Below are 72,089 nucleotides of genomic sequence, written 5' to 3' on the forward strand. Positions count from 1 at the left end.
CTAACAAACCTTATGTGCTGGAGCAACATTTGTTGCATACTTTGCCAGCAACATTGTTGGATATCTTGTCAGCGTCATTGTTGCACATCTTGTCAGCAACATTGTTGCATATCTTGTCAGCGACCCCATTTTTATCCTACTTGTAGAGAACAATTTGTGTTTGGGTTTTAGCATCTGAAATAAATATTAAAACTGAAAATAATGCTCCGAACTATTTTACTCAACGAAGAGAGCTTGTTTAGGAAATTGTAGCTCAGATTTTTTAAATTTTGGCAATTTCATAGACACGAATCATTGCCTGTTATACTAACTTAAATGTAGAAACGCAAAATTAGCCACATTATTTTTAAAACTACATTTGTTTCTAGGTTCCCATTTCTTTTCCCAAATTAACCAAGATCTTCTTGGGTTTAGCTTAAGATCGAGCTAAAGAAAAATGAAAGCAAAACATAAATTGTATGAAACGACAGTCCAACCACTTGCAGGCTGCATTAGACAGAATAGACAAATTTGATGAAGACGAGCCACCGACCAACCGACCATTCAATTCATTATCACATTTAACATGACACGAATATTAATCATATTTTTCTCACAGCGAGCATCTACATCACATCTTTGTCCACAAGGCTTCTTCAATGTTAAATCTTTGTGTTTTTATTTCGTTTTTTTTTTCTATATTTCCGCAAGGCACCTGACAGAAGAGTTATAGCCAAACTTCTTTGAGGGTAATTGGACCATTCTAACAGCCAACTAAACAACAATGGGCATTTCAAATGACGACGGCTAAAACTCTGTCAATTCCTTCCAGACATTCTTCGGTACTCATTTTTTGCTTTTCTTTTAAACGCCAAGTACACAACCAGCAGCCATCATTATTTACCTGCAACGCATGTCAGAAATCAAAAGTAATTCCATTGTCCGCCTAAATAGGCTGACTGATGGTCAATAAAAGAAAAAGCCTGGAGGAAAGCTTTTCATTTTCAGGTTGGAGGAAAAACACAAAGGGCTGTTGGTTTTTCGATGTTCTATTGTTGTTTCTATGAATCTGCAATTACAACAAGTGTCTTCTGTAAATGTTTCATTTTTTTGTGCTTCGAATCATTTATTATGGTGAAGAAGAGGGGTGGGACAGAACTCAAATTGAAAGTGAGGTTTTTTCTTTTTGATATTCACTCAATTCATTTATAACGATTATTACATTGTTGTAATGTCTGTCTGTATAAATGTCTGTTGAAGATGTTTGTTTGTCTGGCTAGCTTTGAAAGAATTTCAATTAGATTCGTTGTAGAAACTGAAAGGTAGTAGAATCGTGGAGGTCTAACCTCTTTCATTGTATAAGTTCTTATTCATGAATTATAAGATGAGGAAAAAAGTAGCTATGGAATGCAGAAAGAATTTGAGAATTTTTGTAGTTTCCTGTGTACGAGACAGTTCTGTGGGAATTGTGAATGAAATTTTTATCAGAAAATTCACATGATTGGTGTAAATGTTGTATTGAAATAATTATTCATTATAGAACAATTTTTTAAATATTCCTTTAAATCTCCACTGGTGCTGATCCACGATTCAACATTTGGTAGCTGATTTGATAATTCAGACACTAGTTTTCAAAATTTTAAATCCATACATTTAAAAAACGATAATATTGGGATTCTTGGCCTAATAGACGAAATTAGTTACTAGATATATGTACAATGAACGTCTGAAGTAAATATTTTGATCAGGCTACTGAAAATAATACTCGAAACTATTGCGGCAGACTTTTCGGCGTCCTGGAAAGCCATATTTTTTATGCATGCAAAGAATATTACGTTTAGTTTTCTAACATTATCGCTGGATAAAATTAAAGGCCCTACGCAAATTATCATACGAATTTTTTCTTTAAAATTCTACATCAACTGAATACCTAAATATGCAATTTTCTATACAAGTAGGGCAAAAATGGGGTTTTTGACAATATATGCAACAATGTTGCTCACATCGGATAGGCATGCAAAATTGATGCACATCTCATTAGCAACAATGTAGCAAGCGTATAACCAGTGAAGCAACATTGTTGCATATTTTGTTAACAATCCCATCTTTACACTACTTGTACAGGGAAGTTTATAAATTATTATGAAGTTTAGAAAAGGTTGGCTGATTTCTAAAACTAAAAAAAAAAAAAATAAATAATTAAATAAAAATAAATAAAATAAAAATTAATTTCTCTTTACAGTTTGACTGTAACATAACCTACACAGATGAGATATATCTCCTCTAAAAGTAAAGTTGTCGTTGGAAATTTGAAGTTTTTTTATTTTTACATTTAAAACCGTTTCGAATCGAAAAGTCATGTCTCTTTTCATATTATATAAAGTATCAATGTCTCCAAAATAACTTCAAAAAAACTCCGCTTTAGTAGTAAGATTTAGAATTAGAGCCAGAAAAAGGCTAGATTTGGCTTTCGTATAGATTGCGTATTGTTCTCAACAACATATGCCCAGGCAGGGTATTGCTCGGGACCGGGTCATATGTCAAATTGTAGTTAAAATACCCATAGCAGGACTAATTCATGGTCTCAGCCTATGAGAATCTATTTATTTTTAATTTTTCTAAGAAATAATAAATAATAGCCTACAAATTAAGGTGATATTGTATCGTATGGGCTTTAGATTAAACTATGGACTATACAGAAACCCATTTGCTAAAGGAGACCATTTCTACAGAAACTCTATATGAAAAATAAGAGCTAATTTGGTTGGAAACTGTGGCTGGAATCTTCAAAATGCCAAAATTCAGGAGGTTTCGTTAGCATAAAATTCTATGGCGATTGAGCGATGTCCCTCCGACTGTCGAAATCTAGCTTCTGAAAAAATTGAAGTTGGTTGATAAAATTTTACTCAGATGTATGTTTGATCTGCAGAACTTTTGGTATTGAAAATGGGCTATATAGGTTCTCGTTTTGGTATATCCCCCATATATCTGTACCTCAAGATATTCAGTATTTTGATAATTCGTGGCATACTTTTTATCGGAAATGTTTCAAATTAGGGACATTATTCTCCGGAATTGTTTCCAATTTCGTATTGTGAGTTCGTAATGGGTACTACATCCTGTGACCGAAAATTGGCTATGCAGGTCCATGTCTTCGTATAGCCCCCATATAATGATACCTCCGTATATTCGATATTTTGATGTTTCTTTTTTCACATTATTTACCGGAGTTGTTTCATGCTTTGTATTTGAATTTTGTATTGGCCTAAGTGAAATATTGCTATACTCGGAATTTTTATCATTTCTACAGTATTTTTTTATTTTATATTTTATTTATTTATTTATTATTTTATTTTATTTATTTATTTATTATTTATTTATTTATTTATTATTTTTTTTTTTTTTGAAAATTTGCGAGCAGTGCTCAGAGTTGCTAGATTTTACTCACGAGGGGGAACGTTGGAGAGTATGGGTTCTACACGAAGCTTTCTCTCCACTCTTTTGTATACTTTGGAGTACTAGAGACAAAAAGTGAAAACAGCACTCAGCAAGAGAAAAATGTGCTCGAATTAGAGAGAATTTTAATCTTACTCAACAAAGAGCGAAGCCTAGTCGTAAATTATCAGTTTTTTTACTAGCAGGAGTATTCCCACTCGAATTCAAGCTAGTTTCATTAACTACTCTGATTGTGGCGAGTATTTCGGAGCCATGGATGATCGAACTCTCCTTATGCGAGTTCCTCAACCAAACTCGCCTCATTCCTGCTTGACATCTCTTAGAGAAAAAAATGACATAATATACTTTGCCTATACACCTAACGCGATTTAACGCCCTTCAGAAAGAATTTTGAAATTGTTGATGAGGGTCGCTCTGGGCCCAAGGACGGTTCTTGGGAAATTCATGCTAGAACGGTGTTAAAAGTACTGAAAGGTACTAATATGATACCCAGTAGAGCTAGAACTCTTAAATTTGGAATAAAGGTCACTGATGGAATGTAGGGCTTATGGAAGTTTGCGAAAAGTACCAAAACGTACTATATTTGGTACTATTTTGCATCATGTGAACGGTTAGATCTAAAAACTTGGAATTTAGAATGGAAATCAAGGTTGAGGAGTAGGGTCGATGTAAGGAAGTAGTTTTGAAAGTATATACTCATGAAAATGTTCAAGTTCCATCCAAATGGTGCAGGGTATTAAAAGTTTGGCCCAGCCGAACTTAGCAGCTTTTTTACATGTTTCTGTTTCATTCGATTTGACATCTAAGCCCAACCAAGTTGTAATATGCACTCTACTATAATACTACTTGGTACAAGATATCGGAAACACTTTAGAAATGACTTTGGCAAATTTATTCGAGATCGGTTCAGATTGAAATATAGCTTTCTTGTATTTTTATCTCTAATTGATCCGTTTGTCCTGAATTTCGTATCATATTATCACCTTTTGATTGGAATTAAGTCTGCCAAATTTTAATGAAATCGGTTCAGATATACCTTAAATTCCGATGTATATGTTTTACCACAAAGTTATATCTGACCTAGTCAATGCGATTGGGTACGTTAGGTCCCATACCCATCGTACCCTTCCGGCTTTAGCCTTTTCCTTGCAGGTTTCTCTGAGGGAATTCTCCAAGTATATTTTTTGTTCACAAGGAAAAATAAGGCTCACCCAAATGCTCCTATATAAAAACATGTAGCATCAATGTTCGACATTTTTAAATTCCAAACCTGCATTTTAATATATATTTTTGTAATTATATTTGAGCATTTAATTAATTCCTTTTATGTTATTTTTCTCTTTTTTTTTCAGGTGAGTACACTCAATATTGGAGTATATATGTAGCAACAGACCGCAAGTATTACATATCTATAACGAATTTTAAAATGATTTTATTTATTAAAAAACATCAAAGATACTTGTCGGATGATTACGTACAATGTCAATGCTCCCTCTCTAAAAAATAGAACTTTCAGCAAAGACAATTTTGAGAATGTACACTGAAATGGCGATTTATCGATTTATGCTTTTCTAAACAGACCTGGAAGTTAACTTTAACTTGGAATTTCTATAACAAAAGTATCTATGCTTCCGTATTTATTTATAATCCTTCCTTTTTACACCCAAATAGTTTGCTGGGTTCATTTCCACCATGTTCTCTATTTCTGTGCAATAGAAAGAATTTCTTGGAATTTAATTAACATACCAAGACATATTCTAATGGGCCTCCATAACTATAATTTCTCTTGTCATGATTTCGCTTTTATTATCTTCCGGAGAAGAAGGCGAAAGGATCGGATCATAAAAATCATCACTGCCACAAAAAATTTACGTCTGGGGTTTACCAGACAGAGGCTGCCATCAGATGATCCTCTTTCAAGTTGAGGCAGTCAATAAACCCATATTCCCTACGCCATCAAAAAAGGCGACGATGGTCAATAATTACAAGATGCTAACATGGTCAAAAGAAATTTAAAGGGAGAATAAACGTAACAACAACAAAAATACCCACAAACCCTAAAACTCCAAACTACAGATTTTTATGACCGACTTCTATTAGATGATGGCCATAAATGAGGAGAAGTAAACAAAAAATCCCCCTCCGCCAATGCAGCCAAGGAGAAGCAATTCGTTTTGCGTTTTTTTTTTTTTCTTTTTTTGTTGTATTTTCTTCATCATCATCTGTGTGTAATGAGAGACTCGAGGCATTTTATTTTTCATAACTTTTATGTTGGGCTAAGCTCGTGCTTAGCTTCAATTTGAAAGCTTTTTATGAGGTGCTTAAAATATCATTATTGTTGTTCATATGGTTTGGTGTTTTGTTTTCTGCGTTTTGTGTGCATTTAACAATCGTCGTTGCCCCAACAGACAAAAGAAATAGCTTCAAACCCCCATTTGTTAAGGCGCGTTGAGAGATACGCCTCTCAGCTGGTTGTTATTCGATTATGCTGGGCAGAGATCGCTGTCGCAAACGCAACCATGAAAGAGTTTTATATAAATGCAGCGCCAAAATGAGCTTAACGATATAACGAGGACAGTATTTTTGGATGCAAAACAAATAAATGAATACATGAAAATTGGGCTAGGTCTGGACCTGAGCTGAATATCTTTGTAAAATGGAACCAGGAACGGAAAAATGGAGGTTTTAGAGAAAGTGCTGAATAGAACTCGCGATTACAAAACCAACGGTTATGAGTTCGATTCTCAGCGTCAGGAAAATCAAACCGTAATAAAATACGATCAACTTATTTGTAGACTTAGTATTAAAAAATCTACGCTTTCAAGATTGCACCACAAACTAACCAAAATAAAGGCGACAAGTTGGGCAAGCTTGGGGTTAGGGAAATTTTTCCCTTTTCCAACTACTTTTTATAATCTGTGGGAGTTTTACTGAAATTATGTTTGTACCCTCAGTCTTATGACAAACTGAGGATATATATCATTTGATACTGTAAAGCCCAACTCTTTATCTTAACCATACCCAACAGAGAAATCTCAATATCAAATTTGAGCATTCCAGCCCTATATCTCTACCCAATGTCAAATTTAGTACCATTTAGTACTTTTCGTACAATTATAGAACATATTTCCGAAACTCCCCATATGAATAGGCTACAAATGAACAGCTACCCTAATACCAAACTTCAGATTTCAAGCCAATATCAAATTGTACCAAATACTATTACTACTAGTACTATTTAGTAATTTTCGTGCATTTGTAGTACACCTTTCCGAAACCACCTCTTTATCACAAATCTACCACCACCAGGGACCCAAATCAAACATTTCCAAATTTCAGCTTCTACGGTTCTCCTTAAAGTAAACTGTTTCAAATTTAGTACCATTTAGTACAGTTCGCACACATTTTCAAAAACCACCTTCAATTTTTAGTGCGTTTTAATACTTTTCGTATTCTTTTAGTGCGAATTTCCGAAAATCCAGATTGACCCTCGTGCAAAATTTCACGATTCTAGGCTTCAGCCTAGATTCTCAATTTTCGCCGGAATTGTTTGAAATTTCGTATTCAAAGTTAATAACGGGTATCACAGCCTGTGACAAAAACAATTTTGTATGCAGTTCCACCTCTTCGTATAGCCCCCATATAACGGTACCTTCCTATATTCGGTATTTTGATGATTTTCGCGAATTTAATAACCGAAATTGTGTAAAATTTTGTATTTGAAGATCCTAAAGGGTACTTCAGTCTAGCCCCCGTATAAAGCTCAACATTTAAACGTTTTTTTTCGGAATTTGTGGACATTTTTCAAGTTCCTTCCAAATGGTAGAGGGTTCGGCCCAGCCCAGCTTAGCTGATTTTTTACTTGTTTAAGGCTTTTCTACGCCTTTTCAGCGACCCTTATTCCAACTTTTAGCTCTATCCGTTTCATGAATACAATGAATTCAATTTTTAGTCCATTTAGTACACTTATAAGGCGAATTTCCAAAAACCCAGTCTTAGCTCTCTCCAACATTGACTCCTACATGAAAAATTTAAAGATTTTAGCTGCAGCCGTTTCGCCGGCCGTTAATATATCAATCAGTCATTAAGGCTTAATTTGGTAATCAAATAGTTTGCTGGGTAGCTATATAAGATTTCCTACGGTGTATAAGATCGAAAATGTTGCCCAGGACGAACTTAAAATCGTTTAGTTTTTAATATTGATATGGCTGTAAAGCTCTCTTTTTCATCAGCACCTCTTGTATTGTAAATGACCTTGTGTTTATTTCCCAAAACCGATTATACTACCCTCCGCACACATGTGTGCACCTTAGCATATTCAGCTGCAACATACACACAACGCGAATGCTATTGACAAGATCTAGCACCAACAAAAGTAAAACTCAATTGTAGGCTAGGAAGGGGCTCTTGTTGGCAAATTCGCTCTGACTAACAGATACCACTTGTAATGAGCGCATTAAGGCTGAGAAGCTGTGCAATGCTACTACTTGAAATGAACAAACCAAGCGAACGAGCGAGCGAAGCCATTGATTGGCAGGCAAGCAAACGGATGGATGGGATAGATGGCTGCGGCTGCTGATATTTTTTCAAAGGAGAATTGAATGGCTGAATGTCTTGCTGGCTGGCTGGATGGTTGGTTAACTGCTGCGCACTCTCATTAAGTCTGGCCAGCCGCAATTGCGACGCTGACCGAGCGAGACGTTCAATTCTATAGAAACTGAAATGAAATTATAAGAGTCATAACTTTGGAACACAATCAAATTCTCTGTGTGTGCTAGAGTCTTACTGGTCTTGTTTCAGTACACCTAGGCTCCAGCAGGCAGCAGTGGATAGAAGAAACAACAAAAACGACTAGAAAACAAAAACTAAAACAGAAAAACAATAAAAACACGCTCAAATGAAATAAATGTTAGTTACTTATGGTTGGAGCTGACTGCGAAGTCGACTGAGCCCCCTAGCCTGCTATGGTTTCTCACAGATTCCAAGCGTTTAGTTGTTGTGAGTAGGTTGTAGATTTTAGCTCGTTGTCCGTGGAGCGCGCGCACCAAGATTCTAGTGGCCGGATCGAAACCCTCGGAATTGATTTTAATTGCAATTTGTGAAACAAAAAATAAAACAAAGAAAAACAAAAACAAACAGAACAGAAGTCAAACTAGCGAGAATTGCTTAACGGGCGCGGCTAGAAAATAAGTCGGTTATACTACTTTCTTAAGAAGCAGAAAAAAAATAAAAAAAAGATTTAAATAAAGAAAAAATAAACAGGAAAAATAAGTGTTCAAAAAAATTTGGAAAAAATATGGGTGCCTAAGAAATCTGTCGTTAGGCTCTTGAAATATTGAAATATTTTTAAATCACAAAGTGTTCCAATACCAGTTCCAAAAAAAAAAGATAAATACTCACCCAACACCATGAAAAAACTCTATGCCAAAACCTCCTTCTCCTCGAAGAATCGCAGTAAATCGGCTAAAAATGAAAACGATCCCCACTCGGCAGATTCTCTCATCAAATATCACGATCCAATTTTGGCATTTCAACCCTCAAAATGTAAAGATGTGAACGGAGATTCTCAGCAAAAATACAAACCTAAACATCCATTTGGTGCTAAACTCCAAAATTTGGAACATTTGCGTAATCCTCAATTTTCCAGCGGGGAAAATTCGAACGTGATTATGCCTGTCGTATCCACATCACCGTATGAAGAGTCACCTTACTATTATACCATAACGGAGTTGGAAAACCTTCAAATGCTGGATCATCGACATCCTCACTTTCATCATCATCACAATCCACAGCATCATCTGAAGATGCAACAGATGCATGCTGGCGGCAAGGTCTATCATCAGCACAGTCAATTGGTCTTACAGCTACCCAGTGTTACGTCGACATCGACAACAGAAGACAATTTTGCCTGCGACACCATAGATTCTCCCATGACCAGTTGTGGACAACAGCAACAACAACAACAACGTTTGCTATCTTCACCACCCATCTATGAAGCACCACAAATGAATTCATCATCATCGTCGTCCGGTGCATCTTCTCTATTGTCGCGCTCATCTTCGAACTTGTCCTCACCCACAGCCACCATAAAATCAACCGCCATGGGTCTAAGAAGGCAAACCTCATTGTCGGCGGCAACGGCAACAACACCACCACCGCCCCCGCACCAATACCACTATGACCCATATGATGCCAGCATTCAGCATCATCAAATGTCGTATCAAACGCAGCATCATAGCCAGCAACAGAGCCTGAGCCAGAGTCGCCAACAGCTGCAGTTATCTCCAACGTCGCCGCCGCGTGATAATTTGTCGCCTAATGGGGATTTTATGAATAACTCGATATCGCCAACATTATCTGTGTATGTTTTTTGCATTATAATTTATTCTCTCTCCATCTCTATTACTGTTCTAATTTATTTATTATTTGAGTCATTTTTTTATTATTAGAATGCCCTGGTCATGGTAATGGTCAGCTATGGAAATTTTAGGAAAAAATTGAAAATTATTAAAATTATTCAAAATCTCAAAATCTCAAAATATTTTCCCGAGACCCTAACAAAATACATTTGTTATTATTGATCATCACAAAATTCTCTGTATGGGCGATTGGGGTGAGGTTAAAAAAAGCTGCGAAAAGGTCAAACGCCACAATTTTTACATTTTTTTGTAATTTTATTCCATGAAAGCAAAAAGGTCGGAAATAGGATTAAATTTTAGAATAAGTTTAGATTTGTTCGAATTGGTAACCTTTGGCACGAATTATAGCCTTTGAACAGCCAATGAAACCGTCACACACTGCCCAAATGTTGTTCTGTGGTATTTTGGCCCATTCCCGGCGAGCGCTTGCTTGAGGTCGACATCGACACTTTGGTATTTTTTTGTGCCAACCTTGCTTTCCTAAATACTCCAGACACAATAGTCCAACGGATTGGTATACGGAGATTTTAGTGGCCATTGTGCGCTGGAAATGAAGCGAGGAACCTCATTTTCTAACCATTCTTGGGTGGCGCGTGCCGAGTGCAATGGCGTTGAGTCCTGTTGGAATGTCCAAGGTCTGCGGCCAAAATGTTTGCGTGCCCAAGGCTTTGATACACCCTCCCAAATATTTTCGCTATAATATTCGGCATTTATTCTGATGCCACGGTCAATTAATACGAGCGAAGAGCGACCATCGGCTGTTATGGCGGCCCACAGCAACACCATGGCCGGCGCTTGAGTTCTGGTGGCCAACGGAAGGTGCACATTTTCAGCTGACCTCTTTGGCATAGTAAACACGATCATTTTGTTTGTTTACAAACTGCTGGACAACGAATGTTTTCTCATCGGAGAAAACCAAATTCGACAGTTCACCACTTTCGGCCATGCGAAGCAACTCTTTAGCTCTTTTGAGTCTATTTTCTTTCAGTTGCGGTATAAGTTCTTGCACTTTTTGGAATTTTAATGGCTTTACCTCGAGCTCATTTTTCAATATTTGCCAAATGGAATATTGCGATATGTTCAGCTCACGAGCCATTTTTCGGCCACTGCGACGCGCTTTTGAGATCACGTCGCTTCTTTACTTTTCGAACCATTTCTGCTGATGTTGCTGTTTTCTTCCGTCCACTTCCTTGACGTCGGGCTATGATACCAGTATCAGTATCACGGTAACGAGCGATGGTACGACACACAAAAGATTTATTCTCATTTAAATGCTGGAGTGCTCTAACGATAGCCACTTTCGGGTTTCCAGCCAAATATAAAGAAATCATACTATCACGCTTGAATTCCATCACGAATAACTTTTTTTCTGGAAAATTCTTACCAAAATGCTTTTGTACGTTTGTAAACAATATAAACAATGATCTGTCACTGGAATAATTTTAACAGCTGTCGGACGAGAGGCTTAGAAATGACAGCAGTCTGAAGGAGCCGAGTTCCACCAAATGGAAACGTACGTCCCGAAATTCGCTCCATCTGGGCAGGTAACAGTCATTATTTCCACAATAAACCTGAATTCGGATTAAGGATATATATGGGAGCTTTATCCAAATCTGAACCGATCTTGATACAATTTGGCAGAGGTATTTCTGGGCTGTATCTGATAGCTGGTACCATATATCATTGTTGTCGAATGCATTTTACGAATGTAAGGGACTTAAACGCCAAATCGGATAAAACATATATATGAGAGCTATATCTATATCTTAACCGATTTTCACCAAATTTGATGTACTTGCTTCTAGACTGAATTCGGTCGGATGCGCCAAAATGCGAATTAATTTGACTGATTTTGGCCATTTTGTGCACAATGAACCCGAAATCGGTGGAAGATATATGGGAGCTACATTCAAATCTGAATCGATCTTTATAAATTTTGGCAGAAGTTTTTCTGGGCTGTATCTGATATGTGGTACCATATATCATTCTTATGGGGTGCATATTACGAATGTAAGGGACTCAAAGACCAAATCGGATGAAACATATATATGGGAGCTATAGCTATATTTGAACCGATTTTGAACCAAATTTGATGTACTTGTACTTCTAGTCTGAATTCGGTTTTATGTGCCAAAATACAGGGCATTTGGACTTATATTGGTCATTTGGTAGACAATTTACCCGAAATCGGTTGAAGATATATATAAGAGCTATATCCAAATCTGAAGCGATTTTGATACAATTTGACAGAGGAATTTCAGGCCTGTATGTGATATCTGGTACCAAATTTTATTGTTGTCGAATGCATATTACGAATGTGGGGGACATATTACGCATGTGAGGGAGTTAAATACCAAATCGGATGAAACACATATATGAGAGCTATAGCTATATCTTTAACCGGTTTTTTTTTTTTTTAGCAAATTTGATGTACTTGCTTCTGAGTGGAATTCAGTCAGATGTGCCAAAATGCAGGACTTTTGGAGTGATATTAGACATTTGGTGCACTGCTAACCGGAAATTGGCTAAAGATATATATGGGATCTATATCCAAATCTGAACCTCCAAGTCTGAATGGAATCGGATGTTTACTTCGCGTTTTATACGCTTCATGGATATTCAAAATATTGAATCTTTGTGTGGGGGAGGTGCCAGAAGGAGTGGTCCGATATATCCCATCTTCACAGCAGATCTTGCGTTAGTAGAAATAATGGGATATGTGTAATATGATTAGAACCGGATGCTTATTTCGGATATTATAGTCGTTTTGGTTATTGAAAACTTTGACCTCTAGTGGGGAAGCTGCCACAAGGAATGACCCGATCTCTTCCATCCTTTTAAAATATCTTATGTTGATAGAAATATTGAGATGTGTCAAGTCTGAATGGAATTGGATGTTAATTTCGGGTTTTATGAACTTCATGGTTGTTCAAATTTTTGACCCTTTGTAGGGGAGCTACCAGAAGGAGTGGACCGATATATCCCAACTTCACAGCAGATCTTGTGTTAGTAGAAATAATGGCATATGTGAAATATGAAGAGAACCGGATGCTTATTTCGGATTTTATAATCGTTTTGGTTCTTCAAAACGTTGACCCATTATGGGAAGTTACTAGAAGGATTGGACCGATATATTCCACCTTTACACCAAAGGTTTAATAATAATATTGTGATGTGTGTAATTTGAAGGTAATCGGACTCTTACATCACATTTTGAAAGAGTTATAATTAATAAAAATGTTGACCCTTTGTGGGGGAGGTATGTGATGGAGTGGACCCATATTATCCATTCTCGCCCCTGACGTAGCACTGATGCAAATATTAGGATTCGCAAAGGTGGAGCAAAATCGGATTTCTGTGTAGTAAATTATTTTCTTTGAAAATTTTGACATTTTGTGGTAAAGGTACCAGAATGAGTGGACCGATATTGCCCTTCTCCGAACTCGATCTAAGTTTGATAATAATATTACGAGTCCCAGGTTTGAACCAAATCGGATACTCCCTTCGAGAGTTATTGTGCACACCAGCCTGACAGACAGACGGACGTATGGACATTGCTAGATCGACTCCAAATGTCCTGAAACGGATTTGTTCCAAAGAGATCTAGGGTCTAAAGCCACTATTTCTATGAGGCACGTTTTGGCCGTATCAAATTATATATACCCTCTCTAGTCATATGGCTGAGGCTTTAATTATTCTAATTACTTAAAAAAGGTGAGAGAGTTCGCCTCCTGTCATTACATTCTCCTTTTAATTATCTCCCTTAAATATAGCATCATATCTAGTCGATCTTGACCGAAATTCGCCATAAGTCATGTGGTGGTGGTCACTTTGCTTGTTATTGACAGTTGGTGTCTTTTTCCATTTCTAGCCTAGAGTTCGGCGTCCACACACAAGCCAATCTAAAATCAACCATACAGTGTGGCCTATTCTACGAGTCTGGCTGGCCGGCTATCCGGCTGTCTGGTTGCCCTTTTGCATTCATTTCATTAAACAACTTGTCGAAGAGTTTTCAGTTTCTATCTAAAGTTGTTGGTGTTGTTGTTGTCTTTTTTTAATTTGTGTGGGTTACGAATGAATTGCGATGTTGTTTTCCTTTCGCTGTTTTTCTGCTGTTGTTGTTGACCAGACAACAACTTATGCTGATGATGTTATTGTTATTGTTGTTGTTGGCTTGCCATTGTCGGTTCTTCTCTCTTGTTTTGTGTCAATCGCCCCAGCAGCAGCAGCAGTATTAGGTTATTGGTATTATTGCCATTGATGCTGCGTGTTGACGCGTCCATTGTGTTTTCGCCTTGAATAATCGCCCAGATCAACGAGTGTTGCAAATTTATGTTTATTATTATTGTTGTTGTAGTTGTCGCACTCTTTGTATTATCTAAAATAGTTCAGTGACTTGTCACTTTTTTGTTCTCCAATAGCAGCGTGCGTGAAGTTTTTTTTTTGGATTGTCTTTTTCTTATCATTTCATTCGAAGTTATGGCCAGAATTTTTTCGTGTTCTTCGTTACGATTGCCCATGATTATGATCATGCAAAACAATTCGATACGAATTGTTTGTTTAGGCGTGTGGAGATTTTCATATTTTACTTTCAGATTTTTTCGAAAAAAAACAAGTGGGTATTTAATGACAGACAGAGGTCAGGCCATAAATTTCAGGGCAATAAATTCTTATTTTGGACATGAGTACAAAATTTTCTCAAATAAAAATCAAGAGGAAAGTTCAGCAACCCTTTGAGATCTCTCGAAATTCCAATGGGATTTTTTTTGGTCAAATAACCAATTATCTCCAAGTGACCTTAACATTGACCCCCGACTAATTTCGTTCATATTTGACTTAATTTAAATAAGTCTAATTACAAAAAAAGTTTACTCCCTATTATTCCTATCTCTGCGTGGGCTTATTTTGTGATTCTCACAAAGAAGATCTCATACAAATCATGTTTGCTGTTTGGAGTTGTTTTTTATGGTTCTATTTGTTTATTATTTGAGTGTGTGGCGGGTTTACTTATCTAAGGCGTTCCCAACTAAATGTTGTGGGAAAATATTGTCATTTATAACCCGGATGTGTTCCATATATACTTTTATGCTTTTAAAAAGCAAGGAAGCTGATATTTCACACACAAATTATTTTATTGCGTTCCTCTAGGTTGGCTAGTCTGTAAAATTTTATAACGGCTTAAATCTGTCTAAGAATTTCTGAGACAATAAAGTTTTATAGCAGCTCAAAATATTTATAACATTTTTTTCCTGCAAATCTCCTCAATTTTTTTTTTATTAATTTATGCACTAAAAAGTGACTGATTACTGCTTTTTGGCCGGTTTACAACTTATACAGCTACCTGGTACCAATAAATCAGAATCTTAATATGTTGACTTAATTGGTTTACTCTGATTATACTTTGTGTGGGTGTTGGCAAAAATGGTTTCAATATCATTTATCACGTTTCAATATATTTGTTTTTTTTTTTTTTTTTCAATTTAAATATTGAAAACGTAAATGGATGTACACAAAATTCACTGAACTACAAAACGAAAATTACTATGGGAAACCCCCAGAAGATTTTGAAAGCAGAGCTAAAAATAGTTTAAAAATTAAAGATCAAACAACAAACCAATTTGTTTTATTAGACCCAATTTTTAATCAAAATTTTACACATCGTACTACTTTTTAAGGTTTTAAATAATATTCAAGTTTTTTCTTTCTCGGAAAAAATGTTAGGAAAATGTTAACCTTTCACACCAAAAAGTCTTAGCAATTTTTCATTTTGAAGTTTGCCAAGCAGGATATTATAAATCCATTGCACAATGGACACACATCCAATTTTTCAGTCTAAAACAATTTCATCCTTTCCATATGTAAACCTTAAAAACCTACAGTGACCACAAAATAAAATTTCAGGATATCAGCTCTGTAAATTTCCCCCATTACCAAATTTAGTACCATTTACTACAATTATAGAACGCATATCCTAAACCAGCTGCTTCTCTCAACCACAGACACCAACGTTTTCCAGCTCTATCTCCTCACCCAATACCAAATTTAGTACTCTTTATATTTTTCGAACAATTATAGTATGAATTTTCAGAACAATTTTTATATATCAACCTCAGATACTAACAGAGACATCAATATCAATTTTGAGGATTTCAGCACCTTAAATTCCCACAATAGCTAAATTTATTATTATTTAATTTTTTTCGAACAATTCTAGTCTACATATCCTACTATTTCCATTCTTATCCACATACACCGACAGTGACATTTATATCAAATTTCAGGATTTCAGCTCTATTCCTTCGCCCAATACCAAATTTAGTACCATTTAGTACTTTTCGTACAATTATAGCACACATTTCCAAAGCCACCTCCATATCTCAGTTCCACATACTAACAGATACCTCAATACCAATTTTAAGGATTCTAGCCTTATCCTTTATTCAATAACAAATTTTGTACCATTTAGAACATTTCAAACAATTATTGTCTACATATCCAACCACCTTGACCACAGACACCAGCAGTGTCATGTATATCAAATTTCAGGCTTTTAGCTATATTCCTTCACTCATACAATACACATTTTTAAAACCACCTCCATATCGCAATTCCAGATACCAATTCCAACCCTATACCTTTACCCAATACCAAATTTAGTTCCATTTAGTACTTCTCGTATAATTATAGTATACATTTCCGTGACCAATTCCATATGGCTAGGCTATAAATGAACAGTGACACCAATGCCGAATTACAGATTTCAAGGACTATCTGCTCATCCAATACCAAATTGTACCAAATATAGTACAATTTAGTGCTTTTTGTGCACTTGTAGTACATATTGCTAAAACCGGCTTTAATTCGATATCCTACATACCTACAGTAATCCTTATATCAACATTTCAGATTTCAAGCAGTATCCGTTCAGGCAATACCAAATTTAGTACCGTTTATTACCTTTTAACGTTTGCTAAACACATTTCCAAACTAAACTCTTTATCTTAACCCTATTCACCAACATAGACCGATCGAATTTGAGTATTTCAGCCCTATACCTTCATCCTATATCAATTATAGCATCATTCAATGCTTTTCGTACAATTATAGGACATATTTTCAAAATCACCTCAGTATGCCCAGGCTACAAATGCCAAATTTCACCCAATACCAATTTATACCAAAAATAGTACCATTGAGTACGTTTTGTGAACTTATAGTACAAATTTCCAAGCCCAACTTTAATTCTCAAAATATTTTCTCTATCCTTTCACCTAAAACCAAATATAGTACCATTCAGTACTTTTCTTTCAATTATAGTGCACATTTCCGAAACCTACAACCTACGAAACCCAGGCTACAAATGAACAGCGACCCTAATACCAAATTGCAGATTTAAAGCACTATTGTACCAATACTTTTTGTGCACTTGTAGTACACATTTCCAAAAAAAAAAAAAAAACCTACTACTAACAGGGATCCCAATTGAAGTTTCAGCTCCACCTTCAACCTAAATCGTGTATCGTACAAATTTCAAGTTTTTTGCTCTATAACTTCACATAATACCAAATGGTACCATTTTAGAAATTCAGTACAATTATAGAACTGTTCGTAACTTTAAAGTTCGAATTTCCAAAAACCCTGTGGTACATCTATCCTGCACTCCATCAATGGCTCTAATTCGAAACTTCAGAATAATTTTTTAGCACATTTTAGCACTTTTCATCCCCTTTATTACGAATTTCCAAAAACCCAGCCATATCACGCGACTACGCACCAAGACTGACCCTCGTGCAAAATTTCAAGATTCTAGCTTCAGCCGGTTCGTCTGGTCATTGGTTTTCGGTCAGTCTGTCAGATATTTGACTACAAGTTAATAAAAAAGTACCATTTATATTGTCAAAACAACCTTCATATATCAAACTTACTTTCCAACATTGATTCGCATACCAAATTTCAAGATTTAGCTCTATCCATTCACTAAAATACCAAATGGTACAATTTTGCAAGTTTAGTACCATTTTAAAACATGTCCTAACCCTAAAGTTCAAATTGTCAAATACGATTTGGTACATCTAACGTGCACTCCATCAGTGATTTTAATTCCGATTTTCAGAATTCTAGCTCAATCCGTTTGTTGTATTAAATTTTAGTACATTTTAGTACTTTTCATACCATTTTAGTACGAATTTCCAAAAACCCTATCACCATGACTGACACTCGTAAAAATTTCAAGATTTCAGATTCAACTGGTTCATCTGGTCTTGACTCTTAGTCAGTCAGTTATTTTGCTACTCTTTTATGTATATAGATATCTATAATTACTCTTCTGATTACGCTCTCTCTCCCTCTAACTCTTTATTAACCCTTTCTTAACCTAAATTTAATTTAAATCAGTTGGTTTGTATCTTTGCTCTATAAATGTTAATTTCATATTAATTGGCGTTATATTATTTCTATTCTAAATTTTCGTTCCACTCAGATAGAGATACTCCACCAACAGAGAGTCAAGATTCTCTCAAAATTACTCAATACTCTCTCAATGATATCATAACTCCCTATACCCCACCATAAATCTTACCAATTACGTATAACTCCTTATTAATCATTTTGTTACAGGTGATATCCATTAATCGTTTATAACAAATTGATCATTAAATAGCAACTTATTTATAGCTTATTAATGACTCCCTTTTTGTCGACCCATTTTTTCGTAATTTTTGTTTCTCTAGCTATAAATTAGAACGCTGCTGCTGCGAAACTCAAACTCAGTGGCATACAAATCACGTTCTATATTTTCAAAGATTAGTGGCTGGCTTGGTATTTTATTTAAAGCTTGCGTTGTCTATATATATATATTGCCACCCGCTGTTGCCTGCAGTAAGCGAGCTTAATTCTGAGACCGGCTGCAAAGCTGATCGGGTTGGTTGGTGGCACATGACGAATTGTCTGTCTATCTGTGCCTCGAACCATGGCAAATTTTTGTTTTGTTGATTTTTCCCATTTGTTCCTCCTATTGTTTGCTGTTTGTTTTAAAAGTCTTGGTTGGCGAGGGTTTTGTGGTCGTTTTTTTTTTCTTTTTTCTTTTTTTCATAACGCCCCAAAATGTCAGTTGACTGGCTTTATTCTCTTGATTAAAGTGTACTTAAATTGTCGTATTGCTGTCTGTCTGTCTGTCATATGTTTCGTTTCCTTGAAAGAGTGTAAAATAAACTTTTGTGCTTTATGTGTGTGTCTTGCTAATTTATGGGGTGTGGTGGAAGAGGGGATGAGTAGTGGTTAAAGTACCTGTACATTAGGGTTTGGAAAATTGTAATGGAAAATTGCATGTAAATATTAGCAAATGTAATAATCCCTCCACTGTAAAATAAGAAAACAGCCTAGCCGACAATAATAGATTTCTCAAGTACAATTTTAGCACCTGTAACTACTTACGAATCTGCTTGTTTACACCTTATTTTAATCTGGAAATTTAATAGACAGAATCTAAAACAAAGTGTTGTTTTTCCCTTTTCTTTAGGGTATGAAAATAACCTATCAAATGTCTCATTACCAGCAAAAAATAATGGGTTTATTAAGTACATTTTAGTACATAAACTACTTACGTAACTGCTTACTTACCCCTGATTTTTATGTGGACATTTAATAGATTAAATCCAAAAAAAATAGGTTTCTTCCCTTTCTTGTAAAGTATTAAAATAACCTGGCAAAAGTCTCCTTACCAAATAATGGTTTTATTGAGTACTTACACATCTGCTCACATACCCCTTATTCCAATCTAGAAATTTGATAGATTAAATCCGAAAAAAGTATGGTTCTTTCCTCTTCGGTAAAGTATGAAAACAACCCGGCAAAAGTCTCATTACCAAATAATGGTTTCATTAAGTACTTACCAAACTGTCACCAAGATCCGATAAATAAGTCATATTTTTTGAACTCTAGATTATAACGCTCGAAATTGTTTTTTTTTTATCCCTCCACTGTAACATAAGAAAATAATCCATCAACTGTAACTACTTACAAAACTTCTTACTTACCCCTTATTTTCACCTGGAAATTTGATAGATTAAATAAAATAAATAAAAAGGTTGATTCTTCCCTCTTCAGTAAATTATGAAAATAACATGACAAAAGACTCATTACCAAATAATGGTTTTATTAAGTACTTACCAAACCGCCACCAAGAGTCAATAAATAGTTAAAAAAATCAATAGTTATATTTTCTTAACACCAGATTTGAATTTGTGATAAATTTCACCTTAAATTTTGTTTCTTATGGTGAAGGAAGCGAGATAGACCCATAGTTACTTTTGACGATCTTCATAGGTTCACTTTCTGAGACGATGTATGCATGTCAGTCCGTCTGTCCATGTATTGTTGTAAACAAAATGCAGGTCGTATTTATTAACCGATTGAGATGAAATTTTTCAAACAATATTTGTTTGACCCAAGGACGAAGCCTATTTAAATTTATTAGAAACGGTTCAAATTTAGATATAGCTCCCATGCAAATATCTTCAACCGATTTCGGGTTAATTGTGCATCACATGGCCAATATCAGTCCAAATGACCTGAATTTTGGCACATCCGACTGAATTCAGTCTAGAAGCAAGATAATTAAATTTAGAGAAAATCGGTTCGGACATAGCTATAGCTCCCACATATATGTTTCATCCGATTTGGGATTTTAAGTCTCTCACATGCGCCATATTCACTCCACAAGAATGATATTTAGTATCAGATATCAGATACAATTCAGGAATAAGTGTTTAAAAAAAGATCGGTTCAGATTTGGATATAGCTCCCACATATGTCTTTATCCGATTTCAGGTTTTTTGTGCACAAAATGGCTAATATCAGCCCAAACCGAACGAATTGTGGCACTTCTGATCGATTTCAGCCTAGAAGCATGAACTTCAAATTTGGTGAAAATCGGTTCAGATACAGCTATAGCTCCCATATATATGTTGTATCCGATTTGGTGTTAAAGCCCCTCATTTTATCGAGATCGATCTTCATCCGGTTGACATTACATGAAATACCAAATAATGAGTTCATTAAGTAAATATTAATGGAAGTAACTACTTACCTAACCCCTTATTTTAACATTCACATATCATGCGATGTAAGTACTTACCAAACTGCCACCAAGAGTCGATAATTACGACGCCAGTAAATACTGAAGATAATTTATTTGGCCTTTGAAAAGATTACAGGAAAAACTCATTACTTCTCTTTGGCTACCAGTATTGTAGATGCTATGTACCTATCATTACCTTTGACCTTCTGATAATGCAGATAGTATGTAGTTGACATTACATGGAATGCTGAGTGTGACACAAGGCATCCAAAAATCTAATTAACAAATAATGCGTTCATTAAATATATTTTGATACCAGTAACTACTTACCTAACCCCTTATTTTAACATTGACATATCATATGATGTAAGTACTGCACCAAGAGTCAATATCTACGTCGCCAGTAACTACTTACCTAACCCCTTATTTTGCCAAACTTCCACCGAGAGTCAATAAATAATTTAAAAAATCAATAGTCCTATTTGTAGTACACTTAGCTTGAGGGCAGCGAGGTAGTAATATTCCGATTGGTAGTCCGGCTATATTAAGAAATTTAATCGTTGTTAACGACGTTAGTGTTAATGCATAGGCAAACTTTTGTATTTTTTTTTTTACTTTTTTTAATTGTTAGTTTGGTTGGAGATTCGAATCAGCAACCTTAAGTTTAGTAGTCAATGTATGTGCCGCCATTACTCTTCGCTTGGTAAGATAGTCTTGAAGTCCTCTACTTTCCATTGGAGACATTGAGGTCATCTATTGTCTATTGAAGTCTTTGAGGTCCATTTTGGCTACAGGAAACCTTGTGGACTCCAATTGCATATGGAAGACCTTGAGGTCCACTATTGTTTACCGGATACCTTGATGTCACCCATTGTCTATAGGAGACCTTGAGGTACTCTGTTGGCTATGGGAGAGCTTGGGGTAACTTATTGCCTATAGAAGACTTTAAGGTCCCTTATTGTCCTTAGGAGACTTTGAGGGGTTCTATTGTCGGGATAAATGGTTATCATTATTTTTTGCCTACCTGGTAATGAAAAGGATGTTGTTGTTGTGATGTAAATGTTTGCTGTCAAAACTACATACTCTCTGCATTACTAGTAAGTGAAAAAATAATGAGTTACTCCTATAAATGTTACTAAGCAAATTAAATTTATTTGCTTTACTTGTGACATAAAAGAACATTAGTGTTTATAGGAATAACTCATTATTTTTAGCGGAGTGGTAATGCAGATGGTATGTAGTTGTCATTATTCTGGATTTTTTCCTGGAATTAGTAAGGGCCTTTTTCCTGGGAATTAGTTAGAACCTTTATATATCGAAGTTAATGAGTTATAAAAAAATTGATTTTAGATGCTCCTGAGGTTCAGAATCTTTTAAAACGTCGACGTTTCTCGACATGTTATCCAAATCGAAGATAGTTAAAAAATCTTCAATAATACTGATAAACATCATGAAAATTTCTAAATACAAGTCAAATTTAAAATCTTAAAGTTTGACTATTTGCATCGAATTTGAAACATTTTTTGAAGATCTGTATTGATCTAAATCGATTGCTTTAAAAGACCTTTTTTAATCTCTCGATTGACAATTGATTTTCCAAAAAACAGTGTTGTTTTTATAAAATGTTTATTTGTTGTAATTCTATCTCCCACCTTTTTCTTTTCATATCTGACCTAAAGTTTTTCGAAAATCTTACACAACACGCCACCCCCTAATGTAGATATCTATACATGTAAATTGACACTTATGTATATTGTCTTTATCCCATACTTCACTCGATGATTTTTTGCACTGTGTTTACTTACATTTTTAAATGCCAATACCAGCACTACGTTGAGCCATTAAAACCTTAAAGCAAAAGCAAAAAACAAAACAAAACAAAAAAAAATCCACAAAATCAGCAAAAAAAAAGTCCGCCCCTTTGAATGATGACAAACAACGAAAAAAGGTAAACTTTGTCAACAGACACACATATGTGTGTATCATGGTGCCAAAGTGGCCACAAAGCCGTTTTCTGTGTGCGATACAAGGTAGTCAAGCTGGCTGGCTGGCTGGGTCCGATCGACTCTAGGTTACTTGGATTTTTCTGGTTGCTGGTTTTAGGTGATTTGTTTGCATTGTCGGCTTTTGGTTACAAGAAAAATATTAGCATAAATCACTCAACATTGGCAAATTTTTTTTGTAGTTCTACCAGCGCCCGTCGTTCATCGACAACAAAGTCGTCGAGGTGGTGTTGGCATTGCCCCGGAACCATTGTTGTCTTTCAGGATTGACGGACGAACGGCTTAAAGTAATCAGTGACTTTTGCGAAGGAAGATAATAATTTTTGTGTGTGTGTTTAGAGTTTTTTTTTTGTTTTAAGAAGTTGGTATACAAATATTATTTTTTCGGGGGGATGCTATTTAAATGTTGGGTTCCGAAATAGCAAAGAATATTTTCGTTGGAATATATTGCGACTTGAAAAATATTACGTTATTGTCAGCCTAGGTTCATATTTAAGTAAGGCCCAATAAATCCATATCCCCAACTTGACGACTTTTTTTGTCTAGTTTCACTATGGGGCCTATGTTAAAATGTGGGGTTTATCCACTGAGAAATTTGAAGTCCGTATTGCATCTAATTCATGATGTCAGAGACTTATTAAATACATAAGACCCATATATCCGATTTTTTTTATGAGTAGTTAATCTTCCTACAAAGAACACGAAAGTACTGTTTATCTGGTTAAAATCGTGGTGAATTGAGGGGGTTCAATTTGGATTATATGTTAAGTTTGTCGTTTTCGAGGATGAAAAATCAAAAATATGGGAGACGAGTAGCCCCTTACCAAGTAATGAGTTCACGACAACTACATACGTAAGGAACTAGTAGTCTCCAGGTTCTAAATTGTATTTGCCAAAACATATAATTTGGAAGTGAGTTTTTAATGGAGGGCTGCTGTTGTGGAACTATGCAAACACTCCCTTCGTTCGCAGCAGCTAACAAGTCGATTTTCTCAAGAATGGTAATTCTTAGAGAAACCCCATCCGGACTATTTATACTTTTTATACCCTCCAGCATAGTATGGAAAGTATATTAAATTTGCCATTCCGTTTGTAACACCTCGAAATATATATGTTAGACCACAAAGTATATATATTCTTGATCAGCATAAAATTCTATGTCGATTTAGAGATTCCCGTCCTTCTGTCCGTCTATGGAAATCACTCTAGCTTTCGAACGAAATGAAGTAGATTGATAAAATTTTACTCAAATGTATATTATGTCTGCAGGACTTTTGGTATTGAAAATGAGCCATGTAGGTCCACGTTTTGGTATAGCCCCCATATAATGGTACCTCCCTATTTTCGGTATTTTGGTGATTTAAGCGACATTATCCGTCGGAATTGTTTCAAATTTGGTATTTGAAGTTCGTAATGGATACTTCATCCTTTGACAGAAAATTGTCCGTGCAGGTCCACGCCTTCGAATAGCCCCCATATAACAGCACCTCCCGATATTCGGTATTTTGATGATTTTAGCGAAATTATTCACCGGAGTAGTTTCAAATTTGGTATTTGAAATTCGTAATGCATACTACAGCTTAGGACAAAAAATTGTCTGTGCAGGTCCACGTCTTCATATAGCCCCCATGTAACAGTACCTTCCAATATTCTGTATTTTTATGGTTTTAGCGACATTATTCAACGGAATTGTTTGAAATTTGGTATTTGAAGTTTGTAATGGATACTACAGCTTGTGACAGAAAATTGCCTGGGCAGGCCCACGCTTTGGTATAGCCCGCAAATAACGGTACCTCCCTATATACGGTATTTTGATGATTTTAGCTACATTATTGACAGATTTTTTTCACGTTTCGCATTTAAATATTGTAATGGCATATGACAAAAGTTGGCTATGCAGGTCCACGTCGTCGTATAGACCCTAATACGGTATTTTTAAGATTTTAACAGAATTTTTAACGGATTTTATATATTTATTTATTTATTATTATTATTTTTTTTTTTGAATATTTTCAAATTCGTTTCAAATGGTGGATGGTATTTAAAGTTCAGCCCGGCCGAACTTACAGCTTTTTTACTTGTTTATATTCCTTTTTTAATCTTGACTGGACTATTAATTTGCCCTCATTCTTAATGATCCCAAACTTTTTTTCAGGAAATTTGCCAGATTTGCATTAACCTTTCTTCAATTGACACTTTTTTCTATAACAACAATGTTGTTTTTATAAAAATGATTAGTTGTTGTAATTCATGCATATACCTTGTACATAAATATAGCATGTTTAATGCCATGTAAAAAAAAACTCAACTCGACTAATTTTTCTCTATAAATACACGACAACAAGTTTTTCGATTTCCTTTGAATTGAAATTTATGTTCCTCATACTCTTATAAAAATTCTTTAGAAATACTTTCCCAAGGAAGCAGAACATTATTATGATGTTCTTTCAATATTTTCCAGATCTACAGTTTATTGCACGCATTCATTCTTCAACTCCAATTGGTGTATAAATATTTGCTAAACATCATTCTTACACACACACACGCACACCTAGATACATAGACGACATTCAAGTATCAAGTCATTGTTGACGTTGACATCATTGTTGTCATCTGTAAGACCGTCCGTCCGTCCATCCATCCGTTCCTACAACCATAAATGTTTTTTTGAGATATTTAATCATTTCCTTAGAAGAACTCCAAGTGCTACTCCAACAATCCAGGCAGTTAGATGACAACTCGGCTCTGTGTGTGTGTGTGAGAGAGAGAGAGTGCAGAGAAATGTACCATTTGGCAAAGGCAAACAGCCAGCCAAACGATGCCACTTGGCTGGCATATTTGCCGTTTTTTTTTTTTGTCATCTTTTGTCATCGGCGAGTAAAAATCTAAATGTTCCACAAAGAAGTGGCAGTAAAATAAAGTGAAATTGGTACTCCTCGCCAGCATTCTTAGCCATAACCAAGCTATGAATTACGGTACCAACATTTCTATCTCTTAATCTGTACGTGCTCTGTTGGGTTCTGCTGCTGTAATTCTCACCTTTATCTCGCTGGAGTTCATCTCCCTTTAGACACTGAGAAGACTGATCCGCCTTCTTGATGGGTCGGTCAGTCGTAACATTTTATGTTCCTCATGGGCCATTACATGGAGCTGTTGGCTTGTCATTGGAATGATTTGAATACCTCGCTTTTTCAGAATTTATTCTATTGTAAAAACAACAACAACACTATTCATTTTTGTTGCTGCTGTTATAATTGTTTTTCAATTAGAAATTGAGATTTTTTCAATAGATCAACTCCCGGAATGCCCGCCTCTGGTTGTTTGTCGTTATTATTCATTGGAATTGTTAGGAAATGTCTATGAATCATTTTTTGTAGCATTTGGCCAGAAAGCAGTGTCAGGTGTTCGTTCGTTCACTCGTTCGTCCGCTACTCTTTCTTTGGCTATAACTGGGAATCTTGTTGACTGAGAATTGTTGCATTTCTAATGTTTCAGTGTTGTTTTTTTTTTCAATGCTTTGTTGTTGTTGCAAGAACTTCCTGTTGCTGAGATTTATTTTCATTGGAATTGCTTAGCTGATGTTGTTCTTGTTTTTATTTGTCTGATTTAAAAGAAGAAAAAATCTGGCCATAGTTTTGATTGATTTATCTTGATGGTGTTTCGTTTTTCATGATACATTGGGTCGTTTTTAGTACTATGACCTAATTGTCATGGAATTCTTTTACAGAGCTTACTTTTTTTCATTTGGATAATTTGAATTTTTAATTTGTAGTAAAATCACCAACAGTTTGTGATTGGAACATGTTAGGTCTTTGGTATACGGCATTATATTTTTTGGACCAAGGCAAGATCTAAGAAACTAAGAAAAAAAATCTCAAAATTGCTGGAACTTAAAATTTTTCTAAAAAAAAATCCGTCGAGAAATACCGCTTAAATGAAAACCGTTATATGGGAGTTACACGAAGACGTGGACCCACACAATTAATTTTTTGTCATAGGCTGTAGTACCCATTAGGAACTTTGAATACGAAATTTGAAACAATTCTGGTGAATAATGTCGTTAATATCATCAAAATATCGAAAATAGGGAGATATCATTATATGGGGGCTGTACGAAGACGTGGAGCTGTAGGACCCATTATTCCCATTATTATTCGAATACGAAATTTGAAACAATTCCGGTGAATAATGTCGTTAATATCAAAAAATATCGAAAATAGGAAGACATCGTTTTATGAGGGCTATACAAAAACGTGGAGCTGTATTATACATTTTTGGTCATAGGCTGAAGGACCCGTTAGGAACTTTAAATACGAAATTTGAAACAAATCCGGTCTATAATGTATCTAAAATCATGAAAATAGCGAATATCGGGGATTATACAAAGACGTGGACCTGCATTTATAATTTTCCGCCATAAGCTGTAGTATCGATTGCGAACTTCAAAAATGAAATTTGAAACAATTCCGGCAAACAATGTCGCGTATTTCGAAAATTAGGTGGTCTCGTTATATGGGGTCATACGAAGATATGGATTGCATTAGCAATTTCCTTGCATAGGCTGTAATATCGATTCCGAACTTCAAATACAAAATTTGAATAATTCCGATCTATAATGACTCTAAAATCATAAAAATATCGAATATTGGGAGGCAACGTTATATGGATATACGAAAACATGGACCCACATGGCCCATTTACGAACTTAATCTGCCTACTGGCAAAATACACATGTGTGCAAAATTTTAGCCTTCTATCAGACAGACAGATAGACGAACGTCGCTAAATCGACTTAGAATTTTAAGCTGATGAAGAATATATATACTTTGCTGGGTCTGACATAAGTATTCCATTCGGCAAATATTAAAAAATGAGCTCGGGGTAAAGCTATTGAAATTTCAAAAAAAGTCCAAGAACTTACACCGCAACAGAAAGGAAATAGACTCAAAAGAGCTAAAGAGTTGCTTCGCTTGGCCGAAAGTGCTGAACTGCCGATGAGAAAACATTCGTTGTCCAGCAGTTTGTAAACAAGCAAAATGATCATGTTTACTTGCCAAAGAGATCAGCTGAAAATGTGCACCTTCGGTTGGCCACCAGAACTCAAGCGCCGGCCATGGTGATGGTGTGGCTCTCCGCTCGCATTAATCGACCGCGGCATCAGAATAAATGTCGAATATTATCGCGAAAATATTCTGGAGGGTGTATTAAAGCCTGGACACCCAAACATTTTTGCCGCAGACCTTGGACATTCCAACAGGACTCAGCACCATCGCACTCGGCACGCTCCACCCAAGAATGGTTACAAACTTCCAGCGCACAATAGCCACCAAAATCTCTCGCCTGGAATTGGCCAAAATACGAGCAACATTCGGGCAGCGTGTGACGGTTTCATTTGCCGTTTGAAGGCCATAATTCGCGCCAAAGGTGACCAATTCGAACAAATCTAAACTTATTCTAAAATTTGATGCTATTTCCAATTTTTTTTGCTTTCATTCAGTAAAATTAAAAAAATGTAGAAATTATGGCGTTTGACTTTGTTGCAGTTTTCTAATATCACCCTGTATATCGATTGACCATATGCAAAGAAACATCAATATTTTTCGATATATTCTTAGAATTTAATTTAGAGCTTTAGAAATTTATAGGGAACTTTAGATATGAATAAGGAATGGGTCATGTCGATCCCTTTTCGGTATAGTGCCTGTATATGACCATAGGTGTTAGGCCCGATTTCAAATATATTTTTTATGTTTGAGTTATATTTTCCATTTGACCCTGCAAAAATATCTTTACCACTACTACTTACCAAATAGCATATTTTCCCCTTATATAAACATGGACATGCCAGATGAAGTAAGGGTTTACCAAGTTCCACAAAACGCCAATAAAAATTTCAAAGAACAAACCTGGAGATGAGTTTGTATTCAATTTCACCACACTTGCAGTTCTTATAATGTATAAGTGCGTCGAGAATCTCTTTTATACTTTTATGTTTGTTGGCGCAGAGGTTCAAACCAGCATCCTTAAAATAATCAAAAAAGTTTTATTCAGAATTTTCGTCAAGAATTCCTTCAAAATATTCCTAGATGTCTATGATTTTTGGTCGAAAAGATCTTTGACACTTTACTTTAACAAAACCTATGTTTTATTTTGGTAAGAAACCCCTTCAGAAGGGGTTTTAATATTTTTCCTAAAAATATAAAACACGGTCCGAAAATAATCTAAGATTTGTGTTTAAAAGCTTATGATTTTTGGAGATAAGGCCCTTCATCTTTTAAAAAAATCAATTTTTAGCCAAAACGTCGTCTTACATTTTCCCCGTTTTTTAGGCAGAGGACCATTCCAAATATTTTCGTCAGAGAGTTTTCTTTAAGAGCCCCTTTGAGAGTCCTAAGGCCCTTCAAAAGCAGAGCTCAGAAGATTTCAAAAAAAAAACAAACAAACCTGGAGATGAGTTTGTATTCAATTTCACCACACTTGCAATTCCTATAATGTATAAGTGCTTCGAGAAACTCTTTTATATATTTTGTTTGTTTGCTGGTACAGGAGTTCATACCACCTTAGTTTTTGTTGACGTACGATCACAATCTGTACCGTCATTACTAATAGCTTTACAAGGAAAAAAGTAGGCGATATAATATTTTTTTAAGAATAATTCATTATTTTTTAACCTATTCGTTTAACGCTGAGGATAAGTAAAGGTCATTACTGGTAATGTGCTCAGTCAGCTGCTTGTAAGTAGTTATTGGTGACAAAATTGTACTAAATAAATCCATTATTTGGTAATGAGATATAGGTTGGATATATAACTTTTAATCATTACTTAGTAAGAAGTAATTTATATTCAGTTTTTCTTCATAAATTTGAAGACATTTTTTATTTTGGCCTAAAAGATTTAGGTTGAGGCATAAAAAGTAGATGGTTTTCATTACCTGGTAATGAATTATTCAGCACATTCCATTTCTAAGCTCGTTCCAATTTTTGGAATTTTCAGACATTGTCTAGACCATCGATTACCATAATGCTTAATGTAATCAGTTGTTACGATATGGTAATGTAACGGGTAATGACATGTGCTTACCTTCTTGTTGATGTAATTATAATTATATATTTGCTTCAGATTTTCTTTTGCTTTAAATTAGACAATTTTTTCCATTTTCAAACGATGAACGCCAGCTAATAATAGTTGTTATCATCCATCAAAAACAGCCTTAACGGCCACTTTAATATGCCGACAACAAAGTGAGAAAATTAATTTTCTTAATGTTTTGTAATTAAAAAAACAACAGAAGAAGCCAGAAAAAATCGCTAACAAAGTATGTTCGTACAAGCAAATGAAACTTTGTAATTGTGGGCAATTTTTATCAGATCGAGAAGAAACAAAAAACGAAATAAAAATAATAATTTAATGTTGATTGTTGGTGGCGCGAGGTTGTTGTTTGTTTTTATGCTGATTTCAAACGTCAACAGCCCTCCATTCGACCAAGACTTGCACGATGTTGTTGTAGATGGCGATGATGAAGATGCCACACGAAATTTCCACACAAAATTAAAATGAAACGATTTTCCTTAATTGTTTATTAATTAAATGAAATTTTTATCGGATAATTACTTTATTAAAAGAAAATAAAAATGGCTTGGAAAATAAATGAGCAATGAACTATTTGCACCTCCCTCCCCCTCAAATAATTCCTTTTTTTAATTAAATAATTTAATGTAATATTTTACTAAATTAAATTTTTTGTCTTATTTCTTCCAGTGAACAAAGTATTATTGGGGCACGTGCCTCCGTCATGGTCTACGATGATAACCAAAAGAAATGGGTGCCATCGGGCACTTCGTCGGGCCTCAGCAAGGTACAAATCTACCACCACCAACAGAACAACACATTTCGTGTTGTCGGCCGTAAACTGCAGGACCACGAGGTTGTCATCAATTGTTCCATTTTAAAAGGACTGAAATACAATCAAGCCACTGCCACATTTCATCAATGGCGCGATTCCAAATATGTCTATGGTCTCAATTTTTCGAGTCAAAATGATGCTGAAGCCTTTGCCAGGGCAATGATGCATGCGTTGGAGGTGAGTTGGGAAATATATATAAAAAAATAAATATATATAAAAAAATAAATATATATATAAAATAATAAATAAAAAAAATAAATAAGGTGCTTCAAAAATGTTTGCTAGGCATAGCTGAACCATCATTTCACCGGACATAATCTCTAGACTTTATTAATTTTTTCTGTGAAGTAAACTGAGAATATTCTTTAAAATCCATTTTTGACGGGAAGTCCTCGAAAATGTAATTGTTGGGTATACAGCAGAGTACAGATTTGCTCATTTTCACGAGAGAGTGAAACTTGCTCGCGAGCAAGATTCCTCGATGAGTGGGATTTTTTGGGGAGTTCGAGCGAGTTTTCGAAGGTCTGGTATACTGTAACCAAAAAAAAAACCGGAAAGATTGAACATTTTTTGTCAGAAAATGTTCTAAAATTTAATTTTTTTAATAAAAATCCTTAAAAGAACAACAATGTTCGACCAGAAATGTAATTTTTTGACGACGCCTCTATTAACATAAAAAATAAGGGATGTCAGGTTCAGGTTCTTTGCCATTTTGTTTTTTAAATTCGAGGTTTTCAATTAGAAGGTATTTTAAGATTTTTTTAGAAGTCCACGAAAAAATTGATTTTTGGTCAGAAGGCTCCCTAACAATTTTTCTAATAAAATCACAATTTTTTTAGAAGCCTATTCAAAAAATTTATTAAAATCCATTTTTTTGTCAGTGGGTGCTCCAATTTTTTTTCTTAAATCCCTGATTTAGGAAAATAAAAAATATTCTTAAAAAACCAAGGATTATAGTCCCTTTAACATTAAAAAAAATAAAGGATGTCAGAAGGTCAAATACTTTAAAATCCACGATTTTTACTTCTCTAACATTTTTGAAGGAAGGAAATCCTTGAATTGCGGTCCAAATGACCATCAACGCCAGCAAATATCCAACATTTTTTCAAAAGATTTTGTGTTTTTAATTAGAAGGTCCTTTCTGATTTTTCTTAGAAAAAATCGATTTTTGGTCAAAAGGCTCTCTAAGAATTTTTCTAAAAAATTTACACATTTTTTCAGGACCCTCTTCAAAATATTCTTGAAAATCCACGTTTCTTAAATCCCTGATTTTTTCCGGAAAATAAAATAAAAAAGGATTGTGATCAGAAAATCCTTTGCTCAGCAAGTCCTCTAAGTTTAGTCTTAACAAATTTTGATTTTTGATACGAATACTCTTTCAAATTGCTCTTCAAAATCCACGTTTTTTGTTGAAAAGGTATGTATGTTAGAGGACCTTTTCAACAAAAAAATGTTGGTCGGGAGACCAAATCCATAGTTGCTGGTCGGAAAACACTTCAAAATCTTCCTAAATTTCCAGGATTTCCCGTAAGTTTCCATAACATTTTTCTTACAAAATTTACAATTTTTGGATGAAGGTCATCTAAAGTTTGTCTTAGAAATGTTTGATTTTGAATCAGGAAACCCTTCCGAAGGTCGTTTTAAAATTCTCTTAAAAACGAAGGTCCTCTAAAATTTTTCTTAAAAAATCCCCAATTTTTTTATTGAAAAAAAAAATCGAGCCTTTTTGGTCTGTCCTCTAAAACTTTTCTTAAAAAATCCACGATTGTTGATCGGGAGAACCCTCAAAATATTTCTAAAAACCCACGGCTTCTATTCGTAAGTTTCCTTAAAATTTTTCACAGTATTTACAATTCTTGGTCTGAAGGTTCTCTTAACTTTTTATACCCTACAACACTATGTGTTGGGGGTATTATAAGTTTGATTGGGCCAAAAATTATGTAACACCACGAAATATTGATTTCCCACATAGGAAAGTATATATGGATCTTCCTAGCTCGCTGAGCTGAGTCGATCTAGTTATGTATGTCCGTCCGTCCGTCTGTCCGTCTGTCCATGTTAATTTGTAATCACTCTACAGGTCGCAATTATGGCCCGATCTTCACGAAATTTGGAATGGAGGTCGGGGTTGGGCCAGAATAGAACCCTATTTCTTTTTGAGATGATCGCCAAATGTTTAGGGGTTGAAATGGACCAAATACTGAAAAAATTTCGGATTTTGCAGTAGCTATACAGGTCGCAATTATAGACCAATCGACGCGGAATTTCGCATGTAGCTAGAGTTTAGGACGGGGAAGAAGCCTACCAATTTGGGTGGTCATCGGATAATATTTAGCGGGTAAAATAGGCCATATATTTTGTGTTGAAAAAATTCAACATTTTTCATTAAACCGCGAATATTTTAAATCCCGGCGAAATCACAAAGCCATGACAAGGTTACTTCTGACCTTTACATTGATGTTAACATCCAACAAATCGGATATATAGCAAAATATGTTCGATATATATGTCTATCAAAGAAGATATGCTTGAAAGATCCCTTATATGTCGAGAACGGCTGAACTGATTTCGACAGTTCTCGTTAATTCAGAATGGCCTCTTGGCAGGAAAGAAAAAACGTCTAAAAAAATCGCATAAAAATATCTCTCTAAAGATGAAAATATTGATTTTGTAAAATTTTCTCATATTTTTTCAATTTTGTCATATTTTTGGCATATTTTCATTTTGAATTAAACATTTGGTAATATTTCTACAGCTAACAAAACTAAGTAGTTATGACATCAGAAAATCATATACAGATCGCATTTATGGCCCGATCCTTACGAAATTTTGCATGGGGATAAGATGAGGGCCAAAATGAAAGCCTACTCTTTTTGGAGATGATCGCCATATATTTAGGGGTTGAAATGGACCAAAAAACTGCAAAATTGTCGGCAGGTCGTAATTATCGCCCGATCATCACGCACACGAAAGGGGGACATTGCAAAAACTAAGCAGTTTTGGATGGTCATCCAAAAATATTCAATGTGTGAAATAGTTTGCCAACTTTTGTAGACAAAATACGAAAATGTCCATTCCAGAGACTTTTTCGAGAATTCACAAATACAGGAAAGACACACTTCTGACAATTTCGTTAACGAATATAGTCAAATGTCTGTATCTCATATAGATGCGTTTCAGTCAAAAACCAATAATAAATGTTAATCTTTTGCCACTTCTAAGAAATTATAGGTTTTTGGGAAATATTGGTTCCAGATCTAGGAAGACCATTTAAGTGCAACATCTACCAATAAATTGGAAATGAGCAAATTAGTTTAAGTTGCTATTATTCGAAAATTAGAGAACGAAACCTGATGGTTTTCTTTTATAATTTGTCACAATATCTTGTGGAATTCTTTCTAGTATCTCACCTATATAAACGGTATCGTTTATTATAGTGTTGTAGGGTATTCAACGGTCGGCCCCGCTCGACTGTAGCCATTGCTTACTTGTTTTTAAAAACGTTTGATTTTAAAACGTTTGGTTTAAAAATGTTTGAAACCGAAAGTCCTTTTACGTTTCTTTTAAAAAAATTTGTCCGAAGATCCTTTAATTTTTTTCTTTCAAAATCCCCAATTTTTAAGCCTTACAATATTTTTTATTGAATAACGGCTGATTTTTTTGTAAGAAGTCCTTTCAAAATGTATTCTTCAAAATCAAGCACTTTTTATCAGGTCCTCTAGCATTTTTATTAAAAAAATCCATGATTGTTGGTCGGGAGACCCTTCAAAATATTTCTAAAAATCCATGATTTTTCTTCGAAAGTTTTCGAAACATTTTTCTTACAATTCTTGGTCAGAAGGTCCTCTCAACTTTTACTTAGAACTGTCTGAGCTTAAGAATGAACCTTTTCCGAAGTTTCACTTAAAAAATTTGTAATTTTTTTTAATCCATGATTGTTGATCGGAGACCCTTCTAAATATTTCTAAAAATCCATGGTTTTATTCGTAAAGTTTTCTAAAAAAAATTTGCAATACTGGGTCAGAAGGTCTACAATTTTTCTTAAAAATCCTTAATTTTTGGAACTCCAACATTCTTATTGAAAAAATAAATGATTTTCGGTAAGAAGTTCTTTTAAAAAATATTCTTCAAAATCAAGCATTTTTGATCAGGCTCTCTAACATTTTTCTTAAAAAAAATCCATGATAGCTGGTCGGGAGACCCTGAAAATCCACGGTTTTTATTTGAAAGTTTTCTTAAAATTTTTCCTAAAAATGTACAATTCTTGGTCAGAAGGTTCCCTACTTTTTTTAATCGTTTGATTTTAGGTCAGGAAACCCTTTCGAAGGTCCTTTAAAATTGTATAGGTCGGAAGGTATATTTTTTAACAAATCCCTAATTTGTCAACCCTCCAATATTTTTATTAAAACCCTGTATTTTTCAAAATCAAGGATCAAGATAGATTTTTGAATAATAAACTCTAATTAAAAATAGGCTACTTAAATCTAGATTAAACGCACTTTAAACATCCTATACACTTTTGTTTTATTCTGTCGATTTATGTCTTCAAAATATCTTTATTGACTTTACTTTTGTATTTAACAGGTTCTCAGTGGACGTGTTGCCAACAATCCCGGCCAGCCAACAAATGGCAATGGTTATGAAGAAGATATGGGCTATCGCACAATGACCAGTGAAGATGCTGCCATCTTGCGGCAGCAGCAACAGATAACAGGCCAAGTAACACCATCGGCACAGACACCCACTTCACAAACGAATCAAAATAATATACCCCAAAGCCCACCGACGCCACAGCAGGGACATCATCGCACCAGCAGGTTAGTAGTCCAAGTTCCTTTGACAGACATAAGTCATCTCACCCACTATCTCTCTCATACACCACCATTTCTACTAGACATTGTCAATGTTAGAACAAATGTTGTCGTCTTGGCCCCCCAAACCCTGGGGAGGACTTGGTTTTATTTACTAATTATATAATAGAAACGATATTGAATAATTGCTTGAGTCGATTTTTACTTATCTAGAATTGTATTTCTTGTCTTCTTCTTTTTTTTCGTTTTCGGTTTCATTTTTCGTTTCGATGAACTTGTTACGTTTTTGGTACATTTGTGTATTGTGTCCATTGTTGTACTTTGGTTTCTTTCTTTCGTTACGTATTCATCATGAACAACAACAACTACAACGAAAAAAACAACAACATCACCAATATCATCACCAACGTATCTCGTATCTCTCGTTTTGGACAATCATCACCTAACCATCACCACTTTTGGATGTCTTTCTATCTCTTAATGCCATCATGTCTGTCTAACGTCATTGCGATTTGTCAACATCCTTGGTGGAACATTAAATGCAATTGCTTGTTTGTATTGATTGAAACACACACACACACTCACACATTACATCTGTAATCAAATTCATCACCACGAAAATCTTTTCACCAATTCTACACCTCTTTTAATTTTTTTTTTCTAATTGGATGTTAAAAATTACATTGCCTGCACTATGTCTGTCCTGCAATACAAAAAAATATAATTTTAATACACCTCCTTCCCACAATTTCTTCCATCACCACACTCCCTATTTGCCTGCCTCTTTTGTGTTTATTCCAAATTTAAACTCAATTCCAAAAACATTATTGGTGTCTAAATTCTCACTTTTCGAAAAATGAAATCACAAAATCCCCACATGCACACACACACACGCATCCAAAATTTTTCTATGCAAAAAACATTTTGACTTCAACACTAAAGGAATTCCCTTAGTGCTCCAGCGGCACCACAGCCACCACAAATGCAACAACACCAGCAGCAGCAACAACAACAGCATTCAATCTATGGGCACACAACTGGACCAACACAAAATGGCATGCAACAGCATCCACAGCAGCAACAACAGCCGCCAATGCAGCCACAACAACAACAGATACCACCAGGACCGGGTCAGCCGCCACAGCAATCATACCACACTCCGTCACAGATGCAACAAACGCAACAACAACTCCAGCAACAGCAGCAACAACATGCGCTCTATGCCACCCAACAAATGGTCAATGCTGGCGGTTATCAGCAGCAACCAAATCAGGTTAGTACAACACACACGAACAACAACAAGAACAGATTTGCCCTCACACAGTTGTTAGTGTTTCTTTTATTCCTGAGTTTCGTTTTTTACATGATTTTCTATTATTTTTTGCTATAATTTGAATATTTGAACATTTGTTCAAACCGTTCTTTGTTCTTTTTAATTTCCTCCTTCCTCTTTGTTTGCTATTTGGCCTAAATTTATTATTTTTCTTTGTTATTATCTGGTATGGGTATTTTGTTTTCCCCCTTTTATTTTGGTGGAGGGCATGCCAAATGGTGTCTTTAAGCCATATTTTAGTTGGTCAGACACGAAACATGGGGTTTGAACGGTAGTGGAGAAGAAAATATGTATTTTTCTTTGCTTTCCTCTCGTATCTTGAAACTCAATTCAAATATTGCCTTTTAGAGTCTGACTTCTAAATAACTTTTTAATAGTGTATAATATCTCCACCAACAGTGATTCTGTATCCCAGGTGCTATATCGAATGATACACACCTCCCTATGGAATCCAACCTTTTCGTCATATTATGTCACCTGGTTGTTATGTAAATGAAGAGGTTTCAAATGAATCCTTGAGAACTAAAATCTAATTAAAACATTTTATTAGAGCCATATGAAATGTGGCTTTTTCGCATTTATCTTAAGTATTTTAAAGCATACTTTTAGGCACTCCCTCAATTTTAAACTACGTGGCTCCAAAAAGGAAGAAGCCGCAAGTTATTAAATCAAATCTCGGTGCTTAATTGCAATCACCTATTTGAGATATAACTTTTCTCGTAAAAGACATGTGTGACATGTAGCGCCGTCTTATTGGCGACGGTCCAACTCCGACTACAAGGAACATTATTTATCTCTTGATAGTGCAATTCATTTCAAAAAGGTCAAATGACTCCGTCGGATCATTATTCAACCCATAAGCAGATTTCTTTTTAATACCAATAAGGCTTGTTGGGCTTATTGACGTAGCAACCGTGGTGGAACTAGGCCTCATCTGTAAATATGATTCTTCGATGGCTTTTAGGATCATTTGTATGCAATTCTGGCACCCAATAATTAAAGAAACGGTATTGTTGATAATCGACAGATTTGAGTTCTTATGTTAACCGAACGTTATTAAGTCTAATCTATGCAAAATGCGCTGTAATCCGGAGTCCGAATTTCAAATTGTAGAATCCGAATTCCGAACAATGAGGAATAGACAAGTCTAGGATTTCTTTAACACTTTGTACTACAGCAGCAATACTTTAGCGACTTGAACGGATTTCACTCTTCAGATCGCTAAGTTGATCGGCATTGGGATCTGACAGGCAGCTTCACAACGAGCCCAAATGTTTTAGTTTTGAGAACTGTGACTGTATGATGTGGTAGATTTTAATCATTTCAATGCGTTGTTGAAGAATGCATCATTAATTTTTAAGTAATAGCTAGTTTAATTTGCTATAACTAGGTAGTATTCGTAAATTTTGCAAAAACACCCTCGAAACAAAAATCATAACTGGCGAGTAGATGTTTAATCGTTAAGGTCACGCTTGTCGAAATAGATCCTTTGAAGCTGCCGATGAAGCAGTAAGTAAATATTTTCATAGACTCCTCGTTTGGTAGATTGATAGGCCAAAAGCCACTCTTGGCTAGGTCATCAGCTGGCTCAACGGAAGAAGTTCAGAATTAAAAGTCAATTATCCCATAAAGTCCACCCCAATTATTAAGTCTACAGGGTCGCTCAAATCACTTTGATATTTTCCCCGGGATAATTTACAACCGATTTACAATTATCTATTCTTATTAGCCTTTTGGAAGAATAATTTGAAATATTTATAGGCTGGTAGATCGATCGATTAAAAGCCACACCTGGCTAGATCATCTTCTTCATCTTCACATAGTCTGCAGAAGTCCAGATCACTATCATTCCATTTGGAAATAATAAACCTGACCCTACAATAATATAATATACTAATATAATATACCTGACCCTGTATTATTTTTACCAGCCACCATAAAACAGGCGCATTAAATGCTAATAATGAAGCAGGAAATTGATAGATTGACAGAATCGTCGATTAGTATATCGAGAGACTTAAAGCCTCTTGACTAAGCTTTCAGCTGATTCAATCTTTTATATATCTTATTTATCTGATTCTTACATCACTTCAAGAAGCTCCATGGATTCTTTACATCCAGATTGCAACTAGCAGATTTGATAGAATCATCAGTTGGTAGATTTGTCGACTAAAAGTCACTTCTGGCTAGATCATTAGCTGATTTTATCGTTTATATATTTTCTTCATTCTCACATTTCCTTAAAAAGTCAACATCGCATCGCTGAAGTCTACACTTATTCCCGAATCAATTCGATAATTCCCTTGGACACTTTAAGAACGGATTACAATTTTTCGAAGTAGGCCCTTTAACGCTGTTCATTAAGTAGCTACACGACTATTTGACAAAATCATGGAATTGTAGATTGATCAACTAAAAGCTGATCCTGCACTTCATTAGCTGGTTCATTCCTTAAGATCTAACTTTGTTAACAAAATCGGGTATCTTAACTCAAGAAAGGCTCTTTTGAAGCTTTCAGATTCGCTTGACTATCACAGAATAACAGTCACAGGTCATGTGTTGCTAATTCCAAGATCCTTCATTAAATCGGCTGCCTTCTGGTGGCCAGTATTTTGGTCTGAAAAAGGCTTCTATTTCGTTAAACCTATATATCGGTTTACTTTTTCTCTGGATAAGTCAGGTGAAGTTTACCAAATCGAGGTGAATTTTGCTAAATCGTCCCTGCCTTCTATATTTACTTAGTGCTAATTTAGTACACAATGTGGAATTTGATATAATCATCCGTTAGTAGATCGGTCGACTCTTCCATAGTTCATCATGTTACTATGGCCGGGAATCCATTCTTGTTTAATAAAATTTCATATCTGCAATCATCAATGTTAATCGGTGGTATGCGGAATCCTCTAAGGGTCGCGCAATAAATAGGCAAATGTCTTCTGAAAAAGCCATTGAGCCTGTATGACTTGCTTATCGGGGTTTCATCTTCGACCAGTGTGTATATACAGCTGGACGAGGTTTACCTTTTGCAGAATTGTCCCATTTTTTATTGGCACAATTAAGAGAAATTCACTATAAATTCACCATACTGTAAGGGAGGATTGAGGAATTCCACTAACATTCTTCATCTGGGCTTACGTTGTACATAAGCAAACCCGAAATATCCCTGGCAGTATGACGTTAGGTAGAATTCATATTATTGATTTTCGCATAATTAAAATCGGTGAAATTTTAAAATATAAATTAAGGTAATTTCATAAATTTTTATGGTCGATTTTATTGTATATCGGTAACGCCTCTGACTTGGATAAAAATCTTGAGATATACAATCATTTGTATATTTTAGAACACTCCATGCACTTTGTTTCTTCGAATTCTTCATGTAAAGTGCCCCATACATAGGCTTCAAAGAAAATCCAATACCTCTCTGTATAAATTTTTATAAAATATCTTTCTGATTATCAACTTTTCACTTGAATTTTAATTCATTTTTTATTTTTCTGTAAAAATTTTCATTTTTAATTTCTTATTATTTTCGTTTTTTGGTATCTGGGCCCCGTTATCTCTAAACCCTTGTACATATTGCATGTTAAGTTCGAAACAGACTTCTTTCACACAAAAATGAAAACAAAAAACCAAAACAAATTTGATTTGTTGTTGTATTATATTTTCTTTCATTTGATTTCTTTGTTTGTATCTTTTTTATCTCATTCCATTTCATGCCTGAACGCTTCACAACTTTACAAAATAAAAAAAATTAAATAAAATAATAAAAAAATGTAAAAAACCACAAAACTACTGCTTGATCTGATCCTATCATCATAAACAATACAATTATACTCCTGCTCAATCAACCAATCCACCTACAAACGTATGAACCGACCGAACCATGATGATTGGCTCAATCACATTCCATTTGATGATTGACTTAATCATCTTACCAAAAAAATAAAAATCTGGTTGAATGTTGTTAAACGCTACAAAATTTCTCCCATAAACACACCAACATCATCCTTGTCCGTCCCCCCAAATCTCAATCTGAACTGAATCTGAATTTGAATCAATCAACCTATTGACTACCTCTACCACACCACAACATAGTATCAGCAATCCCACTATGTCTTGTCGAATTCTAATCCCAATCTTAATATGCATCAATATCCGCAACAGCAGCAAGTCGTTGGTGGAATGATACCTCAAGCACCCCAGCCTCCCATGCCACCGCCACATCAGAATGGCGGTGTTCCTCACTATGTGTCTTCGCAGCAACAAATGGGACCAGGCGGCATCTCAAATTCGCAGAGTGCCAACAATGTTTACGGCAGTCAACCGCCCCAGATGGGCGGTGGCGGTATACCAATGCCACCCCAACCGCCCCAGCCACCGGCAATGCCAAATGGCCCGCCAGCGCCACCAAATGCTTATGGACAAATGAATGGTGGTGGCCAGGTACAGCAAACCGAGAATCCCTATGGTCAGGTGCCTGGGGCTCCACCAATGATGCCAGTCAATAGTAGTGCTCCCGTTGGCAATGTACCTATGCCACCGCCACTCAATCGTATGAGTAGTAGTACCGGTGGTGGCCCAGGTGGTGCTCCCGGTGCACCAGGGGCACCAGCTCCTCCACCACCACCAGCATTTGGCGGTGCTGCTCCGCCCATGTTCAATGGTAATGCTGGCGGTGCAGGACCAGTTCCACCGCCACCCCAACCTCCAGCTCCCCCAGCACCGCCAGCAATGGGAGGTGGTGGCCCCGGAGGACCAAGTGGCGGTCCAGCAGCACCCCCGCCGCCTCCGCCACCACCCATAGGCGGAGGAGGTGCTGGTCCAGCAGCCAAAAAAGAGGATCCCCAGGCAGACCTAATGGGTTCCCTGGCTGCCCAATTGCAACAGGCCAAATTGAAAAAGAAGGTAAGTCGACAAATTATATTTTATCAGCATTTCCTAATAAAATTGCGTGTGTTTTTCTCTATCTCAGTCCACTCCAGCTCCCACAGAGAACAGCGGCAGTAGCACACCCAGCGGAGGCAGCGGCAATTATGGTACCATTGGACGTGGCGGCAGCGGCGGCGGTATGGCTTCCATGATGGACGAAATGGCCAAAACATTAGCAAGGCGACGTGCTCAGGCCGAAAAGAAAGATGTAAGTGTGGTGAATGCAGGAAAATCATTACTGTATTTTATAAATTTCTTTATATATCCTTTAGCCTGATTCGGAACCAGAAGTAAAACAACGACCTTGGGAAAAATCCAATACACTACCACACAAATTGGGCTCCTCATCATCGGCAAATTCCAATAACTCAAATGCAAATTCCTCACACAATACATCGAACAGTGGTAGTGAGTCACCACGACCCATGCGAAAACGCTTCGGTAGTGCCAGCGAAGAAACGATACTTAAGGTGAATATTAAATTTAAACATTTATGTAGTTACATATGATTTCCGACTGAGAAATTGAAAATATTGAAAACAAAGCAAATATTGCATAGTTTTAAAAGACGATGCTAATCGGGACGACGCATATTGGATCGGTACTGTACTTTATGACATTTTCTATACCCCGTAACACTATGTGTGTAATTGGCTTGCCACACAAGCTTGCGTAGAAATATTTTACCAAACTACACCTCTGATGGGTGTATTGACTTTACGTTGCAAACTTTTTCTTTGGTGTCACTCTTACCTCCAAATATACTTCCACAAAGTTTGCCCTTAATCTTAAATTAACACACCATACCCGTTTATGGTCGTTCGTTATAATTCGTAGACAGAAGGGTTCAATAAGTGTTGGTATTCATCGCATTTGTAATGAGTATCATCCTTCAGTCTTTGTTTAATGATGTACCTTAGGCTTTTCTCTTGTGAAATCGGAAAATGTTACTTCTCAAAATAGATATTTTCTTTTTACAACTCCAAATATTTGGGTGAGTCCGCAAAAAGTAAAGATGTTCATTTCATAATTAAGATGATGGAATGAATTCTACAATGAACGCCTACAAGGCAATACGCTTTTCATGACATTTTGCTTTACCAAATCACAAAGTGTCCTCGATAGCCCCATGAATTCCATCTTTGAGTTACTTTTTTAAGCTTTTGAGCGGTCCTGCATAACACGCTGGGCAGACAGTTCACGCTCAATACAAATTAAGACATTTAAAACTACCCTGGCTTGTCTAGGTAGCCGACGTTCTTCAATTGCAATGAATGGGAGTGAACTCTGAAGACGACATTTCATACTGTCAATTTAATTTGTATGGATGTCGAAGTGGGCCTCATTAATCGACATAATTTTTTCGATGAAATTATGGACAATTTTTTTCGTGCATTTCAAGGATATAATCATCAAAAGCACGACGTTGTTGTTGTTGTTGTTGTTTTTTTAGACTGATCTTTATAAGACTCAAGACCAAAATTTTTATGCAATATGGGATGTAAAGGCGTTTGTGTTACGCCAATTGCCACAGGCTACAGATGGGATAGCCCCAATTGTTTTTGAGTGACGTAGTCGCGTTTTATTTTTCGCATTTTTTCACCAGCGTGTAGCGTTTAAATATTAGTATTGATATAAGATATGTCCTACTTGTCAAATGCCTGGCTCTCAGCAATTGAAAATCTAGACACACACAATCCGAATTATTGACAATTAGTTTAAGCAGAGGGTAATAAAAGTGGGAGTGCAAAAAAGTTCTCCTTCCTGCCCAGCGTTGTTAAAGAATTTAAAAAATGATAGAAAAAATATTTATGCAGCTGTAACAGCTTGCGTTTAGAAAGATGTATGTCTATCAGATATACGCCATAGTCGTTTAGACTCTTTAAGAAGTTAACCAGAATTGTGGAATCCATGTCCGACAGTTGGGAGAAGGATTCTATGCCAACGTCGGAAACAGAAGATATGCTCATTTGACTCCTACTCTTTCTTGTCCACACATAGTCTACAGAATTCAATATCATCATTCCCCCGAGGCCTAGCCATAGTTTTTTTTTTGAAAGCTGTCAGTAATGACCCCTGTCATGGACAGAGCTCTTCGTGCAGAAATTACCAGCCATATTAATCTCGACAAATTATACATCTATTTTGGCAGCTTTACCCATTTAATGTTTGGTACAGGTTTGGTTTGTATTGTTAAATCCTATTTGAGAACAGTCACGCTGCAAAATGCAGGCAAGCCCATAAAGTGCCCATTCCCAAAGATTTGATTAAAACAGCATGTAATTCTATGCCGATTTGACTACATCCGCTGTCCATCTATTTGTATAAATCCAAATGGAGGCCAAAATATGTGTACGAAGTCTAAACCGATTGATATTTAAACATCCCATTTGAAATCGGTCCCATCGCCAATCCACAATTGTGCCTCCCTTCTCCATATGTCTATTTTAATCAAAATGGAGGCCAAAATATGGTGTTGGTAAATGGGATATGTCTGTCCCATCGCAAACCCACAATGGTGCCTTCTGATCTTCAATACCTTGATTGCTTCAATCACAAATTCCTACGTAGTTAGTTGTAAATTGGCATTGATGGTTCTCGGTATGTAGAGCCTCTTTCTGCTAAAATTTTTCAATTTTTTTTCCGAATTTGAAGTTTTTAAATGTTTTTCATCCAAATTAGTTGTTATTTGGCCTTTTAGACTCTTAGGGGATATATTTTGACAGAAAATGCTTAAGCCCACTATTTTGATTCGGCACCTCCTGGTTTAGTACCATCTGATACTCAATAAATTTACGCGTAATTAGGCATTTTGACCATTTCACATTTTGACACAAAACGGTAATAACCGATTTCGGGTGTTTTTATAGTCTTCGTCCACTTCGGCTGTAAGATGGCTTAATTCTGATATTTTGATTTGATAAATAGAAAATGGCGTAGAGTAAATAGTCAGTTATTACAGGCATAGTGAAACATCGATTATGTAAATCTGTACCCATTTTTTATTTTTTTGATTTGGAAAAAAATTCAGCACAACCGAACTTAAATCATATTTTACTCATTTAAATTATTCTGTTTTCCTTATTTAAATTCACGCGAATTTCAATTTATTTTTTTAAATGAATTTTCTATCGCTCCCGTAGGTCAATGGTGATGGATTATCTGTAGCGGGATTATCCAATAGTGATTTGGAACAATTAAAGGCTGAAATTGTTAGAGAAATGAAAACGGAAATACAAAAAGTAAAACAAGAAATAATAGAAGGTACGTTGCCCCACTTCTCAATTTCATTCGATTAAAACCCCTCTAACATTTTATTTCTCATCTAATCTCTTTTAGCTATCAAATCTGAGTTTAACCGAAGATAAAAGAATTATCTTTAGTCAAATAAATAAAAAATAAAACGTAATTTGGATCTGATAACTTATTTTTAAATAATTATAAAAGAAGAGAAGAGAAAGGAAGAAAAAACAAACGAAGGATATCTACAATTATAAGAGCATGTACTGGCTAAATATTTTTTACTTTCCAAGACATTCATTAACACACACAAATCGTCAAAGCCTCCACGCAAATAAAAAAACAGCCGCAACAACAACAACTGCAACAGCAATTGCCGTGTTAATTTTTTCACACGACGACGAGTTATTCAATTCCCCCAAAAACACACCCTGCTGCAGGATCGTTTTGAAACATGGTTTTTATAAAGCAATTTATTGGAACACACACAAACACTCATACAAAAAAGAAAACACATGAAACCCTCAAAATATACGAAAACGATTTAATGATGAGTACATATATATAGATATTTATATATATAGTAATTAAAAAATATATATTAAATTAAACAAAATGAAAAAAACAAACATATTATAAATAATAATATACATTAAAATTATAATTAATATTATAATGAATAATGGAACGAAAACGATGAAAAAAGAGAATTCCACTTCCAAACAAAACATATACCAAATTGCAAAACAAAACACAAACCTTTGGCCCAACCCCTCGTTTGCCCGTACAGCAGTATCTAACCAATCATCCACAACATTTCCACTTCCATGGTAACCGCAACAACAAGAAGAACGCGAAGAAACTCATTTCTTTTTTAGAAAAAATAAAAAAACACAAACACAAAACATCAGCGCTAAATCTCTCCATATAACTGTAGAAAACTGAACTGAACACAAAAACACATACACACACACAGCAACACAAATGTATTTTATTTTTTAATTATATTATATATATTTTTTATATGTGTTAAAAGATAAAATTTATGTTTAATTCTATATTTAATATTATTATTATTATCATTGTATTAAAAGAACAGCAACAAGAAAAAAACCAGAAACAACAGAAACAAAATTATTATTAATAAAGAGAAAAAAAATCTTATAAATTTAGCTTAATCCAAACAAAAATCGAATTGTTTTAAATTTGTACAATATTTTACGAATCGAGCATTTGACCCAAGATTTTAAAAGCCTGTTTTGGTAAAAAAAAAACAAATCTTTTGGATTCAAAATGTAGTTTTTTTTATAAAAAATGGAAACATTTAGCCTTTTTCAAAAAGATCAGCAGAATTGTGTCTGCAAGATTTTATAAAGACTTTGCCTGTAAAATGTTTCATTTAGAAGAAAGAAAGGTCATATTTTTGAGATAAAAGCTCGGTTTTAATTCCATAATAAAATGTAAGATACGCCTATACTGATAAAAACAATCTATACGAGCCTGCTTACAGAACCATAACCTTTTCATGAACTTTTGCATAAAAAAATTGTAAAAGTACCGCCCTATGTCCCGGATAGCCTTAAAAATGCCATATTTGAGGCCATGTATCGTCTTTGAGCTGTTAGCGTAGACTAACACCATATAAAGGTGGGGAACTTAGACTACGGGAATCTCGAGGATAATACTCTTACAGTTTAGTTATGCACAAATCTTGGAAATACCTATAAGTCAAAATATCCTAGGTGAAAGTAATGGAATTAGTGATTACATGTGAACCTTTTTGACTTCAATTACATTGACATGGCAATACATGAAAGGAACGCCTGGGCTGATGGTGAACCTCCTCTGGACAGTCTGTATATATTTTTACTTTTGTTATGATTATTGAAATGGTTGACCCTCTATGGAGTTGGAATGGGCCAATATTGTCCATTTCGTATCGGACTTAAATAAATATGGAATAAATATTGTGACGTGCCAGTTTAGTCATGCACAAATCCTGGACATAACTATAAGTCGAAATATCCTAGGTCGAAAGAATGGAAAAAGTGGTTATATGTCAACCTTTTCTGACGGTCTGGTCATTTACAAATTGCCACATGACCATTTCTAAGATGGATAAAGCCTCCGGTGCTGGCGTATTCTGCTTAAATCCAATCATTAAACGCTCATGAAAGCAATGACAATTGCAGATTTTTTCGGGCGGAGATTCTTGAAATCAGGAAAGCAGCAGAAATTATTAAAAAAGTTTATCACATGTATGACTATATATGTCGATAGTCGGCCCCTTAGGCTTTCCAGTCAAGTGTCAATTAATCGAGAATTATTCTTGACTGCAAGAAAGTATCCCTTCAAATGCGTGAATTCATTAATCTTAGTTTGGTTCCAGGACATATCAATATAGGGGGCTGATGGATCAGCTGAATCTTATTTCCACTCGATTGATCAGACTGTCAAACCACTAATAGCTATTATGTCAGCTGCTTGAAAAAATCTCTCATTGGGTGGAAAAAATCGGTAATCTGGAGAAGAACAAGCTAAAATCTATCAGTCGGTTTTGCCGACAGGTGTATACCCTCAGCCAATTTAAATATATTTTTACTTCTGTCTGTTTGTATGTGCGAAATTTGAAGAGAGTTGGAAGCTTATTTAGGTTCCTTGAACTCAATTTACCATCTTTATGTAAGATCTTAGATCAGACATGATAATTGATAGAAAGGAATCAATTATCATGTCTTATCTAAAAATTGCGGTAGGTAATGACAGGACACTAATGTATCATATATCTGATCTCAAAATTGGATAACTTTGTCGGTGGCTACTGTAGACTTTATGAAGATATAGAAATATAGAGACGATTGTACGCCTACTATGCAGATGTCCAGGTTATCAAACAGGAGAAATTGGCTATTTGGTAGGCGGAAGTTCCAAGTCATTATCTACAAGTTTACTAAAAACATTGCCGGGCTGGGCAAACCACCCTGTCAACTACACTTCTCTCTATAAATACCCTTTTCCCCTTATTGCTTCTATATCTCTCCTATCACCAACAACTTTATTCATCCTAGATTGGACACGATGGACCAAAGGTCTCGGAATAAGGCAGTTGCCGATTCCGTGTAGCTGGGCGTCCTTAAACCGAACTAACAATTTTCTATATTTTGGATGTTTCTGCTTTATCTCCAAACGAATCTGCGTTTAAGGTTGTCTGCGAATAGAATTAATATTCTATGCTGGTCACTTTTGGTGTAACTCCGATTCTCAGTATTTTGGTTTCGGCCTCAATCACTGACTAAAATAACTGAAACTTGAGATTTTGGTTTCTGAATCGCTAGATTCCCAAAAAAAATGTGGGTTAAATTTACCTCCCGAGTTTCGGTATTTTTTATACCCTCCATCATGGAAAGGAGGGAATATTCAATTTGTCTTTCGGCTTATATCACGCTTAAATATTCGTCGTAGACCCAATAAGTTATATATATTCATGATCAGCATGAAATTCCATTCCACGTTTTCGTATAGCGCCCATAAAACAAAACCTCCCGATATTCGATTTTAGCCACAATTTCTATCGGATTTCTTTAAAATTCTGTATTTCAGGGTTCTACAACCAATTCCAAAACATATTCCATATCTGTCTCCATATTTCACACAATGTTTTTCACTGATAATCGATCCTAGCAAATCTAATGTTTTTTACTTGTTAAACTCCTCTCAAAAATATTCCATTTTTTTAATTTTGAGTCGTCTTTTGTTTCTCGATAGAACTTTGAGTGAGAATTTGTCTGCCTTGGATTGATGACATTCGAATGAGGTACATGCATAAGTTAGTAATTTAATAATTTATCAATCGAAAGAACAAATCGTATTTCGACACGGAATTACAAACAAAGTGGTAAGTATCATTTAAGGTAGGTAAGAAGATGCGGATGCCTTAAATTTAAAAACAAAACTTCCTAATTTTTAAAATTTTCCAAAATAAAGTACATGTGGGGTGAATGTTTAATGGAACCTCTTCTGTTATTTAAGGAAAATTTCAAATATAATAGAATGATATTTTCGTACGATACATCACTCTGTATAATAAGGAAATGAAAACAATATAGGTCTATAGATACCATTGATAATCTACTAAGAATCACTTGAGACAATGTATACATGTCCTTTCGTCTATCTATTCGCATAAGGGTATATGCATGCCAGTCATACCAAATATGTCTGATGAGCAGCTCAAACAACGCCGACGTGTGTTAATTAATGGCGGGTGTCTTATACCTTTCTTCGGACTGTCTTGATTAACCTTTCCATTCTTTAAAACAGGGTAAGTGTGAACAGCGCATTAACAATTTGAAAAATGAAGCATACTTTTAGGCGCATATGTAATTTTTGCTCGGGTTAAAATAGAGTAGCCATATCTTTTTCAAAGAATGGGAGAAATACCGGATTTTACATTAAAAAATTCAATGAAATTTGATTTCGATAGGCGCATTTTGGATGAAAAAAATGGAATTTTTGACAGAAATCCAGACAGAATCCAGTTTTTTCTGCTGAAATTTTCAAATTAGACAAACCAAAATGTCTTTATATTTCCTTTATTTTTTAAATACAGAAGTCCTACTAATTATATTTTAGTAATAATATCTACACAATTGTTTCTTTTTAAATAATTTTCACAACATTTCCAACAGAGATACTTAACATTAAATCTGTATAAAAAGAACTAAATACATGAATGTGCATTTAACTATGCCTAATACTTTTATAAATATCGTACCAAATAGTTAATAACGTTCTTACCACAAAATATACAATTCTATGACATGCGAGTTTTGTATTGAGTTTCATTATTTAAAAGATGCGTAGCTATAGTTGTTGGGGGATACACAAATAATTTATTGTAAATATAATTTCAAATTGAAATAAATTATCAACGCAAATGTTTACGATAAAGACATAGGCACATTAATGAACTTAACAAAAAATCAAACTTAAAATAGATAAAAGGACAACCAATAAAATATAATGCAATTCCACACACAAAAGAGATATAGAAAAATTTTCAAATATAGAAATATAAGGAAATATATAAAATAAAGGAAAGAAACGAAAAATTAAATTGTAAAATAGTTTTCAATATTTTATATGAAATAATATGTGTTTTTGAATTGTTTAATTTAGGGATTAGTTTGTACATTTATATGCGAAAAATAATTAATACATGAATGAATAAACGAGAAAACACAACAATACAATATAGTATGTATCTAAGTTAGTGAGTGAGTTTTTTTATAAGTGTAATTTAATTTGTTTTTATAACATTTTTATATACAATACATAAAACCAATTTACAAATAATTGAAAATATGATAAATTGAAAACGTATATATCATTAAAAAAATCTAAATACTATTTTGCCTCGCCACCATGATTAGAAAGATGTATTATTTTGGTTATTTCCATCGTAAAAAATCTCATAAATTTCGGAAATATCTGTTACCTTAAATTTTCAGGGACACTTGTCTTCTGAAATTAGGAATGTTCGAATTCATTGTGTTTATTAATTGTTATAGTCATGACTTATTCCATCTCATCAATTGTCTTAGTATTTAGGGATATTCGTCTCAAAACTTCTTACAAATAGCTATGCTTATATAACAACCCTATGCTATATAGAAGAAGTATTTATTTTTTTATACATACAATCTTGATATTTTTAAAGAGATGGGTTTTTCACTGGAAATGTCTCGAAACAGGTTGTACATAAAAAGATTTTGTTTTGATATAAAATCGTCCCAAATTCAAAAGTTTCTGTCGAGTTTGGAAATATTAAGAGCGAAAACCAAAAGTCTGCGGAGTATATCTATGCCGAAATGTGTGTTCAATGAGTGTCCGAGACAACATTTTTGTTGTATTGGAAACTATTTCAAACTTTCATCCGAAAATTCGATAAGAGTTACTCCCAACCAATTAAATTGTAAAATATATTCTAGATGACTTTGTTTCTGACTTGTTGAAAGTCTTTTTAATGTTCAGGATGAGAGAAATTTAAGGGTCTAAGAACATTCAAGGAATATGGACAGCAAATATTATAAAAACATATATTTAAATAAATTTTAAGTTCGAATGGCATATAACAAATCTTAACTAAACTAACCAAATTAGAATTGAAATATTTTAAATTTTAATAGGAACTCCCAAGGTACAATGGGGAGGTAGAACAACTTCGTAAAAGTACAGAAATACAGCTCTGAGACTATGCTTGCTTCCTGTTCAAAATTATTCAAAATTTTATGCAACAAGTTGTTTTCATTTATTTCACATTTTTCCTCATTTTTAAATGGATTTAAACAAAGCGAAGGATGAATGAAGTCCCTGGATTTTCTTTCAAAAATATGAGCCAAAGTGTCCGATATTTTAGTTCCATGGCAATAGACCTGGACATACATACGCAATTTTCTGTCATAGCCTGTAGTACTCATTGCGAACTTTAAATTCCAAATTTAAAACAATCCCGGTGAATCAGTTCGCTAATATCATCAAAGTACCGAAAAAAGGGAATACCATTAATGGGGCTATACGAAAACGTGGACCGACATGGTCCATCTACGAACTTAACCTGTCTACTGGCAGAATACACATATGTGCAAAATTTTAGCCATCTATCTCTACGAGTTATAAACTGCGAAAAATAAATAAAATGACTGGATTTTCTATAAAAATTGGATCCAAACTTTTTAATAATTCCCTTTCATGGCAAAACTGGTAAATACCTCTAATGCGCGCCCCACAATGACTTGTTTTCAATTCATTGATTTAAAAAAAAGCAAAAAAAAAAAAAACAAATATTGGGAGTTATATGAAAAAATGCCAGTGGAAATTTTCGCTAAATTTATCAAAATGCCGAATACCCAAATATGAAGGTACAGTTATATGGATGCTATACCAAAACGGGGACCTATATGACCCAATTTCAATACAAATAGTTCTGCAGATCTAACATACACCTGAGAAAAATTTTATCAGACTACTTCATTTCGCTCGGAAGCTGTAGTAATTTACACATACAGTCGGACGGATATCGCTAAATCGACATATAATTGCATGCTGATCAAGAAAATATACACTTTGTGGGTCTAATATTTATATTTCGAGCAAATGCCAAATTAATTTACCCTCCACAAAATTGTCAGAAGACGCGAGCACGAATAAACAATTATAATCACCTGGTAGCTCTTCAGTACATTTTTATTGTACTATGATCAATACTACCGATGGTAGAAGTAGAAAGGTATAGTCATGCAATGGCTCTGTTTCAGAATTTGCAAACATCTACTAGTTTTGCATTTAATTTATTTATTTTTTTTATATCCTAAAATTTGAACATTTTTGCAGTTCTGGAACAGATCACATATATGTTCAATTTTTTTTTCATTTGAGAATATCTCATTTTTATAATGTATATATAGTCGATGTATATACACATATCAGAGATGGGAAACTGTTTTCTATACCGTGAAATTCGACAGGGTAAATTACATATAATGCAGAGATGGAAATGTTTAATTGAAATGAATTTTTCTCCATAATTTTATCACAACACTACAATTAAAATTAAAGTTGTTGGAAGCGCTCAAAAGTATGCGCTAAAAAATTTTGTGAAAAACTAACGATTATTTTCTTATATTGAATATTTTAGACTAACTTAATATTAAAATAAAACTGATGAGGTTCTGATAAGGCATATTATTTGCATCAATCAATATAACAATATCATTTATTATATTAATATTAAGGCGAATTCGTTAATATTATTGTTTAAAATTAACATAGCGGCATGAATTGCACCATATTGGGAATTATGGGTTTCTTTCATGGTGGAAGGTCTTAAAGATTCGGCACTGTCGAATAATTTATTCTTATTTTCCAAATACAGAAATTTAAGTTAATTCAATATTATTTTTAATCTTGAGCTGAAATAGTTCATTCAATTTACCCTCTATCACATTAAATTAAACATAACACAAAGGTACAATTTAATTATATCCTAATACTCAAATACAATTTTTTTCTTTTTCTTTAATTATAAAATCTTATAAAATAAATTGTGAAATAAATATTATCTAATCTGATATTATTTTTTTTTTAATAAAAATAACTGAACATGTGTATATTTGTTGGAATTCTTTCGTATTTATTTCCAAAGCAACCACACTTCTCTCTGTCTCTTAAATCCTCTCAATGTATTCTAAAATATTGCTAAATGTTACAAACTATTATTATTATTGAAATAAATGAGAACTTATTCAAAGTCAATAAAATAAAAAGAAAAACAAAAAATGAACAAAAAAACATAAAATCTATCAAAACCACATATTTATTGGTACACAAATGCATACACATGTACTTACATATATTAGATCGGTCGATAAAAAATCGCATTGAAAACACATTACATTGACCACATACACAAAACCAGTTACAAAGTTACACACACACACCAACATGTATGTATATTCATTCCCCTCCCCCTCTTTATTACACAATTCCATTACAGAACTGCATTTGAATTTTATAAAAGAAAATAAAAATAATGTGTACTGAAATATTATTAACAAAAAAAAAAAAAAAATAATAACGTTAAAATGCAAATCATTGTGAAAATATTTAAGTGGAATGCAAATCATTACCATTATATTTATAATAAATAATAATAATTTAGCTGTATAAGTATTCGAGTAGTTATTCGACGAGTATTCGCATAACGTAAATTAAAACTGGAAAAATGAAATGTCAAAATTGACAAGATCAAACGATATAAATAAAGATTTTGAAATGTATTTGAAAATTTGTTTTTTTTTTATGCTGGACGAATGAAGGGGAAAAAGGTAAACCAACAGACAGTTAAAATTGACTTAAAGCCGGTGTTTGCAATCTTGGGACAACTAGAAAGATAGATAAACTTCGTAAGAAATAGAGAAAATGCAACTCTGTATTTTGTGCCAATTAGACTTCTAATTTTATTCTCAAATGCGGTGAAAATGGATATTTTCTTCTTCTTCAAAATTCAATACAAAAGAAAACAAGTAAAAAAGCAGCTATATTCGGCCGGGTCGAACTTTTAATACCCTCCAACATTTCGAAGCAAACATTTCAAAAAAGTTTCGAAAACTACCACTTAAATGAAAACCGTTATATGGGGACTATACGAAGACGTGGACCTGCATACAAACAAGCATATGTCCTCGACTCGAAAGACAGGGAGAACTGCAAAGGATATGCTCACGTATCTCCATCTCTCGTTCGCCTTTATATAAGATTTGTTATTTTGTCTTTTTAATGGTAAAACTTGTAATGGTAAAACAAAATTTTTTGTCATAGACTGTAGTGTCTTTTACGAACTTCAAATACGAAATTTGTTACAATTACGGTGAATAATGACTCAAAAATCATGAAAATGTGGAGTATCGGGTGTACCGTCATTTGGCGGCTAAAAATTGCAAAAATCATGAAAATACGGAGTATCGGGAGTTACCGTCATATGGGGGCTATACGAAGACGTGAACCTGCATACGAGTTTTTTGCCATAAATTGTAGTTCCCATTTAAGATCTTTCAATACGAAATTTGAAACGATTCCGGTGAATAATGTTGCTAGAATCATGAAAATACCGAATATCGGGAGGTACTGTTATATGGTGGCTATACGAAGACGTGGACCTGCATACAAAATTTTTTTTCATAGGTTGTAGTACCCACTAGGATCTTCCAGTACGACATTTGAAACGATTCCGGTGAATAATGTAGCTGAAATCATGAAAATGCTGAATATCGGGAGGTACCATTATATGGGGGCTATACGAATACGTGGACCGACATAGCCCATTTACGAACTTAACCTGCCTACTGGCAAACTCTGCATGTATGCAAAATTTTAGCCTTCTATTTCAATTCGTTCGAAAGATAGCGTGATTACAACTGACAGACGAACAGACAGACAACCAGCCAGATATCGCTAGGACGTCTTACAATTTTACGCTGATCCAGCATGTATATACTTTGTAGGGTCTATTATGAATATTTCGAGGAGTTTCAAATGGAATGACAAGGTTAATATACCCTCCATAGAATGGTGGAGTGTATAAAAAAATATGGTCTGTTCCAGAAATGCAAAAATGTAAAAGTTTTTACTACGATAACCGGATTTCCCTTTCAAAAACTAAAAGATTCCTACAGGTTTCGGAACAGACCAATAGTTTCATCCCGAAATTCAAAAATATATTTACCATGGTCGTTGAATATATTTTTTGTCGGAACTGACTTTGAAACTATTTGAAATTGGGTACCAAGAGAAAAATAAATAATTGTATGGAAGCAGGAGGTAAGCTTAGTAGACGAAAGAATCAGAAAAAAATATTGAAACCTAAAATAACGAACGGAGGTAATTTATACCCTATACTCTCAGCCATATTATACCCTCAGCCATAAAGCTACAGAGGATATACAGGGTGAGATGGAAAAACTGCAACCAACTTCAGAATGTTGTCATTTCTAAGCCACTTGCCCGACAACTGTTTTAACGTATTCCAGTGACAGCTCGTTATATTGTATACAAGCGTACAAAAGCATTTTGGTGAGAATTTTCCAGAAAAAAAGTTATTCGTGATGGAATTCAAGCGTGATAGTGTGATTTCTTTATATTTGGCTGGAAACCCACAAGTGGCTATCGTTAGAGCACTCCAGCATTTAAATGTGAATAAATCTTTTTTTGTCGCGTACCATCGCTCGTTACCGTGATACTGGTAGCGTAGCCGGACGTCAAGGAAGTGGACGGAAGAAAACAGCAACATCAGCAGAAATGGTTCGAAAAGTAAAGAAGCGACTTGATCGAAGCTCACGTCGCAGTGGCCGAAAAATGGCTCGTGGGCTGAACATATCGCAATATTCCATTCGGCAAATATTGAAAAATGAGCTCGGGTTAAAGCCATTGAAATTCCACAAAAACGCAAGAACTTCGACCGCAACAGAAAGAAAATAGACTCAAAAGAGCTTAAGAGTTGTTTCGCTTGGCCGAATGTGGTGAACTGCCGAATTTGGTTTTCTCCGATGAGAAAACATTCGTTGTCCAGCAGTTTGTAAACAAACAAGATTGTCGTTTTTACTTGCCAAAGAGGTCAGCTGAAAATGTGCAACTTCGGTTGGCCACCAGAACTCAAGCGCCGGCCATGGTGATGGTGTGGGCCGCCATAACAGCCGATGGTCGCTCTCCTCTCGTATTAATCAACCGTGGTGGTATCAGAATAAATTCCGAATATTATCGCGAAAATATTATGGAGGGTGTATTAAAGCCTTGGGCACGCAAACATTTTGGCCGCAGACCTTGGACTCAGCACGCGCCACCCGAGAATGGTTACAAAATGAGACTTATTTCCAGCGCACAATGGCCACCAAAATCTCCGGATGCTAACCGGTTGGACTATTGTGTTTGACATGTTTTGGAAAGCAAGATTGGGACTAAAAATACCAAAGTGCTTTGACGGGAACGGGCCAAAATCCCACGAGCAGTATTTGGGCTGCGTGTGACGGTTCCATTGGCCATTTGAAGTTCATAATTCATGCCAAAGGTGACCAATTCGAACAACTCTTAACATATTCTAGTTTTTCTTTTAACTTATTCTGGTTTTCCAGCCAAATATAAAGAAATCACACTATCACGCCTGAATTCCATCACGAATAACTTTTTTGGAAAATTCTCACCAAAATGCTTTTGTACGCTTGTAAACAATATAATGAGCTGTCCTTGGATTAATTTTAACAGCTGTCGGACGAGTGGCTTTGAAATAACAGCAGTCTGAAGTTGGTTGCAGTTGTATATTACTTTATACGGCCAAAACGTGCCTCATCGAAATAACGGTTTAAGACCCTAGGTCTTTTTGGACCAAAATCCGTTTCAGGACATTTGGAGTCGATCTAGTGATGTCCGTCCCTCCGTCCGTCTGTCTGTCTAGGTGGTGCGCACGATAACTCTCGAAGGGAGCATCGGATTAGCTCCAAACTTGGTACATGGTAATATTATTATAAAACTTAGATCGGGTTCGGAAATGGGCAATATCGGCCCACTCCATCTGGTACCTCCAAAAAAATTTTCAAAATATAATTTTTAATAATTATAACTCTTATAAAATGTGATGTTATTGTCCGATTGTCTTCAAATTACACACATTACAATATTTTTACTAACCCAAGGTCTAATGTTAAGATGGAATATATCGGTCCACTTCTTCTGATACTTCCCCCACAAAATGTCGAAATTTAAAAAAAAAATATATTTTCTGCACAGAAAGAGAAACGATAATCCGATTTTCCTCCAATTTTGCAAATCGAAATATTTGCGTCAGAGCTAGTTTTGGTGCGAAAATGGACAATATCGGTCCATTTCATCAAGTATCTTCCCCACAAACGGTCAAAATTTTGAAAAATTATAAGTCTTATAAAATGTGGTGTTAGTGTCAGATTGTCTTAAAATTATACATATCACAATATTTTTATTAAGCCAAGGTATGGTGTGAAGATGAAATATAGCGGTCCACTCCTTCTGGTACCTCCCCCACAAATAGTTCAGAATTTTGAATATTCATGAAGTTCATAAAACACGAAATTAACATCCGATTCTATTCAGACTTGGTACATTTCAATAATTCTATAAACACAAGATCTTTTATAAATATAAAAGAGATCGGACCATTCCTTCTGGTAGCTCCCTTACAAAGGGTCAATAGTTTGAATAATCATAACTCAATTCTGGGGTATAAATCTGCCGGCAAACCTGACTGATACTATTTTACCTGTTAACTCCAATTTCATAATCTACAGGGTTAAAATGATTTTATTATTAAAAAAATGAAACAAAAACATAACAACATTTAAATATTTCACAACTAAGACCTAATTCTTTTTCACTTTCTTTCTTTCTCCTCCAATAAATGCAAATCTACAAATTTTCACAATTCCCCAAATCGTCATACTCAAAACTGCCAAAAATCCTCCCAATAAAACTCCAATAGTATCTATACTATGACTCTGCAGAATATTCATCCTCTGAGCTGGACTGCGTATGTGTTGGGCACCACCATATCGCAGGATATATTCGGTCCAATATATCGCCAAATCTAATGGCTTCATGGGTTTGTCATGATATCTCTGTGAAATCTCTTTGATCTTTCGGCTATAACTGCCATTATTCATCATTTCCAAAATACTCTCCTTCAATAGAGAAGGTGTTAGAGTTGCGATATCCAATTTTATGGCAAAACCTCGTTTCTGGGCATTGTTAACATTTAAATTCTGATCGAAAAATATGGGTATGCCCAACATTGGCTTGGCGTGATGAACTGCCTCGAAGGTGGACAACAGTCCACCATGGGAAATAAACAACTTCACTTTCTTCTCGGCTAAGATGTCTGCTTGCGGATACCATGGATTGATGAAGACATTCGACGGTTTTCCAGGTAACTGGGGATTTTCATATTTCCAAAGCACTGTATAGGGTAGTTGGGCAAAAACTTCATTGAAAATCTGCAGGGTCTTTGGGGGGAAATCTTTGCTTTTCACATTTGAACCCATGGAGAAATATATTATATCCTGCTCTGAGTTGTCAATAATAGCTCTTATATCTTTAGGCAGGGGATTCGGTTCGCTGGGAATTTGAAAACCTCCCACTTCGATCATGTTCGGCACATTGGGCCGGGCAAAAGAGAGAGAAAAATGTTGATTCAATAAAAATAATGAAATATTTTTTCGCAAACTGCTAACGTGCTGCTTAATATGAGGCATATAGTACTCCTTTAGTTCCTCCTGCCGTGGCAAGTGTATCCAATAATAATGCAAGAGTTGCAGTAATTGTATCACAACATTTTGCAGACGTTCCCAGTAGGTCATTTCCTCGGTAAATGCCGAACCCATTGAGGGCGTATAGGCGAACGGTGCAGGATTACCCATCAGATCATTAATAATCAGGTCGCTACCAAAACTCGAAACTCCTATAATTGGCATACCAAAGTGTGGTCCAAAGCTGTACCAAGCTTCGGCGTTAATGGCTTCGATTATGGCCAAATCGAATGACTCATTCTTGAGAAGTTCTTGTACTTCTGGACATCTCAGCACCGATCTGGTGACGTTGTAGAAAAATTCTGCAGTAAATGTTAGATCAGACCATACGTTTCGCTTTATCACTGCACCCTGCATATAATCTGGAAGTGAGAGAAAATAAAAATATGAGTAAAAAAAGCTAAAAATATCAGTCGTGACCTACGTTTGACATAAATATTCCAACATACCGAGTTTGAACTTAATCATGAATCTGTACGAGAATATTTTTTTAAATGTCGGAGCCTATCTGCTAATTTGATACCATTTGATCTATTTCTCTCCTACAAAATATATTCATTAGGGAGGCTCACCCGAGAACAAGTTCAAGGAGTTCATAATCATTTATACCGCTCGTAAACCAATTGTGACTGCTATAGGCAAATTAAACTGAATACAATAAATTAATTTGACATGATATCACTGGCCTACACGACTTTTGTTTCCTCCGACTTTTTTTGTTTGTTATCGGGCATTGACATTGTGTTATTATAATCGTGACCGCCGTACTAATCATGATTATAATAACACAATGTCCGTAGGCAATAGAGAGCTTTTGTTTTCGAAAATCTACACTTTTTTATTTTAAGCCAATATAAATATGGATGGTTTAAGACGTGGGACAAATATTTTGAAGTCTTACAATCCCTTTTGTCCAATCATACCTATAATGTACAATATAAAACGAAAATTCTTGAAAAATATTAGGCTAACGACTTTTTTGTTAGCATTTTTTAGAAATGTTTTTAAAAATTTCAAAATTTTTAGGCATGAAGACTTTGGGATTATAAATATTTTTTTAGGTGTTTATGATTCTTTATCAGAAAGCTCTTCGAAATAATCCACTATTTTTTGTGAGAAAATGATTTTCAAAAATCCACGGCATTTCTTCAGACTCGGCCGACTTGGATACCCCCTTCAAGAGTTATCATGCGAACCGAAAATTATTTCAGTGACAGCTCATTATATTGTTTACAAGCGTAAAAAAACATTTTGGTGAGAATTTTCCAGAAAAAAAGTTATTCGTGATGGAATTCAAGCGTGATAGTGTGGTTTCTTTACATTTGGCTGGAAACCCACAAGTGGCTATCGTAAGAGCACTCCAGCATTTATATGTGAATAAATATTTTGTGTCTCGTACCTTCGCTCGTTACCTTGATACTGATAGCGTAGTCCGACGTTAAGGAAGTGGACGGAAGAAAACAGCAACATCAGCGGAAATGGTTTGAAAAGTAAAGAAGGGACTAACAGAAAGAAAATAGACTCAAAAGAACTAAAGAGTTGCTTCGCTGGGTCGAAAGTAGAACTGCCGATTTTGGTTTTCTCCGATGAGAAAACATTCGTTGTCCAGTTTGTAAACAAAAAAAAAAAAAAAAATGATAGCCAAAGAGGTCAGCTGAAAATGTGCACCTTCGGTTGGCCACCAGAACTCAAACGCCGGCCATGGTGATGGTGTTGCCCTCCATAACAGCCGATGGTCGCTCTCTGCTCGTATTAATCGACGAATGTTACCGCGAAAATATTCTAAAGGAAAACGCAAACATTTTGGCCGCAGACCTTGGACATTCCAACAGGACTCAGCACCATCGCAATCATCACGCGCCACCAAAGAATGGTTACAAAATGAGGTTCCTCGCTTCATTTTCAGCGCACAATGGTCACCAAAATCTCCGGATACCAATCCGTGGGGCTATTGTGTCTGGAGTATTTTGGAAAGCAAGGTTAACACTAAAAAATACCAAAGTGTCGATCACCTCAAGCAAGTGCTTCGCCGGGAATGAGCAAAAATTCGGGCAGCGTGTAACGGTTTCATTGGCCGTTTAAAGGCAATAATTCGTGCCAATGGTGACCAACTCGTACAAATCTAAACTTATTCTAAAATTTGATGCTTTTTCCGACATTTTTATACCCTACACCACAAGGTGGTCAGGGTATTATGTCTTTGTGCATTTGTTTGTAACAGGCAAAAGGAAACGAGATAGACCCATAGTTCCTTTTGATGACCTGCATCGAATCACATTTTGAGTCGATTTATGCATGTCCGTCCGTCCGTCCGTCGGTCTGTCCGTCTGTCCATGTATTTTTGTAAACAAAGTACAGTTCGCATTTGTTGCCCTATCCAGATGAAATGTTGCACAAATCATTTGTTTGGCCCAAGGACGAACCCTATTGAAATTGGAGATAATCGGACAAAATTTAGATATAGCTCCCATATATATCTTCGTCCGATTTGCCTTATATTGTACACCAAACGTGTAATATTAGTCCGAATATTATGGAATTTTGCACGTACGATCAGATTGGACCTGAAAATAAGTATGCCAAATTTGATCGAAATCGGTTCAGATATAGTTATAGCTCCCATATATATTGTTCATCCGATTTGTTATTTTATTCCTCCGCTGACGTAATATGCACTCTGTAACAACGATATTTAGGGAAATATATCAAATACAGCTCAGAAATACATTTGCTAAATTTTATCGAGATCGGTTCAGATTTGGATATAGCTGCCATACATAACTTCGTCCGATTTACCTTGGATTGTGCACCAAACGTCTAATAATTGCCCAAATTGGATGAAATTTGGCACTTACGACCGAATTGAGTCTAGAAGCTAGTATGTCAAATTTGGTGAAGATCGGTTCAGATATAGCTATAGCTTCCATATATACTGTTCATCCAATTTGTCATATTTGTTCCCCACAGCCGTAATATGCACTCCGCAACAACGATATTTAGGGAAATATATCAAATACAGCTCAGAAATATCTTTGCCAAATTTTATCGAGATCGGTTCCGATTTGGATATAGCTCCCATATATATTTTTATCCGATTTCAAAATAATTGTACAATAAATGGGCAATACAATTCCGAATTTAAAATATACAAATGCTTCGGCATATTTAGTCCTTTGAACTTTAAATTATAATTATAATCATAGCGTGTATGATTGAATTCTTCCATAAAAACTTTTAATTGTTATGCGCAGCTCTACTAAATTAGCAAAGTGGTGTAGGGTATCATAAAGTCGGCCCCGCCCGACTTTAAGACTTTCTTTACTGGTTTGCTTTCATTCAGTAAAATTAAAATCAAATGTAAAAATTATGGCGTTTGACTTTGTTGCAGTTTTTTATCTCACCCTGTATATTTGCGAACCCCTTCAGGTATCTCACTCACAAAGGGTCAGAATTTTCCAAACCTTTATTTGTCAAAACTTGTGAAACAACAACCAGAAACCAGGGATGAATATGGAATTTATAATTTAGCATAAAATCGAACATTGCCTGAAGTTATACATCTGTCTTCAAAACCGATTGACACTTTTTAACTTGTTTCCTAAGAAGTCACTGAAAGTATGAGACCTTGACACAAACAAATACTAAAAAATCTTCCGATGGCCTTAGTGAATGAACTCAATTCTGTTTCACGTGAAAATGTTAAAAATAATCTGTGAAAATTTTACTAATTACTAGTTATTTTAAATTTTATTATATATTCTAGCATTATTTTCCGACTTTGCGTAATAATAAGAAATTCACAAAAAATATATTAACCTAGGTCAAACACCAACAAATTTCCCCGACAACATTTGTCAAATAGTTCACACTCACATTTTTGTATTTCATGTGCCTCCATAATAGGTATATCTCGATAATTATTTCCATTATCCTTGGAAGGAAAAGCATTCAGCACCGTCAACTCATGACCGCGAGCTGCTAAAGTTTTCAGATAGGGTTTCACCAAAATATATTGAGATGGTCCGGGGAAAGGAAAAATAGCTAGAATTTTAGCACTTTCACTTTGTTGCGTTAAATTTATAGCCAGATAAGCAACGATCGATATCAACGTGTTTGAACACTTCATCGTTTCGATTTTAGAATTGAACTGAAAGTGTAACAATCAATACCGGTTGTTTTCCACATTAACATCGGAAGAGAATTAATAGAACGATTGCATAGACCCCGACAATGAAAACAATGACTTTTGTACACAATTTAGGGGACTTGTAATCTTTGAGATTAACGATCCATTTGAGAGTTAGATAGGGAAATAGAGAGAGAGAGAGGGTGAGAGCGCCCATATGAAGGTGATGATGATAAGAATCGTTTTGTAAGAGAATGTAGGTTGGTGGGTTACTAAACGAATATGAATACACACGTACGTACATGTGCATATTATTAATGGTTACATTGTTATTTGAACTTGGTTCTGAAATGTTAACAGTACATTTACATTTGGCGTAAGCTTTAATTCAATATGGGAAGTAACGATACACAGTGGTTCAAATTTCATTTTCAAATTTTTCCTGGCCTAAATTCCATTTTTTGCCATTTCCAAGTCTTATTTCTTTATTGAATTTGAATTTGAAAAACCAGTCGACAGATGTATACCCTCAGCCAATGTTCGATTATTTAAATATATGTCGACTTCTATTATGATTATTCAAATTGTTGACCCTCTATGGAGTAGGTTTCAAAGGAAAAGGCCAATATTGCCCACTTCGTATCGGTCCTAAATAAATATCATATAAATATTGCAACGTTGTCCGATCCCTCCTATCTTCATAACAAATCTTGTATTGATAAAAATATTGAGATATGCCAAGTCTGTGTGGAATCGAACGTTAATTTGGCGTTTTATGAGCTTCATGGATATTCAAAATGTTGACCCTTTGTGAGGGAGGTCCCAGAAGGAGTTGACCGATATTCACAGCAGATCTTGTGTTAGTAGAAATAATGCTATGTGTGAAATGCGAAGAGAGCCGGATTATTTCGGATTTTATGATAGTTTTAGTTATTTAAAACACTGACCCATTGTGGGGGAGGTACCAGAAGGAATGGTCCGATCTCTACCGTTTTTATAATAGATCCTGTGTTGATAGAAATCTTCATATGTGCCAAGCCTAAATGGAAACGGATGTTAATTTCGCATTTTATGAGCTTAATGGATGTTTAAAATGTTGACCCTTTTGTGCGGGGAGGTACAAGAAGGATTGGACCGATAACACCAGATCTTGGGCTTATAAAAATATTGGGATGTGTGAAATCTTATGACAATCGGACACTAACATCACACTTTATAAGAGTTGTAATTATTCAAAACTTTGATCCTCTGTGGGGGAGGTACGGAGGACCGATATTTTCCATTTTCGTACATGACCTAGAACTGACGCAAATATTAGGATTTGCATAGTTGTAGCAAAATCCAATTATCTTTTCTCTTTCTGTTAAGTAATGTAACTGGTAACAACACAAGGATTATTTTGGTTGAAAACTTTAATCCTCAAGAGAGTCACCAAGGAGTTATTTTTTTTTTTTTTCCAAAAAATGTCCAAGTCAAAATATTCTATAGAATAATTTGCATTAAAATTCTATTAAAGTCTTAGAATACACCAAGAGTCTAAATCGCTAGAAATTTTTAAAGACATAATATTAGGGTTAAAGACATAATATGTACCTTGGCAAAATTAAGAAGATATAGTCATTTAAAATAATCATATCCATCTCTGCATTTTTGTAATTTACCTTGTCAATTTCACTGAATAAAAAAGGTTTCCATCTCTAAATTCTGTGCAAACAATAGAATTATAAATATAAATTTTTACAATGAGATGCTGTCAAATGAATAATTTAAAAAAATTGTAAACACGTGATTGCCTGACTTTACCTTCTTTATTCTACCATGTTGCCTAGATGAACGACCTAGTTCATCTTGGGAAACCAACGAGAAAGATCGATCCGCTCAGTGAGTTAGATTGAAAAATCTACATCTGAAAATCAACTTCTATGTATTTCAGATTTGTATAGGGAGGAAGGTCTAGAAATTGTGAGACATTTTTAAAACTTTGTCTACAAGTTTTAATTTTCTCCGAATAAGAAGAAGCAAAAAAAGTTAAAGCTTATAAACTCTGGAACAATGAACTGCCAAGCCGATTTTTGAATTGAAAATGTTGAATGAAAAATTATTGAAGTTTGTAAAACTTGTTGATCAATGTATATCATAACAACCTCCGATTTGCATTTTATAAGAGAACATATAAAATTTTCCATATTTTTGACAAAACATTTTAAACATTTTGATGTCAATGTTGTCAAGTGTTGATGCATCTACCTGTATTCTTCTACCATGATACGCAGTTTACTTATCTATTTCACAACTGAAATGTTGTCCACATATCACACGATGTACGCAACTTCCACATAGGGAAAATTAGACATTACATATGTAAAAACCTTATAGTCTGATAACAGCTTAACCAAAGCCCCTATCACATCTAATTCATAGCATATTTATACAATTCTTAGTTTCACACCCACTTTACGGTAAAGTAATAGAGCTTTTTTAAAGTTTCAATATTATGCACAAGATAAAAACTTATTAAAAGCTCTGGCCAATACTTTTACTTACATATATTTGTGTGTATAACAGTGGAACGAAATCCAAATTTCATCACATTTTAAATGGATTGATTGAATAGGTTTCTACATACGTGCTAATGTTATTTCTAATAAGTAATTCCTGCATTAGGTCTGCAGATAAATGACAGATAAAACTTTATCCTAAAATGTGAGTTTAAGTGTCACAAATATTTATTTTTTTTTTCTAAACACCGAATATAATAAATTAAGTAGTGCTAGTAAGATTTCCTTTGATAGAACACTTGCTCAGAAATAAAACCCAAAACTTGTCAAAATTAGAAAGCAATTATTAATAATGAACTTATTAGCCAATTAGTAACTGATTATCCTGTTTTTTACTCCAACAAATTTATGTAGCAAAAATAATATCTATTGAATCAACTTTTGTAAAAAATATTAAAGTAATAAGTTCTTGTTCAGGAACAGAGCTATGATTTGACGAACTTTCATATTTTATTTGACAGAAATAATTTTACGGAAGAAAACTATTCTTTCATATTATTTGAAATAACAAAACCATACGAGAACCCCCCATATTGTAAAGGTCTAAGGATTGAAATACTGAAAAATGTCGTCAATAGTTCAAAGAAGTTTGACCACCGCTTAAGATATATGTATATACACATTCCATTCAAAGTTTTGCTTCAGGACATTTGGTGTATACACCCAACAACAGTGAGGAACTAAAAAAAATAACGAAAATGAAGAACGATATACATTGGGCTGGTAACTGATGGCTAACACAGATGATTCTTTGGAAAGAGTTATTTATTTACGGCATGGAATTGATACGAAAATATCTATCAAAAAAGACTCAAAATGTAAGTAATGACATAATTTTTCAGTGTTTCCTAACAACAATAGACAAATGTATACAAAGGAGGTAAAAAAATAATTTCCGATTGTCTGATAGTTTACATACCCTTGCTCTGCTCCAGAACCAGCAAGAATCTACTTTACAATTTTTTTTATAAAGGAAAAAGCTGTTATCGTAGTAACAATTTTTACATTCTTGCAGTTCAGGAACAGGAAGTATATTTACTTCACCTTGCATATAAAAAACAAGAAGAAATTGTGCAAAGATCGGCCTTCACCATGAGGAAAACACTATAAAATTTAAAATTACATACATACATTTTGGCTGGGAAACTTTAAAACCCAGCTGATACTGTCAGATAACGTTTACTTCAAAACGTTTAGCAACGTTCAAAATTTGTTTTGCTGAGTAGAAAGTGTATAGCACACAGTGAGCTCGAATTCAATACTTGCAACAAATTACCACCAAGAGGCTAGTATACACATAATGTTAAAGTCATATGTAAAGCTACTTTTTCCGCATTTATATTAAGCACTTTTATTACATACTTTTAGGCGCTTCACACGACTGGGCACCCGAAAGAAAACGCTTTATAGCTTAGTATGTATTAATATATTTATAGTATAAATATTAGATGCATATATATGTATATTACATAGCATTGTACAGCATATGATTTTTAAAAATTGTATGGTGCACTTAAAAGTCTGCTACAAAAATATTAAGTAAAAATAGTAAAAGAACTACTTTACATGTGACTTTAACACGATTTGGAAATTGCCCTTAAGCTTGGGTAGTGTAGTTATATTTTTCAATTGAGGTACCAGAAGTAGTGGACCGATATTGCCCATCTTCGAACTCGATCTATATTTAACAATAATAATACGATGTACCAAGTTTGGACTAAATCGGATACTCCCTTCGAGAGTTATCGTGCGCACCTGCCAGCCTGACAGACAAATCGAATAGATCGACTCCAAATGTCCTAAAACGGATTTGGCCCAAAGAGACCTAGGGTCTACCAGTACCATTTGTGTAAAAATTATGATTGTACTTCTTATGTGTAACTAAATATCCTGCTGGGTATTTAACGGCCTCTCCTGATTAAAAGTATTTTGAATGAATTTACCCATTTCAAAAAAATCTCAATATATATCCACCATTTAGTGTAGCCTCATAAGAGAAAACTCGAGACTTCGTGACTTTTCTTAGTTTACGCTACCGGGACTGTCCAATGTTGATTATTTTGAGGGCCCTGGCCGCTTCTCTAGAGGAAAAGGGTGTAATTTTTACAGCCCAGTACGGTGAGTCCCACAGAGTATAAATATACTTGATCAGCATAAAATTCTATGTCGATTAAGCCATGTCCTTCTGGGAAAATCGCTCGAGCTCCGGAACAAAATGAGGTTGATAAAATTTTACTCCGAAATTTAAGTTCACGCGTTGTGGTGGTCCACGTTTTGGTATAGCACCCACTAATGGCGTTTTAGTCACATTAAGGTATTTTAGTAGTCGCAGTATGTCCTTTTAGAAAACTGTTCACATAGATATATATTTGGGTGTAGTCCCCATATAACTTTACCTGCCGATAGTCGTAATTTTGATGATTTTAGCGACATAATTTACCGGAATCGTTTCAAATTTCGCATTTAGAGATTTTAGTGAGTACTACAGCCTATGACGAATGATAAAATAATGATATAATTTTAGCTTACTTTTTTGGAGAGTATTAAAAGTTCGACCAGGGCATATGAAGGTTGAACTTAGCCGTTTTTTATTTGTTAAATCTTAATGGTAGGTTTTTTACCCTGATTCCGGGAAACAATTTTTTTCTTGGGGGATGGACCAGGATCCCCAGATTTTTGACCTCAAAGTCCGGGAAGGTATTTTAAACCTGATTTTACTGGGTGGACGGACCAGGGACCTCAGATTTTGGGCCCCAGAGTCCGGGTTCAAGACTAGACTCTGATCCACTTAGGGCTAGACCCGGATCAAATATAGGTATCGTTGGAAAGCTTATAAAATATAGCTTCAAACAAGTGGTTACATGACGGTTCGGAAGTTATAGTCAAATTATCTATTTTTTGGACTCGGATTTTTTATAAAACCCCCAAAAGTCATAAAAGGGTCCATTATGGGCGACAACATAAATCGATGCCAAATTATAGCTGAAACTCTTATCTTTCCAAAATGCTACAATTTTGGCTAATACCTTTTCTGGGTCCAGAGATATGGATCTTTCCACCCGCATAACCCGATTCTTATCAGTTCATTAAAATTATGTTTTCAATAAAAAAGCTTTATTTCGCGTAGCCGTTGTCGGACTTACAAAAGTAAAAAGTTAAGAAAACTATGGTTCGCATTAGCCGGTGTGGGAGTAGAAAATTTCAAGCCCTGGATGAAAGCCGCCTATTTACATCAACTGTTAAATTTTGAAATCTTTAGTTCGCGTAGCGGGTTGAGAATATCTCTGGGCCCGAAAAAGATATTAGCACAAATTGTAGCATTTTGGAAAGGCAAGAGTGTCAGCTGTAATTTGGCATCAATTTTTTTTACCCCCATAGTGGACCTTTTTTCGACATTTTGGGGGTTTAATAAAAAATCCGGATCCAAAAACTGGATAATTTGACTATAACTTCCGATCCGACCACTTGTTGGATAGGTATTTTCATAAGCTTCAAGGGGTCCCGGGACCGCCCCCAAGAATTAGTCTCTCGGAATCAGGGTAAAATACTTTCCATTGGAAAAAATGTCAAAAAAATTGAAGAGTTTTTACTAAACTAAAGTTGTTCCTTTTCCACCTATTGAGTTACAGACTTGTGTTTTAACGGTAATCACACACTTTAGGGGTTTGGAAGACAATTTTTTTTATTCCATATGTAATGTATGCGTAAAGGAACGATTGGATTTTGTTTGGTGTGTGTTGACAAACATGTTTGTGTGAAAACAAATTACGATAAACTCATTATCATCATCTAAACATATTAAATGTTCTCAAAGTTTGCCTCATACATTTATTTCAATCAAATCAAACCCGGTTTTATTTGAAAGTTTCATAAAATGTCATACCTAACATTCAATTCTCTCTTGTATCTTTTGTTAAATCTCTGTCATTGTCTCTCTCACTCTCTGACAGCTGTTTTGTGGCTCCATCCATACTCCCCATACAAAATAAAACGCAAACCTAAAAGATGGTAAGTAAAGAGGTTTGGAGCATGGATTGTTACTGAAAACGACCGAATAAAGCACAAACACATACCCTCGCACACAGATACAAAACACACACACGCACACAAACAGAAACAGCTTGTAATGAAAAATAACGACGAACAAACCAATGACAACGACGACTACGGCTACGACAAGTGGCTGACAACAAAACGAAAAGCTCCATTAGTTTAGAATTGAACGCCAACGAGTAAGGTACGTCTGCTACGTTGGAGCGCAAATTGTTTGGCGACGACGACGCGTGTAGCGTATATTTTTGTTTTTTTCTCTGCTTCTTCTTTGTGGGGACAAAATAGAAAAAAAAAATAAAAACGATACAATATCGGTGGTCTAACAACATATAGAATGCAGATTGATATGTACACACAAATATCTATTAAATGATGAATAATAAAGAAATGTGAAAAGAACCGATGATGTGGTGACAGTGAGGAAGAAAAAAAAAAGAAAATTAAAAATAAATATCCATCAAATATCTTTTCATCATCGACTTGGAGTAGAAAAATATTAAAGAAAAAAAATCGCAGAAAACCCAAATCATAACACGCATCAAAACGAAAGCGAATCTCAAAGATACGAATAGGGGAGGCAAAGCAAAGCCCAAGTGGTAGAAGAACCAAACCAAAACAAAACCTTTTCTTGCCTTCTCCATGTTTTTATTGCCATCCTCTTTTGGAGAGAAGTGAAGTGCGAAGTGGAATTGAGGGCAAAGTTTTAATAGATTTGCGTTAATAATGCAGAATACACTTTAGCGGCGGTGGTGGTGTGTATGTGTTGGTTCTCTTGTGTTTCGGTGTGTGTGTGTGCGTGCGTGCGCGAGCTACAAAGCCTTTTGGCCCTCCTCACAATATAACCAAACCAGCCACCAGAGCCAACAAATTTATGTTGTTAACTGATACAATGCCAACAATAAAGAAACCCCCCAAAAGAAATATCCACCAGCAAAAAATGTTCTAAGCAAAACAAATGAGTAAAAAATAAATAATGGACGAGAATTACCGAAAATAAAAAGAAAGATTTGGAAAAAAACGTCGTCCTCAATTTTGCCAAAAAATAAAACAAATAATTTTGAAGACAAACCAAAACGAACGAAAAAAAAACAACAATTATTTATTTTTAACATATTTTCGGGATTAAAAAGAATAAAAAGAAAAAGCACAATGTTTTTCAATGACAAGAACAATATTGAATATGCGAAGAAAAAAAAATACCACAAAAAATCCACGAAACCAAACGAATCCAAACCAACAGCTGACACAGATTTGCAATATATGTACACATGCATATAAATATTCGTGTGTATGTATGTATGTACATATGTACGTACGTATGTATGTACCAATATGCACTCAAAAGTCCCCAATTGTGACAGTGACTGAAAATGACAACAATCATATGTTGAGGACTGTTATTTGACAGAATGTCCCAGAGAGGATATGTCCTTAAGGGAAATTTATGTCTTATAATTTTTCTTTGATTCTGATTTAATTTAATATAAATTTATATTTTTATGGTTCTCAGTGAGTTTAAACCCCTTTTAAAATAAATGAAAGACTGGACTTAGTCCTAATTTTTCTGGATTTTCAAAACCAATTAAAAAAATATTTATGGGAATGTGTTCTTGTAACAATACTAGAGTATTCCCGAAAGAAGATTCCTATGTTCTCTAAAGAAGTTAATAAATATTCTAGAAACAACTCTAGTTTGGTAAAAACTCTTGATTATACCCTTAGCCGTTTGACTACTGACAATTTGATACAGCCAAAAATTAGCGAAAAAACACTTTTAGACCCTCTTTGGGCCAAAACCGTTTTCAGGACATTTATAGCCGATCTAGGGGTATCCGTCCGTCTGTCTGGCTGGTGCACACGATAACGCTCGACAGGAGTATCCGACTTGGTATATCGTAATAATATTATCAACCTAAGATCGAGTTTGGAGAAGGGCAATAACGATCCACTCCTTCTGGTACCTCTCGCACAAAAGGTCGACATTTTCAAAAAAAAAAAAAAAAAAAAAAAAAAAAAAAAAAAATTCTGCACAGAAGGATAATCCTCTCAGTTACATTGTTTATAACTCAAGGAGGTAGCCAAGAGTCAGGAGACGGACACAGGATTCTGTGTATTCCATAAGTGTTCTAAAACGTACCAAAAATAGAATTCATTGTATTAGTCCAACACATAGAGTTGGAACTCTCAACACATAGAGTTGGAAATTCGAGATGAAGGCCGCTGATAGGCTCTTGATTAGATACTCTTAAGTTTTTATACCCCCAGCCATATGGCAAGAGAGGATATATATCATTTGATACGTCCAACACGTGCGT

The 72,089-nt window shown here is 35.0% G+C and overlaps 3 protein-coding genes across 9 annotated transcripts in view; 2 read left to right on the forward strand and 1 right to left on the reverse strand.

Annotated features, from left to right (window-relative positions):
• Positions 1-8,805: 8,805 nt before the first annotated feature.
• LOC101897814 (protein enabled) lies at positions 8,806-46,267 on the forward strand. Of its 4 annotated transcripts, none has more exons than XM_011294899.3 (9): positions 8,806-9,796; positions 30,694-31,015; positions 35,423-35,655; positions 36,592-36,922; positions 41,081-41,890; positions 41,958-42,122; positions 42,187-42,384; positions 45,058-45,178; positions 45,254-46,267. In XM_011294899.3, the coding sequence occupies exons 1-9, from the start codon at positions 8,844-8,846 to the stop codon at positions 45,280-45,282; spliced, it is 3,162 nt and encodes a 1,053-aa protein (XP_011293201.1). In that variant the 5' UTR covers positions 8,806-8,843; the 3' UTR covers positions 45,283-46,267. The 4 variants fall into 4 exon arrangements, with proteins under 4 accessions (XP_011293201.1, XP_005185182.1, XP_005185183.1 ...); XM_005185125.4 differs by having other exon boundaries at positions 41,150-41,890; XM_005185126.4 differs by having other exon boundaries at positions 41,153-41,890.
• Positions 46,268-58,018: 11,751 nt separating this feature from the next.
• LOC101889089 (UDP-glucosyltransferase 2-like) lies at positions 58,019-63,252 on the reverse strand. Its single transcript, XM_005189733.4, has 2 exons — positions 62,911-63,252; positions 58,019-59,399 (listed from the first exon to the last, which is right to left on the reverse strand). Exons 1-2 carry the CDS (start codon positions 63,161-63,163, stop codon positions 58,096-58,098), a joined length of 1,557 nt encoding a protein of 518 aa, XP_005189790.2. The 5' UTR covers positions 63,164-63,252; the 3' UTR covers positions 58,019-58,095.
• Positions 63,253-69,878: 6,626 nt separating this feature from the next.
• Positions 69,879-72,089, forward strand: part of LOC101900611 (uncharacterized) — a 153,818-nt gene continuing 151,607 nt past the window's right edge. Inside the window, exon 1 of one of the 4 annotated variants that reach the window (XM_059130483.1) lies at positions 69,879-69,958. The gene's annotated coding sequence lies outside the window, so the exon portion shown is untranslated. Of the gene's footprint in view, positions 69,959-69,985; positions 70,007-72,089 lie in introns of those variants that run through there. The other 3 variants (XM_059130485.1, XM_059130486.1, XM_059130484.1) reach the window with 3 other exon arrangements.

Source organism: Musca domestica, unplaced genomic scaffold (genome assembly GCF_030504385.1).
Source record: "Musca domestica strain aabys unplaced genomic scaffold, Musca_domestica.polishedcontigs.V.1.1 75, whole genome shotgun sequence".
Taxonomy (NCBI): Eukaryota; Metazoa; Arthropoda; class Insecta; order Diptera; family Muscidae; genus Musca; species Musca domestica.

Excerpts from the sequence above, each read along its gene's own strand:
- LOC101897814 (XM_011294899.3), top strand. The coding sequence starts at position 8,844 with ATGAAAAAACTCTATGCCAAAACCTCCTTCTCCTCGAAGAATCGCAGT. Across the intron at positions 31,016-35,422 it reads CAATGATGCATGCGTTGGAG|GTTCTCAGTGGACGTGTTGC; the intron begins GTGAGTTGGGAA and ends TGTATTTAACAG. Across the intron at positions 36,923-41,080 it reads ATCAGCAGCAACCAAATCAG|TATCAGCAATCCCACTATGT; the intron begins GTTAGTACAACA and ends ACCACAACATAG.
- LOC101889089 (XM_005189733.4), bottom strand. The coding sequence starts at position 63,163 with ATGAAGTGTTCAAACACGTTGATATCGATCGTTGCTTATCTGGCTATA. Across the intron at positions 59,400-62,910 it reads GGCACATGAAATACAAAAAT|ATTATATGCAGGGTGCAGTG; the intron begins GTGAGTGTGAAC and ends TCTCACTTCCAG.